The sequence below is a fragment of the Symphodus melops genome, assembly GCF_947650265.1.
Source record: "Symphodus melops genome assembly, chromosome: 17".
NCBI classification, from domain to species: domain Eukaryota; kingdom Metazoa; phylum Chordata; class Actinopteri; order Labriformes; family Labridae; genus Symphodus; species Symphodus melops.
Genome location: NC_136707.1, coordinates 10,325,730 through 10,397,818, shown reverse-complemented (window position 1 = coordinate 10,397,818; position 72,089 = coordinate 10,325,730). Strand labels below are relative to the sequence as shown.

Genomic DNA, 72,089 nt, shown 5'->3' with positions numbered 1-72,089 from the left:
TCACTTTGGATTCACCTCACGCGTGCTGGATTTGGGTTTTTGGATCGTCACCTGGATTGTTGTCTGCACTACTCACCACGGAGCTTGGACTCTCGCTCATTGTTCTCACTAGTGTCATTGCTCCCTGTTATAATAAATTATTGTTGTTACTCTGTTCCCTGGTTGTGCATTTGGGTCGTATTCTGGTTTGAAACACTGTGCCTCCCATCTACAGTCAGGTGGCGCTGTGAGCGTGAAAATGGCACTTTAAAAAGCAGATTGGCTGAATGTTGTGAAGACACCAAGTTACCCTAGACAAAAGCACTTCCGCTTGTTCTCATGTAAATGCGTACATGCACACGTGCACGCACCTCACTTAACTTTTATGAAATATTGTTTGAACATCTAGATAACACTGGAGGGGAAACCAGCACAAAACTAACTCCTACATCTACTGCTTTATTAAAACGTAACATGTTGAAATATTGCAAAAGTCTGTCACGGTCCCTTTCTGTTTCCACCAGGTGGTGAAAGCTGCACTACCCGTTCCAGCGGCCTCTGGACCGCTCTACACCTTCTGGCCAGGACAGTGGGTTGCTGTGAAGGACCACAGGCACCGCCACTGAAAGTCCAAGCGGTTAGGTCCGTACCAGGTTCTGCTGACCCACACCGCTTGAAGGTCGCAGAGGATTCATGCCAGCCACTGCCGCCTCTTCACTGGAGAGCCCAGTAGCCGCCCCTAATCCAGCCCCATATTTACTCTGAGGTGTTCAGAGCGTTCCTGTGTGGCCACCATCGGAGCCGTTGTCTTTACCATCTTGTACCTCCCCTTGTGGTTGTCCCTTTGGGGAGACCCTGTCCATGCGTCTCCCACCAAAGGTGAAGACACAAAACACTCAGGGGAGCTGCATAGTTTGTGGATTATTGCCCCATACCACTTCTTCTAACTGCTTGCTGATTCCCTATCCCGCCTCAGTACACGTTTCCACTTCCGTTTTCCTACTGTGGAAAAGCAACCACACTCAAACTTTTCACTGGAAAAGAAATCAGACTCAGACTGTGAATCTTACCTCCGGGGTTAGAATGTAACGGAAGTTATTATGTTCTTCGTGATCCTCACACCTTCACTGCACCGACTAATGCTTTTTGTGCTCAATCTCGATCAGTGTACATGTCAAAAAAAAAAAAATAAAAAAAAATCTCAACCTCTTTGTTAACCCTTTTGTCTGTATTACTCGTCAAGACCCCAAACGCACATATTTGGGTACCACTGCAGGATGTAATATCCCTCTTAATGACTCCTGCTCTTTCTTTCTTCCTTCTATGATAAATTTGCTGTTTATTGGAATTGTGCTACTGATTTTGGTTTTATCTTGTTGTTATTCCTGCACCAGAGTTCGGGTTCAGCACCTAGACAACCAAACTGTTCTGTACTCCTTACCATGACTTCCCCTGTTATTAAGAATTGTGAGAGTCCAGCAGCGACAGTGATGATGAAGAAGGCTATAATCTGTAAATGTTGATATGCTGTACCTTTATGAAGTTTTGACTTGAAGTGGTTACACATTGTCATTGTAATTACGGATGTTTGGTTTGCTGTGACTGCACACCCATTTAAGAAAATTTCCAAAGAATCATATGGTGTGATTAACCTGTAATCAAAAGGGAGGAATGTTATGGAAAATTTTACTCCATTTGTACTATGAAGGTCTCATAGAATCTGTCATATAAAATGTATCTGAAATGTCTTAGAATACTACATGCACAGCATATTGGGTGTTTTGTTTCCCATCCTTTTGTTCCCTCTATTCTGTTTCTCACACTCTACATGTGGGAAGAGTCACCCAGGCTCTTTCTCACTGGACTCCATCTCCTTCTCAGCCTTGGGAGATGGTAAATAGTCATGTAGTCTCTTTTCTCACACTAGGGGATAGATTGTGCCCTGCCACGTGGGCAGTGGCCCTATGTGGTGATGGGGAGTGCCCTGTGTAATGTCGCCTTTTCTCGGGGCCTCTTTCTCTCCTCACCGCGTGAGAGAGGGGTCTTCGAACGCTTATTTTGCCTTCGAATAAATGTTCATTGAGACCAGATCGATCTTGGGGTTCCTTTTTGAATAGATCTTCTCACTCTTTATTTTCACTCTTTGGTAATGGGAAAAATTCCACAACATTGGCAACAGCATCAGTCACAGCCATAACGTTGGCGACAGCATCAGTCCCAGCCATAATGTTGGCATCAGCATCAGTCACAGCCATAACATTGGCAACAGCATCAGTCACAGCCATAACATTGGCAAATCATCCCAATGCAAGCAAAATGGCGGAAGCCAAGGAATCATGTTTACGCTTATTCGGTGGAATAATTTTTAATTGCAGCGTGTGATGCGTTGCCAGAGGGCATGTATACTAAAGCTTGTTTTAACTGTCATGTTTCATTCACTCAGCAGATTAAGCCAATTATTTCATTTTGACAGATTCATCATGATCAGTAAGTAAAACTTTTCTTTTGGGGGACTCTATGGGCCGTGCTACTTTAAGGGGTCTGCCCCCTTTTCTTTTGGGGGATCTATCCTAATGACGAGCAGAGCTTCATCACTAAATTGCATCTTCCACCCCATAGAGTCCAAGCGCCAAAACATTCTGTCAAATCTCATTCTGTCCATCACTTTTTCACTTTAATAAATTAATTCTTAATATCACTTGTCTCTCCTGATTGTAATGTGAAGCTTTGCGAAAGTTCAGTAAGGAAGACTTTAAGTGATCCACTATCGGGTTTCTCAGTCACCCTTTTCATTTCCGCTGTCGTTCTCGAGCTGTCAGTTTGGGCTGTCCGTGGGTTAATCAGTTCTGTCACTGGACCTCATCTAACCAATGGCGCAGTGTTCCTCCTTCGTTTTCGGCTGAGACCTCCTTCGTTTTCAGCTCTCCTTTTAAATATGATCCCTTTTCTTCCCTAGTTCTTTCAAGCTGGTTTCGTGCGCCCCTCCACCTCCCCATCACCGAATCTCATTCTGTCCATCACTTTTTCACTGTAATAAATTCATTCTTAATATCACTTGTCTCTCCTGATTGAACTGTTGGTGGGTGCTTGGGAAGTGACCTGGGACTTCTCCAGCAACCAGACCGACTTGAACTGGCACACCTTTAGTTCCCTACCATTGTCTCTACAGACTGAAGGTAAACTGTCGAAATAGTTCACCTGCTGCAAAATACATTTGACTTGCTGCACAATACAGAAAGGGCAGGCCCATACTTGTTTGTGATTGGATAGAATCCAAGGTCTCAGCAATAGTTAAACATCATTTCTTGTTTACTTTAGGCAACTGTAGGGATCACTTGCCGTACTGAAAGAACTGTGAGCAAAAGATAGAAGAGGAACTTCAGCGAATATCCTAACACCTTTCCTTAACCCCGTGACAGTCAGAAGGTGTAGCAGAAGCTGCAGAATAACACAAGGGAGGTCTAGGAGGGCATGAAAACCATCACAGGCTGTAAGAAGAAAGGCAACAACACAGAAGATGGAGACACTGTGAGAATAAACCCGCTCAGCCTGTTTTTTTAACAGGTTTGACTGCCCAGCCACGGCAACTAGTTTCTGCCCCCCAGTCCCTCTCTGCATACCAGCACCCTCATCTCCCCCAACAACACCACCACCCATTCTCGCAGATAAGATAAGAGTTAAGATAAGTTTGCACATACACCTTATTTATTTATGTTCTAAAACGTATTTGTACCCGTATTTGTATCGGGAGACTTCTCGGGAGACTTCTCTCCAACCTATGCCCTGACAGGTGGAACCATGAGTGCTTCAATTACTTTTACGTTACTAATATCCTTTTTAGGGTTTTAAAAAACAGTTTTTAGTAGATGTTCTTTATTATGTGTTGTTTATTGATCTATTTGTCTTGTAGTCTATGTCATGATGGATGCCACTCTTGCTGGCTGCAAAGAAAATCTACCTCCGGGTACAAATAAAGCAACCTGAACCTGATCCTGGGCAGACAGCAAAGTATGCCATGAAGTCGAGGAGCAGGACTGCTACTATGATGTTCAAGAGAAAAGAGGAGACGTTTGGGTCAGTTGACCTTACACTGTGCCAGGACATGAGGTCTGCGGCAAGAAGGGATAAAGTACAGAGAGAGGAGAGGCTGTTGGAGAGAAGGAAGAGACAGGTTGAGTTTGGCTTCAAGAAAACATGTGCAAGTGCACAAGAGAGCAAGACGACAGCACAGGAAGAGGAGAAAGAAGCACGGCTCAGACATGCAGCAACGCAACAAAATGCTGCTCGATGTAAAGCTATTGAAACCCTTGTGCATGCAGTCCAAGAACACGAAAACCAGATAATGTTGCATTCAAGATGTATATGTTTTTAGTTCATTATGCCTTTCTCATTTTTTTTGTCAGATGACATTGGTCACATTTTTTCTTGGTCTCTTATCAATCCGTATATATTGGAGACCTTTGTCAGCTAATATATTAGAAAGCTTTTTTGGTCGTTTTTAAATTTGGACATCTCTCTCTTTTTTCACCTTATGTGTTGGCATCCCAGAATAGTATGCAGTCTAACTTTCATAATTGCATGGTTAAGCGTATGGGAGGCCTTTGACAAGTCAATAGTGCAACAGTGTTCCATCTTGTCCAAGGACTAAACAAAATCACTGACTACTTTTAAAGCTGTTGTGGTTGTGCGGTGCTGGGTTTGTTTTTGGTTTTTTAAATAAAAAACCTGATTGATAGTCAGATAAAATATCATTTGTAAATAAAAACTCTTTAAATTGGCCACTCACAAGACAGTTCAGAGTCTTAGCCAAGACAGAAAGTTTGAAATCAGCCTATAGTTGTTTAAAACTGTTGGGTCTTGTTATGGAAAATTTTACTCCATGTGTACTATACGCGTTGTACAAATGCAGCACTATGGGGAGCAATAAACATGCAGTGTTGTTAAAATGAAGTGTAAAATTGATGCACCTCTCAACGGCAATTCTACTCTACTGCAAACTTTGTGCGGTTCTCACTTACAACCTGACATCACCGGCTCTCAGAATCCACTGGCCCGGCACAATACACTGGCACGGAGGCACACTGTCACTGACACTATCTGGTGTTGATGTTTCCCAGTGTTGATTGTTTCCTAGTCTTGTGTGTACTTTAGTCTTTAGTGTGTGGATTGTCCCTCCTATCCACTTTCACTAGCATTTTTTCCTTAACCCTGAAAGCAGTGAAGTGGCGGCCATGATAGGAGCCGTTCGAATTCTCTAAAAGTTAAGGAAAGGTGGCTCAATGCTTCCTTAATAGCCTCCTTTAGCACAGGAAACACTGGACCATCTTTTACGAAAGGAGAGAAGAAAGTGCTGCCCCACAATTCATTGCTGCCGCAACTTTTAAAGCGACTCGCGCATCCAACCATTCACGAAAACTAACAATCTTTCAGAGGAGAAATGTGGAGACAATCTGCATATTGATTTGACTTATAATTATTTACAGCCTTTGTATTTATTTCATTTCTTTTTATTGTGTGTGTGAAGAAGGTGAACCTTGCTTTTATACATTTTTGTATCATGTTTGTGGAGATGATTTACTGTTATTTGATGATGATTTAATACGGGACGTTATAAAACCATCAAAGTGAAGTTTCCTGGTGTCTAATAAAGCCTACCTTTTATTTGTATTCACACCCCGTGGTTTTTAGGATTATTTCACTGTTGTTGATTACCCTGATTGTCCTCACCTGTCTGATTAGTCTCAGCTGTGTCTGATTACCCCATGTCTATTTAGTCTCATACCCTTTGTGTCAGTTCATTCTGTCACGGGTACGGGCAAAAAAACAGGGAGGAGGACCCAATTGCAGGGGAAAAAAAGTTTATTAAACAAAAGGCAAAACCAAAACTTATTTAAATAATAAATCCAAAAACCCAAGTAGAGAAAAACAAAGTAAATCCAGGGAGCAAAGGGAACAAACATGGGCTCAGGCTGACACTCTGACAATGAAATGACCTCTCTCTCTCCCTCTCTTTTGAATAACCTATAAGTTAGAACCAATGTGCAGCAGCCTCTTGAGAGCGCCCCCGAAGGCAGTCAACCCTATCTTCATGCCCATGGTACCAAATGGAACAGCATTCACTCGAAATACATGTGTTTTATGAGATTGATTCTATTTTGATACTTCATGAAAAACTGTTACCAGCTACTGTCTCTTATCGAGAACATTTTCATGAATATGAAGTAGATCATTTACATTAATATTGTTGTACTGCCAACAGTTGTATTGCACTTTTTATTTTTCAAATCATATTATAGTAAGTGTGAACAAGGAGAAATTACATAATGTAAATTAATTGCTTAAAAGTTACATTAAATAACACTATTGTAAATTGGTGCCAATTCAATTATTAGTATTGTTAAATTTTAACCTATTTTGAGTTAAAGTGACACGGCTGGGTGTAATTAAATTACTTCTACTGCTCATTACTACTACTACTTTATGACTACTACTAGTCATAAATATTTGTACACAATTTGGTATCAGTTTTTACTCAATTTTGATTAAAATGAACTGTCTACACTGCTCATGTATATAAGTCAGGAGTAAACCATGCAGTATCACAGCCTTTACCCTGCATTCTTTTGAAAGTTTTTATCGACAACAAATACCACAAAATCCCACTTCCATGCACTCTTAATGTGATCAATAAGATTTTTTTTTTTCCAGTCAAAGAGGTCATGAAAAAAAGCTTGTTTCACAAAACGCTTCATATTTCTTTTTATAATGATCTGTGGTTTGCATTTAGGGATCTTTGTATTTCTCACTACGTGACAATAGCACAGGGGTCACTGATATTCGCAAAGATGGATGCAGGAGAATACTCTTAAGGAACATTAGTTAAAACAAGATCCATCAAAGATGACTCATCCAGACATTTCTGATTGGGTCGAGTCAGAGCCATATAGAGAGAGAGTTGCGATATCTCCGTTCACGCCAATGGACCGTTTTTTTTACAGCAATGGCGGCTCATGGAGCATCACAATAGTTCCCGGAAGTGAGCAGCTGGCTATCCAGCGCAATGGAGCAAGACTTAGACAGTTTGTGATGCACTTTTTAAAGGTAAGACGTTTAAATCATATCAAATATTGTTATTATTGTTACTATCAGCGTATCTAAACACATTAACGTGTGCATTAAAGCATGTTAGTGGATTATCCCCCGCTAAACTAGTAGATAAACAGATAAGGCTAGCAAATGCTAACTATACTAGATAAAGTTAGTGATACACAGCGTTACCCATAAGGTTCAATTTTAATGATGTATTATACTGTTATATTACTTAAGCAGTCATACTGAATATGTTATATGAGTTATTTAAATAATCATACTAATTGAATAAATACTTTTCAAGGACTCCTACTTCTATGATGCTGCAGGTCAGGATGGCTGTGGACAAGTGATGTTCTGTTCCGCTGCAGACTAGTGATGCTGGCAGTGTGCTAGTAAGAGGAAAAGCAGTGATGCTGGAGCACACTCAGCCGTATGAATCTTTTTCTTGTACTTTACAGCATGATGGAAGCCTGCTGGAGAGTGACTGAGCTTCTTTCTCCAAGACACTCACTGCATTGGGGAGCTCCTTAAGGGAGGAACCAGTCGTGATCCTAAACAGCTCCTCTATTTGTTTAATGAAGTCATAGGCTTCTTGGGAGGGACGACAAAGAGCTCCTTCCTTGAAGTCTGATGCTGTTTTCTCCAGCAGGGCTTTCATGACTTTGCTCTGTATGACAAGTTATTAATGTTTCTGCCTTTGTTAGACATTTATTTAATGAATTCATCTTGGTACATAAGTGCATAGTAAAAATCGAATGTCTATTTTAATGCATGTATAAACATAATAAATGTGTTTTCAATGTGCCTTGTCTAGATGGTGTGTTTTTCAATGACACCTTTTTTTGAGATTACTGCACATGCAAGCCAAAGATATAGTTCTGCCTTTTGCGAAACAGAAAGTAGACAGTGAAGTTACTCTGAAGTAAATATTATGTATTCATGTATATACAGTGTTGTGAAGTTAAGGGTTGCATACAAATTGTAAACAGATTTAATTCAATGGATTTCCTGGACAACACAACATCATCATGCTTCTGATGTTCATCCTCCTCTGACCCGATGTGCTGTCAGGTAACAATCATTGATAGACTATGGCCAGACCAGGACAAAAGGAGTCTCACAGGTGACTGTCTCTGATCTGTACTATCTGAAAATCAAAGATTACATTACATCATTAAGATTACATAAGCCCTTTATTACCATGGGATTACTAAAATGGAAGACAATAAATTAGTATCATCTGTCACGATCGAGCAGGCAGGAAACAGGGAGGAGGACCCAAGTGCAGAATGACAAATTTATTAACAAAAGATAAACAAAAACTTACGAGGAGAAAATAAAATCCAAAAACGAAGAACATCCAAAATCCAAAACCACGATGGAGAAAACACAGGGAGCAGGGAGATGAAAGACATTCCAGGAACAGACCACGAGACATTGACAAAAACAATGAACCGACAAGAGACTGAGGAAAAACACAGAGACTAAATAGACAGGGGTAATTGGACACAGGTGAGACTAACGAGACAGGTGAGGAACATCAGGGTAATCACTAAGGCGGGAAACACAAGGAACAAAGAACACTGAGGACAAGTACAAAGTACGACCTGACACTGACACCACAACCAAAACCAGATATACAAAATAAAACAGGAAACACTAAAGACTAGACTTGGAAACATTAAACACCAAACTAAGAAACTGAAAACACAAGTAACAGGAAAACAAGCCTACAGACAACGTAGAAGAACACAAGGACACAGGGGAACACACTAAGGACTAAAGTAAACCACAAGACTAAGAAACATTAAAGCACCCAAGGAAAAACAATCAACACGAGGAAACAAGTACACTAAGGACAAAATGAAACCAAACCAAACCATGACAACATCCTGTATTTTACTGGATGTATACAAAAGAAAAAGCAGGTAAAATAGCTGTGAGGATGAACACTAATCTTTAAGACCAATTTATGTTGGATTTCATTTATTCTTTTATGGAACTACATAACATATATTGTATATACACATACATATAACGGTCTAATGTATAAATATTGAAAATCAATGCAGTTATTGACGAGAAATTACCGAAAATCTCGGTTATGTCACTTGGAGTCAATGGAATCAAATTGCCCGCCATCGACTTCCGGGAACTATTTTAGTCTACATGAGTCACGTGATGGTCAAGCATTTCGAACTTCTGTTGTCGCAACTCTCTCTCTATATGGCTCTGGGTCGAGTTAGTTTATGAACAATCTGAAAAAGATTCAGTATGTAACACTGTGCCTTAAAATCATTGGATACTGGAGTCATCCAGTTCCAATTAAAATCACCATTAAGAACAATTTCATATTTACTTTTGATATGAGGTTCATTAAGGAGAGAAGTGTTTTCTGACTGCTGAAGGTGCCCTGAAAGCTTACAACAGTAATTTGATGCCCTTTTTGAAACCTGAAAATCAAGAGCGAGCCAGGAATTCAAATTGCATGCTCAGTTATTTGGACGGTAGGACTTTTACACAAAACTTGTTTGTTTTTTTTACATCAAGTGAATTATAGTTGCTACACCGTGTGGAATAAACAATTATGTGAACTATAGCTTTGCTGCTAAAATGTGAACTTTTTAGTAATGCTTTAGTGTTCTTAAAAAAGAGCTTGGTTTAACATTAAAGAGTCTGAAGTGGTTTATTAGGGGTCAGTCCTAGGAATGTGTGTCTATGTCAGCAGCCAGCAGAGGGGAGTCACCTCACACAGGTGACTCCCCTCTGATCAGGGACTGACCTCAGACTAGCTGAAGATTTGTACAGGTCAAGGGAGCTGAAGCTATTTTGTTTAAATATGACTCTGGCCTATATTCTTAATTTAAGAATAGGCTTTCAGTGAAAGGCTTGTATTGATCATAACGTCTAAGCATTTAAAGGCTAACTTCATACAGTATAAGGTATGACTACACACTCTTTTAAATTAGATTTTTGGTTGAGGGAGTCATACCAGCACTGTCATTGAGATGGAAATAACAGAAATGTATTTCTTAGAGCGTCAGAACAATAATATTTACGATTGTTTATGTTTTTCTATAGATATTTAATGGACAATTTTGTTCGTGAGACACTGGCTATTGACACCAACGTTTGAAGGTGAGTGTGTCTTTGTTTGTATTTCGTAATTGTGTGTCTGAGATTTTATAGCACATTGCATGTACAAGTTACGCTAAGAAATAACTCGGGCTAAATGTTTCTGCTGTGCTGTTTTAGGTTTGTGTGAGGATGAAGTAGAGGAGTTTAATTAATGGAAAATAAAGGAATTTCATTTATTTTATTTTCATTTGCTGTTAATGCTTCCCCTCTGTGTGTGTTTATTAATGTGCTGTCCTCTTTAAAGCATACTACCACGTGTGTAGTCACATCATACTGGCCCGACTAATTTGTAACATGGAAACAACTGCTGGAGCAAGGTTTTGGACACAGGCTGCACCTGGCCAGCAGTAAGAGCACATCAGTTTAACAGACACAAATCTGGGGTTATCTTGACTGGCCTCTCCAATACATTAAGTCAAGTCAAGTCAAGTCAAGTTTATTTATATAGCACTGTTCAGACACAAGGCAATTCACAGTGCTTTACAGACATAGAAACAGAAAAACATTAAAACAGAGCTTAAGGAAAGAATACAAGATACATCATTAAAAGACGGGATGAAAGTGAAAATACTCGATAAAGGAACAACTGTTAAAACTATCAAAAAAGGAAGAATGTGATGCAGTAAGGCAGACAGTATATTTCTAATTGAAAGCCTGAGCGAATAACAAAGTTTTAAGGCCTGATTTAAAGGAGTTGAGTGTGCCAGCAGTCCTCAGTTGTTCAGGAAGTTTGTTCCACAATTGAGGAGCGTAGTGACTAAACGCTGCTTCACCATGTTTGGTTCTGACTCTGGGAACACTGAGTAAACCTCTTCCTGAGGACCTGAGCGGTCTGGATGTTTTATATTCTACAAGTAGATCTGACATGTACTTAGGGCCAAGACCATTTAAGGCTTTATAGACCAGTAGTAAGATTTTAAAGTCGATCCTCTGACACACAGGCAGCCAGTGCAGTGATTGAAGCACAGGTGTAATGTGCTCCACCCTCTTTGTGTTGGTGAGGACTCTGGCTGCTGCGTTCTGGATCAGCTGCAGCTGTCGGACAGATTTTTTACTAAGGCCTGTAAACACACCGTTACAATAATCCAGCCTGCTGAAAATAAAAGCATGAACAAGTTTCTCTGAATCTTGTTTGGTCAGAAAACCCTTGATTCTTGCAATATTTTTCAAATGGTAATAAGCTGATTTTGTTACCATCTTAATGTGGCTGTTGAATTTGAGGTCTGAGTCCATAATCACACCAAGATTTCTGGCTTGATTTGTTGTTCTTAAGGACATGGATTCAAGACAAGTGCTGACCTCTGACCTTTCCTCTTTAGGGCCAAAAACAATCACCTCAGTCTTTTCTGGGTTCAGTTGTAAAAAGTTCTGACACATCCACTCAGTGATTTCGTTGATGCACTTGCTCAGTGAGTATAAGGCACTATGGTCATTTGTTGACACTGATATATAGAGCTGTGTGTCATCTGCATAATTATATAGGAAACGTTGTAATATTCCATGATCTGAACGAGAGGGAGCATGTAGATGTTAAATAACAGCGGCCCAAGGATGGAACCTTGAGGAACTCCACAGGTAATATTCACATGCTCAGATTCATAATTACCAACAGACACAGTGTAGACCCTGTCCTGCAAGTAAGATTTAAACCAATTTAAGGCAGTTCCAGAAACTCCAAGCCAGTTTTCAAGTCTGTCCAGCAGTATGTTATGGTCCACCGTATCAAATGCAGCACTAAGATCCAGTAGCACTAAAACTGAGACTTTAGATGCATCACTGTTCACATAGATATCATTTAGCACTTTGATAAGAGCAGTCTCAGTGCTGTGCTTTGACCTGAATCCAGACTGAAAAACACTGAAGTATTTATTTTGTACCATAAAAGTGTTGAGTTGCACAAACACTGCTTTTTCGATTATCTTGCCTAAGAAAGGCAAGTTAGATATGGGTCTATAGTTATTAATTGATAAAGCATCCAGATTACTCTTTTTTTAGGAGGGGTTTGATCACTGCTGTCTTTAGCGACTTCGGAAAAGTGCCTGTCTGAAGAGAGCTGTTAACTATCTGCAGTACATCTGGTGCAACACAGTTAAAAACATTTTTTAAAAAGCTTGTGGGCAGAATGTCGAGGCTGCATGTAATGGACCTGAGGTGTTGAACTATGTCTGTTAATGCTACAGGATCTAGAAGTTGAAAATGTGCCAGGTTAGCTAAATTGTTTTCATTAGGAGGTACAGGAGTTACAGTCAGGCTGCCTGTAGTAGACTGACTGACTGTCTGTCTAATCTGTTCAATCTTTTGGGTGAAGTCATGCAAAGGCATGCAAAGTCATTGCATGCCTTTACAGATAACAGTTCAGCAGGAACTGGTGCTGAGGGGTTGGTCAGCCTGTCCATGACAGTAAACAAAGTCTGAGCATTGTTGCTGTGCTTGTTGATTATCTCAGAGAAGAAGGACTGTCTGGCCTTTTTGAGTTCTAAGTTATATAAGATTATACATTAAATATACCAATGTCTGTTATTTTGTCTCTCTTCTGCAAATAGCTCAAGATTTCCTCCTGCTCCTACAAGAAACCTCTTCAAGGCTTACAGAAACCTGTTCACCGCAGTTCAGTAAGAAGATTCTCAAGCTGGCCAGTAAGGAAAGAAGTGCCCTGAATCTTCTCACCGAATTCAGTGAAAACACCGCCACCGCAGGTACCTACATTTTCTTTTTTTAATCTGTTTTGTCAAGGTCCTAAATTAACTTTTTTTTTTAAAGAAATGGCTGTCTTTTGTCTATATGCAAGTAACTGAATAGACCACAGTCTTAAACTCCAATGATATTCTTAGGCAAGAATAGAAATTACAAGTCCATGTTTTTTTGCATTAGGGTTCATAAATGTGTTTTGTAAATTTGAAAGTTATTACATTCACACAAAGTATCTGCCGTGAGGGCTTCAGTCAGGCCAGAACCATCTGTAAAGTTGTAATTCATCTGGCGTCATGGTGGCATGATTCTCATGAAACTAAAAAACATTCATGACTTCAACATATTGATCGAACATAGAATTTTTAAAATCCAGCAGTAATTACTGTTCTGTTTTAAGTTTTATGTTTTATTTCTTATTCACAGGTTGGAACAAACATTCCTGAGTTCCTGAGGGAGGCCCTGAAGACCAGACCAGAGCCATCGCACTGCACTGAGTGCTGATAGTACGCTGTGGACGACCGCACTGAACGCACTGAGTGACTCCGTGCAAGACAACAGAACTCTCGTTTTAAAATGTTCCGATCCCGGACCCGCATGTGGGGAGAGATCAAGATGCAGCAAGAAGATAGATAGATAGATAGATAGATAGATAGATAGATAGATAGATAGATAGATACTTTATTCATCCCGAGGGAAATTCAAGGCATCCAGTAGCAGTATACAGACAGGCAGGACACAAGACATTAGTTACAATACACACCCGCTGTCCCCCCTCCCCTCTGTATACAAAATCCCCCAAACAAGATATAGCAGCCCCTATGTGACTAAGAATAAACATAGTTATATGTTAAACCTGTGCAGTTAGCATTAGCAGTTAGACTTAAAACTAATATAGCATAATGTACATAACCTGTGAGGAGAGAAAAACATGTGTTGATTAAAAAAGACCTGTAAACAGTTAAAGAGCCTTAGAAACAAAGTGCTGACCTTCTAGAAACTAGTTCCATGTGCATGTACAGAGGTGTTTGAGCTTATGCCAGAGGTGTGAGTACAGTCGTTAAACAGTCAATGCAGGAATGTAAATTGGCTCACCAACTTAAAGGAGCAGTGATTTGCATTAAGTGTCCTAGACAATAAGGTGAAACCAGGAGTGGTTAGGGTGATTATCATTGAGTACCCAACTATTGAGGAGCAGCTTAGCATTAAGTGTTGAAGACAATAGAGTGAAACTTGACCTAATTAGGGTGATCATGTCAACCCTTACAGATGTAGCATAACACAACAGTAGGATGAAACCAGACATGATTAGGGTGATTATCTGTAAAGTGACCAGTGCTCAGTAAAGTGACTATCAATATGCATTACAGTGTCCAACTGGAGGCTGACTCTGAGGTCAGCAGTGCAGATGAGGAATGAGAAAAAAGTGAAAAAAGAGTCCAGGGATCACCGTGCGCTTCTTCCCTGCCGTGACAGTGAAGTGTTGTACAGTCTTATTGCCAGGGGGACGAAAGAGTTCTTGAGTCTGTCCGTGGAGCACGACTGTGACAGCAGTCTTTCGCTGAACATGCTCCTCTGCCCGGTGAAGGTGCTGTGCAGAGGGTGGTGTGTGTTGTCCATGATGGAGAGCATTTTGTCCAGAGACCTCCTCTCTACCAGAGAGCGCACACGAATCACATCTGCAGCAAGCAGCTGCACAAAACGGGAAAATATATCGTTTGTGGTTGTGTGCTTTGTATTCAAAGACCAAACATAGGACATTACTCTCTCTTTATTTCTCCTCTCTCTGATCCACTGCAGAGTATAAAGTCAATTGCAGGTGACTTTTTTTTCCAGAGACCCCCCCAACATGTTGCTGTTTAGGTTTTCAGGGGGGTTCAAGTGTCAATCAGGGGGCCACAGACCCCCTCCCCTCCGTATTTCGCACCATGGTCGTAATGTTAGGGGACGACATATCACTGTTCTTCTCCTTTGATCGATGGAGCACAGGACACTGCTTAGGGCAGTCAATGCTTGCTTTAAAGCTTTTTACATCTTTGAGGTCCTTTATCCGAAGCAATTTGCCCCTATGTGGGACTTTTTACAAACAGCTGTGTATCAGCTGCCTGGCAAAGAGTCGCCAGCATGCAAATTCTTAAAGACCTCTTTCATTAATGCCACATAAAATGCTGATGTGTAATAGGTGTTTTGTTTTAGCTGATCCTAAGATTGTTTATATATCCGTTTCAGTTGGGCTAGATAGATATACTACTATTATTGTTATTGTTGTTGGCTCTTTCAAATGTAAATAAATGTATGCATTAATTTTATTATTTGTGTTGATTCTATTTGTTTAGAAGCAGTTCATGTGAATGATTGTTTTTTAATGCTGAAATAATTTTTTGTATGGCTAAACAATGTACAGCAAGAAAGATGCATAAATAACCCTATACTGGGTGAAAATAAGCATATATAATAATAACCCCGTGAAAAGGTTAAAAAGAACCAACGTTGGGTAAGAATGACCCAATAATTTAAGAATTAAAAAAATAACCCAACATGCTGTGTCATTTTGTGCAACCCAGCAGTGCTGGGTTCAAATGACCCAGTGCTGTGTAGGTGCTAGAATGACCCAACACTGGGTTACAAAATAACCCATATTGGGTCAATTTTGACCCAGCATTTTTTAGTGGCAATTTTAGGCTGGTATTATTTGATCAAAGCAATATATATATATATATATATATATTACTTTCATCAAATAATACCAGTCTCCTTCTTTTTTTTGAGAGGGATCACAATTGACTGCATGGTGACTCTCCCAGGCTGGACCGACAAAGCCTAGTTGATGCTGTTCTTGTAAATACACATCTTATTATAGAAGCAAGTCAGTGTCAGTGAAGATTTCTTTATCTACACATCAGCATGAATGACGGAGAAACTAAATAGCGATACCTCCTCCCTTAGGTCGACCAGTCAGAAAATACATTACAACCCTCAATAACAATGTCTTTGTCCGTAAGGAAGAATCATGAGTGAATAAAACCATTGCATTGCATCAGTTAAATACGCCCAAACACGCACCATCAAGTTTAGAGATAGGCCTATGCACATTTAAGTGAGTAAATGCTTTAAAATCAGCATCCCTCCACACTACAAAGTAATATCAGCGCGCCCATGATTAAGCTGTTTATGTTATGGAATTACGCAGTTCCGAAATTAACAGTATGACATACTAATATGTTCCGTTTTGTCCGCCTGCAAGGCACCTCCAGACGTGAGCTTGTGGTTTCAATGACGTCAACAGGGAAATTGTCCGAGCACATACAACACATTTTCAGCCCCATAAGACATAGAAGATGGAGCAACATCACACAATCTGTTACAGTCTGCCACAGAGTAACGTGCTTTAAGTTTGTGCTGTTCTTAAGGGTGAGCGCAAAAGCGCACGGGAAGAGACCGGCGGAGAGTGAGCCTTCCTTGTGACACTCGCCCAGCGGAGATCGATTAGTGTGAAGTTCCATGATATAGCAGTGTAATAATCAACAATTTCCTCATCAAGATCAAAGTAAAGCTTTTGAGGTGAATAAAACGACTCGTGCTATAGCACCTGTGTCGCAGCGCAACAGATCAGCTGCACGGAGACGGTCCGAGTAGCTGACGGACTCAGAGGAACCAGAAAAACAGGAGGAGCGGCAGACTGCAGGGAGCACCGGTCACTCAACGTCTCCAGGTGAAGATAGGCAGGCAGCCAGCAGGACACCATCCATGGCGAAGTCAACGATCACCAGAGCACAATCCTATACAGCAACACCACAGCATGCAGTAGTAAAGTTACTTATTTTATTACCACATTTAATTACAAAACATCTTCATCTTATATTGTAAACATTTAGGTAAAACTCTAAATATTTAACTACATTTCTAAACATTTAGTTCGGAATCTAAATATTTCTAAAATGTATCAATCACATATTAAATACAATATTAAACGTGTATTATTTAACATTGCCAATGAAATGGTATTAACTTTATATTCAGAAAAAATTAAGATGATAAAGCTCACAAATATACAGCGTATACAACATACAGTTAGGGCAGTATTTTGTCTGTACTTCCTTCTTGTAAAGTACCGGTACTTGGCGATGCATTTATTGTGCAACAGGTTATTTACCAGTAAAGCGGATTTTTTTATCTCATTGAATCTCATCTTTGGGTGCATACTGTACATAGTACAACGAGGAAACTGGGACACTGAAACTGTGAAAGAACAGAGGGGAGTATCTTAATTCATGACTTCCTGACTTCAAACCTTTTGTTTCAAAGTAATTTAGATAATTTAGGATGAATTATCTCACAAAACTGTAAACAAGAGTAAACTGACAAAGAACAGTTTGCAGGCCATCTTCTCTGTGCTTAGAATATAACTGGAAAATATGACAAAAACACTGCAGCTTTTTCATCTCGTGACACAAGTATCTTTTCATTGTAATAAAGAAGACTTTTATTGAAATGTTTTTTTTTACATCTTGTAAATATGTAAATCCCCCATGTTAATCAAAATGAGCTACCTCAGAGGGAAAGACAAGATACCTGTGGTAATAGCAGGGGCTTTCCTTTGAAAGAGAGACTGTATAGCCTATACAGTCACCCTATACAGTATAGGGGCTTCTTTTGTGTATGATGCTGTAAAGAGAATGACTGTGCTCTTAATTGTGCCGCAGAATATCATATCTCTTTGGTTATATAGAACATATGTCATTTCTGTGCCTGCATGAAGTTGTAAAAGAAACACAATTCAAGTCTTGGAAAAGTCATTTATTATCACATTTACAAAGTGACATGAATAATTCTATAATTCTTTTATCCACTATCTTTATTTACAACTTACTTTTCACATGAAGATTCACTTAAAGCCTACTGTTTCCTCTGTGGTTAAACCTGTTCAAATAATATAGTCTGAGACCTTTTCCCTCAATGGTGATTGGTGTGGAAAAAAACAGCACCCTCTATTGTGTTTGCAGTCCTCTAAATCTCCGTAGAGCAGGTTTGTCAACATATGAAAGCAGCTCCTTTCAAGTTTATGGTGTCATCCCGAGGTTCAGTAATCTCCGCTACATGAGAGGATCAAGAGACAAGCCATAGAAAAGGTAAGAACTATGTTATGTTTCCTATAGTGTTTTAGTTTTGATGATGAGACTCACCTGTACAGTAGCACTTCTGTTAGGTCCCAGTATCGTCCACTGTCTTTGATGTAATTATAGTGATACTTGATAAAACAATATACAGATATTTGGGAGATTTTGTGTGTTTTAAGTTTGTACACACGTCAATTAGTCACCTCCAGTTCCCTTGTTTATCTTTATCAGAACAAAAGCCAGAAACTATGCAGTCATAGAACCTGTCCACTTAGAAAAATGCAACACTTAACTTCTTATGCAGTCCCTACCGAAACTTGTAAAAGTGGGTTGTATTAAAATGACACCACTAAGATGATTATTTGCTCTTTTTCTGTAAAGTGTTGGACCATTTTTCTGTTTGCTTTGCAGATAATAAACTGGGCTAAATTTAAAACGTGTTGTTTTTTTTCCTAAGCAGTGTCACATACAGATTTATCTGTTTGTCTTTTGAAAACAAACTTATTCCATTTGTACTTTTCTTAAAATCATTATGTTTTTCTTCTTTTTTTCAAACATATTTCCAAGCCGGTTTTCCTGTCACAGCTTATCATTTAAGAGTTATCGGAAAAACAATGAACTGGTGACTCATTCCTTATATTTTGGTGTTTCTCTCTCTCAGATGGCCTTGGGTAACAGACAGCAACTTCAGTTTATGGCAGTCATTTGTGTCCTCATCTTGTTTACCTATTTGTACTTTTTCCATACCTGTCCTGAAGAGGCAGTTCACAAGACACCAAAACAGAGGTAAAGAACCCGTGTTTGTGTGCGTGTGTGTGTGTGTGTGGGTGTGTGTTGTCTTTGCATGTCTGTGCATGTCTTTAGTTGAACGGACTTGTTAGGTAGTTGGTAAGTTAAATGGATATATTATAATGGCAGGTAGGTTATCTGGGTTAGGGTTCTGAGCATTAGAAATATAGGCAGATCCTGCATGGAGCGGCAGAACATGAACAGACACTTTTTTCCGGACATTAGCTTTTGTGAACGTACTTTAGCAGGCAGAGAATATAGATATATGAACCCCCAAAAGGCTAATGTGGGACCTTTAATAAGAATTTGAACATTATGATTTGAACATTGCTTCATGCAAAACACATTTGCATTTCCTCACTATCAGCTCAGGTTACATTTTATTAAGGTTTAACTCGTCTTGGGTCTTCCCTACAAACCTGCTCCTTTGCAGCTACCATGGTAACGCCTGCTTGTTACAACCATAGTTACAACCAACCACCTCTGCTCTACAGCTGCTGACATTCATCATATTACTGACAGGGTCCCAAATTAACTTTTTGATTCACTGGTCAAGGCGGCAGATAATTAAAAATACAGGCCAAACATGTTTTAATGGCTGAAATAACAAATAGTGTTTTGTGTAGCCTACACATCTGTTACAGTACATTTAATAGAGAAAGCATTATGTTCTGTTGAATCAATCACAGAATCAATCATTATGTCAGATCAGGAGATTGAGAAACTTTAAATATATATTTGCTAAATTATTATTCCACAAACAAGTTCTGTCTTGATTTAGCTTTGACGACATCAGACATTTAATATAATCAGCCTGTTCATTATTAGAAGTGTGCGTATCTCTGTCTGCTCCTGCAGCGCGTGCATTCAGCGCGCTCACAGACTACAGAGACCATAGACGTATGTCTATGACAGAGATTGTCAGAGGACGTTGCTACCGTTATGTTAGCTGCAAACACGGAGAGAGTGAACGGAGAAAAGCCGACCGTTTGACCGGATCACATGTTCCCGACTCGGTCATATCGATCACGGATCAATTGTGTGCTGACTAAAAGTTAAAAGGGGCACGCCGCACTCGTGTGTGCGTGTGCGTGTTAGCGCTGAAGTGTCTGTGTCAGACTGAGAGTGCAGTAGAGAGAGGAGCAGGTAGCTGCAGCTACATTAAACGTGTTTTATACTCATACCAAAGTTTTGATGACACAAAAAGCCTCGAGGCAGCGAAAATACCTCGATAAATTTTTGTAATGGAATTATTCGAGTTATTCGAGGAATCGTTTCAGCTCGAGTTGCATCGTATAGATTTTTTGTTTAACTTGCACGGTCTTTGCTTCTCCATTTTTCTCCTTCATGCTTCTGCTCTATGTGCCTTTGAATTGACCCCCAGTCAAGTTGGAACTGAAGATTATAATGTTTTGTTCCAACCTTATGATGACCACCCAGATAATGTTAATAGACACAGTATTTATGAACCATTTACGAAATGTAATAAACATCAGTTAAAACTTGATGATAACCATCCAGATAATGAGTGTAGATGGTTAACAAAGCACTTATTGACATGAACAAATATCTATCCATGTATTTTTGTAATTTGTATACATATTTTAGAAACCATCTGAGGTTTAATAATCATAGTTAATAATTAACAAACACTTTATATAGAGTATAAAATGTTACAATTTGTGCAACACTAAACTGTTATATTAAAAATAGGTAACATTATTATCATCATTGTTTGTTAACAACAAATTAACTCTTAACTAAAGGTTAATTAACTATCAATGTACCCTTTATTGACGATGATTATAATAAAGTATTACCGGAACCTTATGTGACATTATGTTCAGCGATGGCTCAAAATATTAGCGTGCGTTGATTGGTCAAACAGTACAATGCAAAAGCTGAACCTTTTCAAATGGAAATTAACAGGGCATAGTTCTAGCAAAATAAAGGACCCAGAGGAGGGATAAAGTGGAAAGTCATTTGTTATTACAAAAGCAATGACACAGAACATAAAAACAACTGGACTGTACACAGTTGCAGAATTATTTTTTTTTCCTAATAGTGCTTCATACAACAGATAAAAAAAGGTGTCTGGTGTTCAGTTTGGCTCAAATGGTTTTGAAACAACATAAATCAGGATCAGCTTTATTGGCCAGGGATGTTTACATACACTACAGTAAGAATTTCACTATGGTTAGCTGTGCTCTCTCTGTCCAAAAGTATACAAATAAATATCAACAAGGAACACAGTATAAGCAAATATTTATGTGTTCAAGACTAAATGTCACAGTGGGTAGAAAAAAACATGGTCCTACTCAGTCTCAATTGTAGATTTTTTATCCTGATATGTGATTAGCTGACATCATGAATAAAACATCATCACTCTGCTATAATGTGCTGGACTCGTCGAGTAGTCTGAGCAACTCCTCAGAACCGAGTTGAATTAAAAATCACTTTTCAATCTTTTTAGTTTGATGTCATCCAGTCCTTCTCCCTCATATGGTCCATGTACCTGTCCAACTGACGCAGTGCTCCTCAAAGACCACATCCCCAAGGATCAGTATGAAGAGGTGATGAAACGCAGAGCCAAGGCGCAACAGCAACACAAAGCTAGGTACAGTGGATGGATGAATGAATTCAAAGTGGAAGGTTTACAAAGTTAGAGGAAGTGAATGTCAACAGGGAAATCATTATTTAGGGAAATGGGAATAGGGAACTTTACTGTGATTAATTCCGACTTCTCAATCATTACCTTATAATCATGGATGAACCATGAAACTCAAGAAAGCTTCAAACTCTCATACTTTATCTCCACCCTCCTCCATCTTTTCAACAGGACTACATCAGTGTTATCCAGTCTGCTGTTTGCTGAACCCAACTCTCCTCTAGGGTATCCTATCCAAGGTTTTACTGTACGACCATTGACCACCACTCTCATACCAGGTATGCTACATACTACTTCAAGTTAAGAGAACATTTGTTTTATCTATTAAGAGTTTCAACCATAGACTTAATAATAAAGATAGATGACACAACTGCTCCCTGAAAGTAAAGCCAAACTATTTTCAGCTCCCACCGCTGAAAATATTTTGCAGATGAGGAAGAGCTCATAGGCTCTTCCTCATACATTAATCATTAATAGACAGGACATGCCATAGTTCACACAGAAAAAGAACTGCTTTAGATTTCAGTTAATATTAAAAGGAACTAGTTTAATCATGATTGATGGCACTGTCTACCAGTTAAGCTAGTTAAGCTCCTGCAGTGCTCTTTATAAGATTCACAGAAACTTAGCCAAGTCTAAAAGTCAATCAACTCTCAGACCAAAACAAGAATCAGTGTTTTTTGTGGACTGGCTTAGATAATGTCACCAGCATACATTGAAGGGATACTTCACCCATGTCCATTAAGCTTTGTTTCAGCAGAAACCAGGTCGTATTTTTGAATGGTTGAGCATTCCGCCCTCATTTTCTTCTGAGATGGGAAAGCTCCATATTTCTTGTATGAAAAGCAGTCTCATTTTGCGTCATCGGAGGCTGCGTTGGTTAGAGAGGGTGAAACTACTTCGCTATTTCCTCATGTTTTCGACCCACTGAAGCTACAGACCTATTACAAATCAGTGGGTTTGAAGGTGGTGTGCTCAGATTGGATGTTCATTGTCATCTCTACAGGCCACAATATAGCAGGGAGCAATTGAGGCTGAGGAACATGAGGTGGCTGCTACTGACAGGCAGGTCATGTGCCCCTACTGCTGCTGCTGCTGCTGCAGCTGAGGCACAAGACCTGCCTATTAGCGATGATGAAGGACGAGGAGCCCAGGGCCGGCTCAAGCTGGAGTGGACTGCTGGTGTCAGTGCTCTCACTTTTTGCCTATGGACACAGACATAGTGTCTGTTTGCTGCCAGGAATTTCCCAAATGCCAATTCCTTCTGGAAGAAATCTTGGAATCAGTTGAGGAAACGGCCATGTGTAGTAGATAGACTGTAGATAGAGCAGCCTAGTTTCGGTGTGAAAGGCTGGGAGTTGTTGTCTTTCATTCAAATGAGCCAAAACCTAACCCTGCCCTTTCTCGGTCAAGAAGGGACAAACTTCAAAATGTATCTCACATTTCTACTACATATATAACCCAATTTCAATACAGATTCATGTTTCAAAGGGTGAAGTGTCCATTTAACTACAAGCTACAGGAAGCTTGGTCATTCAATATCAGAATTTCACTGCTTTTAAAGTCAGTTATGCCTGTGTTAAATGTGTTTGCCCACCTAAAAGAGCTGTATTAAAGTCCAGTTTCATTTTGCTTTAAGGCTTAAAGCTGAAAGCAGGACCAAGAGAAAGCTATACGGTAAGTGTGGTGCAACAGATGGAAAGGTCACTTGACATCTAACTCGCAGTATTGAAGTGTTTTGCTAGTTTAAACAGAGGGCTGCTGTTTTGATTTAAAAAGTCTGCTACTGTTAATTCGAAGAAAATACAGACAAGACAGAGGCTAATGGAATGGGGAGGAAGCCTTTCTGTGCAACTTTTGGGACCATTAGAACTCTTTTTGTTGTAGAGAAAAAAAAATTGTCATGCTGGATTTGTACTCACCAGCTATGTTTTACACATGTGTATTTCTGAGCTCACCACATGTGCCTCCAAGGGCTTTGATAGTAATGTGTCCCACTGGCCATAGTTATAGGAAACATTAGATGAAATACAGCTCCACAAGAACCATCCATTTTTTCAGAAGCTGTGGTTTTTTCAGAGATAGTTCACAAAAGCCCTTGTATCAAGAGATTGATGGAACCATGACAGCTATCCCTATAATCATGACTATAATACATTTGATTCGGCGCCAAAATGGCATTGAAAAACTGAGAATAACGCAAAGGAACAAGACGGGTTTCAAAGTTTCCGAAACATGTCCAAAAATCCTTTGCAAATAATATTGCTTTGTCTTAAGCGTCACCATTATTATTTTAATAGTTTTTATACTGTTAATGCAAGTGTGGTACTATGTTGTAGTTTATGTTGTGGAATACATTAATGACAGTCACTGTTGCATATCAAGGTTATTAGTAGATTTTGCATTCGCCAGCTAACAAGCTAGCCTGCCAGCGAAACTATCAGTTAGCATTGAGTGCCAAGGGGCAGGAAACATGGTAACATCTAGGTCAACCAATAAGAGACGTCACTACGTCACTCTGTGGTCATTGGTAGTGTAGTTCTTTTCTCCAATATCCCCAACAAGGTTAAGATCAAAGGAACTTGTGTCTTTCACAGGAGTATATACCATTGTTTCCACACACAGGTAGCTTATGGTACCTTGGATAGTTATGACATAATATAAAATATTGCAATAATTTGCCTTCATTCTCGCATTGAAGATGATTTGGCTTTAATCCAAGACAGATATTGTATTTTACATGAATTTCAATAATTGTTACACAGCCCTCCTGAGAGTCTTTGTCCATAAGTAAGTTGTCCAGTTAGTGTTTCCTAAGCATTTGTAATTTTGCATGCAAACAAATTCTATTTTGTTTCAAAATTTAATTAGTGATCTTAAGCACTGCTTTCAACAACATGGAAATATTTATGAGAACACAATTTAAAGACCAAAAACTGTCTGTTTTTGTAATGATAGGAAATAAGTAAGAACTGATGTGGGTGTGTACATAGGGGATGATAATAGGACTATGAAGAGGTTAATAAAATAAATGATTTCTATGCATCCTGAGCCCTTTGCTAGACAAAGAGCCATTGCATTAATTCGCTCAAAGAATTTATAATCCACTTTATTGGCCACATATAATTCCATACACAAGGAAGTTGACTCCATTATTCCATTATATTTGTCATAATTTAGTCTGTTTAGTTTTATATTTCAGAGTTTAGATTTATTTATCTTATATAGTTCTTATTCTTACCTGGTTTGTTTCTGTTGTGTGTTAATATGTCCTCGTGTTTATTAATTGCTCTTTAGTTTTTCCTGTTTTATTTTGTAATTTCTTCTCCTTGTGTCTCTCTGTGTTTTGTTACATTCTGCCGTTTTCTGTATTTCTCAGGTCTTTCATGATTTAGATTTACTGCTGCCTCTGTTTGTTTCCTTCCTGTTGGTTGCCCTGGTTGTCCTCACCTGTGAATTGTTAGTCACACCTGTGTTTGATTACCCTTGTGTCTATTTAGTCAGTGTTCCTTCACTCTTGTTGTCATAGTTAACACACAAGGGAAATAAACACCAGGGAAGATTGAGAACTAGAACCATAGAAATCAATATATCTGAGCTCTGAAATACAAAACTGAACAAACAAAATCATGATATTATTAAAATATGTAACTAATATACAAGCCAACATAATGATATAGTGCAGCTGTTAAGGGGGTTGAAAAGTTGCTGAAATAAACATGAATTTTGTAAAAAATAAAAAAAAGAGTTTCATTTGAATTGAGTTTTTTTCACGTTACTCAAGCATAACTTGACATGTGAATCATTTATGCCACCTTAAATGTCCCAAAAAATGTAATGGATTATGGATTTTTTATTACTATTGCAGTCACACTGGCAATCCGTACTTTGTCCAAGCACGCTTCAACCCTAAAGTCCAATCTCGCTCAAAGAATTAATAATCCACTTTATTGGCCACATATAATTTCATACACAAGGAAGTTGACTCCATTAAACAAAATAAATAATAAGCTTCCTTCACCTACTCACAGTCAAAAACCGAACCAAACTCACCCGTGTCACAAACATTGCAGCCAAACTAATCGGTCTCCCCACTCCCACCCTGTCAGAACTCAATTCAAAGGCCATCACACGCATCGCACACACAATAGCACTGGACATCACCCACCCTCTCAACTGCCACCTCACCATTATGCCCTCCGGACGCAGGTACAGGTCCCTGTTGTGCAGGAGGGCGCGATACGGCAGAAGCCTGGTGCCTACAGTCATTACAGCCCTCTATAAAAATCCACCTCAGTCCCAATCCCCGGCCCCCCATAACCATATGCACTGTATGTCCTGTCACTGTATGTCCTGTTGTCCCACATGTATCTCCCTGTGTTCACCCTCTGTCGGCATGCTGCCCTTAAAACTGTATACTGGTGAAAAAGAATTTCCCCTCGGGGACAATAAAATAAAAAGTCTAAAAAGTCTAAGTCTAAAAATGTGTAAGTCTTGCTTGAGTACTGAACGGTACGGAATTTCTATCAACGCAACAATACAAGACTTTGACTTACTGAAATGCCTGACCAGAAAGTTTTTGTACAGTAAAGGCGCGATGAAAAAGTTCCACAAACACAACTGAGAGGTTTAGTACAGTCAGTGGCTAATTTGTCTGCCTATATCTTTTACTCAAAGGGACCATGTCCCATAACTTTGAGGCCCTATTACTGAAATAGAATGATCAAGAATAGAGAAACTAGCTGTAAAGAACAATGCTTTTTGTTAAATTCAGCTGTGGTTATTTCAGATGTAAAAATGCACATTTTAAATTGGGTTTTCATATGGATGGGGTTTTGTGTGGGGAAAGTGTTTTGCCCAGTTACTCATCAGTCATGTGACTGCAGGAGCTCAGGTTTGAACCCCAAACTAGCTGTTTTTAGTTGGCGAACCATGTGGACAAAGTAATAAGGATAAGGATAATCTTTATTGATCTCCCAGTGGGGGAAATTTGGGTGTACAGCTCCAAAAAAACAGTAAAACAGGGAATATAAACAGCATTAAATAGCAAAAAGAAAAAAAAAAGAACAGCTATGAGCAAGTTTACATTAACTAAATAATGTAAACTTATAAATAATACCAGGCATAAACACTATGTACACTTTCGCTCGTGGAAAGACAGATCAGGAATTAAAACACACACAGTGTGTAACATTAATGATAAAGATGATTATAACACAGAGTCATGTGGCGATGCTGTTAAACAAGTCTGACTGCATCCCATCTGCAGTCAGACTTGTTTAACAGCATCGCCACATGACTCTGTGTTAAACAAGTCTGACTGCAGATGGGATGAATGACCTGCGGTAGCGCTCAGTCTTGCAGGGATGTCTCAGTCTGCTGCTGAATGAGCTGCTCAGAGACCCCACAGTGTCGTGCATGGGGTGAGAGGGATTGTCCATGATGGATGTCAGCTTCACTAACATCCTCCTCTCAGCCAGTAGACATGGATATGGCTTAGCTTCTTTTGTGATGTATATGTGTACGTAAATCTTATACAATCTGAAATATGTAAGCGGCATCCGCCTTAGCTTCAAAGCAGGTGTAACAACACTAAAAACATTTTTTGAATATTCAACAAACTTACACAGGGAGTGTTGGCTATGCGGAAGCTCAGGTGGATGAGGATAATTAGGATTTTGCATGGCAGATGGGGAGTGGTGGTGTGTGTGTGTGTGTGTGGGTGGTGCTGGGGGGGGGGGTGCAAGTTAATGAATTGCACTCAAAAGTAGCTTGTAAATTAGACAAAGAATGGGTTGGGCTAAAGAGGGATACAGAGGGGTGGACTTTTTCACATTATAGCAACCCCCTTTTAATCCCATACATAAGGTTATTGCTTCTCCATGATTATTTAATTTAATGAGTTGTATTAAAAAAACAATACCATTCATTCTTAAAAGAAAAATTGTATGTACAAAATGTGGGTTATTGTTGTGTAGTTTGTTTTCATTTTTCTCTAAACTTTGTTGCGTGTTCCTTAGGTTTCCTTGAATGTATCCCAAGGGGTCCTCACCACTAAGAATTCACCTGAAGGATTGACATTAAAAGGTAAGATTTGAAAAAGAAAAAAAAAAAAATTCATAAAGGTTAATTGTATCGTATGAGTAGGACTGAGTCTGATTTGTATGAGATATTATTAAACGAACACTGACAATACAGCTGGTGATGGTTCTTCATTTGTCACTGGATGGGAGAAATCCTATTCTTACCCATGACAGGGACATTTCCATGGTACATTGAATGCTGTTTGTCTGTGGTGAATTGGCAGGTAACGGTGAGATGAGCCTGGTTGTAGAGTCTAGCAGCCTGGAGGCCCTCAACAACCTGCTGACGGCAGTGTCATATACCAGCACCGTTTACCATATACACACCGGCGACTTGGGTATGTGTCTACTTGGCAAGACAATAGAACCTTTATGTGAACAGTTAACCAGTAATTGTGTTGGAAAGATAGTCTGCAATAAAATGTCAATAATTTACTCTTGAAAATTATTGCACATGAAAAAGCTGTACTTTGACCCTACAAAGTTGTTGTAAGTGGGGGTTGTTTCCGCTGTAGATGTTAAATGACTGTGGATCACCTTAGTATTTATTTGGTCAAGGTCAGACAACAGCAACAGAACACAAAACGCTGACAAAGTTTTCATCTTAACAGTGTTGTTTATATTCTGGAACAGTACAGCCTGCAAATTTCATTCTATTTGGTTCTTCCTCTAAAAGTCTAGTAAGATGACATGATCATGATCCGTAAATGTTAGACATATAAATTCCACTTTCAGCAAAAATGTCTTCCTTACACAGACCTAAAAGAAGAATTACTCTTAGATGGTAGACGTATTTACATGGTACATCCACAAAATTACCAAGATTCTTCAATATTTAGTATATTATGAGTAAGACACTGCTTAATGCAGCTATCCTTTTCTGTGCACAGCGGTCTTCCAGTTTGAGAGCCATAAAGCTGTGTTTCCCATCTCCATTAATCAGCCTACCCTGCCAGTGCTGTATGACATAGGAACAGGTAGGTGTGAACTCATGTCAGTCTGGAACGTGTTTGTCAGAAGAGGATTGTGGTATTCATCACCTCTTAAAACCAACAGACTTGTTTTACTGCACTGTACATACAGTTTGAAACTGAAAAACGGTTTTAATATGTTTTAATAACATTTTCTTGGCATGACTTCCCACACAGATATCAGCTCCCACGTAACTGTCACAACAAAGACATTTCTGCGCTACTCAAAGCTGAAGGTGCTGTTGAGCAGCATACAGAGTTTTTATAACAACATGAAAGTCATCATTGCTGATGACAGCTTTGACCCGCAGAAAATTACTGGAGAACATATCCAACAATTCATCATGCCTCCAGCACAGGTAGGTTTTCTGTTTGTGGATAGGGGTGTTAAGTTTTCACTATATGATATGTACATTACATTTATTTTCAGATGATCTTCTGTTGCATTTAACTTAGAACAATTGATTCTCCATTTTTTTTGGCAACGACAATATGTTTTTTCATAACATAACCTGAAACATGTTTTCTCCTTCAGGGCTGGTTCGCTGGCAGGAATCTTGCCGTCTCTCAGGTGATCACAAAGTACTTCCTGTGGGTGGATGATGATTTTGTGTTTACAGAGGGAACAAAAATAGAGAAGCTGGTAGAGATCATGGAGGAAATTCCTGAACTGGATGTGGTGAGAAAACTACCAAATGATTTTATATTCTCTCAGCGTTTGAATTTTCATATCCCTTTTTTGCTCAGGTTCAGTAAGTCGTGCAGTTAAAAAGGGCAGCGTCCTATACAGGTTTTTAATTGTTTATTATACCAATGGTCTTCAGTAAACAGTGATATCAATCCCTCTATCCACTTGTTTTTTATATAGTGTTTAGTCTCAAAGGTGTGTGTGCCTCTAAAAGGGACATGCACATATTGCCATTTGCGACTTGCTGTGTGATGTATGTTGTTATATATGTTGTTCTGTTACCTGCCTAAAACTCAGGCAGGTAAGGTGCAATGCATCAAATGGTTACATTTAGTTTTTTTATTGGACATGGTCCCTCCCTGAAATCAGATTTACAGTTTTCACGTCAACACTTTTTATATACAAATTCATAGAACCTCATGCACAAATTTTAAAAAAATGACACCTTCATATAAAATAATATGTTTTAGTTCACTAATGAACTCAGAACTATAAAGAGGTTACATATAAATGTGTTTTTATTTATGAATGAACCTCATGGGGAAAAAAATGGCAGAATCTCTCAGTCCCTTTTCTGTGCCTTAGCTCTCTTACCTTGATATAAATAATTGGTGATAAGTAATGCAGTCTGCTTGTATTTTAGGAGAATTGTGTCAGGGGATTTTTATATGAGAATGTTTACCCCTAATGAATCATTATATGTTAATAATAATAATGTTAATAACACTAACAAAACAAACTATCCAGTCCAGCTAATAAACATTGAAATTGAACACTTACCATGTATTATTTCTTACCAGCTTGGCGGATCAGTAGAAGGGGAACAGTTTTATTTTGCATTGGACTACCAGGAAGGAGATGAAATAGAGGGCGGTTGCCTGAACAGAAAGTCTGGGGAGAAATTCCATCAACTCCCTGGTTACCCACAATGCTCTCTGGCCAGTGGAGTAGTCAACTTTTTCTTGGCCCGTACAGATGCTGTAAAGAAGGTGGGATTTGACCCTAAGCTCCAAAGAGTAGCACACTCAGGTTGGTTGAAAACTAGAAGTTTGAATCCCTCAAAGCAGCTTGTCCACAACTGTAAAAATGTGTCCCTTAAAAGTGAAAATCTCTGTGTCTGTCTCTAGAGTTCTTTATGGATGGGATGGGCTCCCTGATGGTTGCCAGCTGTAGCCATGTGTCCGTCGGCCATCAGCCTCATACCAGCAACTTTGGCACAGCTCGCTACGACAGCTTCAGAAATCAAGTGACGAAAGACGAAGAGTTTAAACTGCGGCATCACTTCTTCAAAAACTATCTGAAGTGTATACGGTGGGGATAGATAGAAAAAAATCAATAATTGGCCTGTTTTTTAGATTAAATATTTTTCAAAGCCAAGAAAAAACGAGTCATACCTCTTCTTATAGATTTGATGCATAGATTGTATATATAATGTATTTATTTATTTAGGACATTTTAGCAGTAGTCCTAAGGTATGTATGGAAAGCAGTTGTTGCTAAAGCTTTTTTTAAAAAGAGCCAACCCAGCTATGATTGCTTATATTGAGCTGAACCTTTGGCATGAATAAGTTCAACACCTGAATTATTTTTTTTAGGTCTTCTCACTGTTTCTGCTGACATCCTTCTCCATGTCGCATCCCATGCAACATTCTGTTATTTGTTTCTCTTCCATCATCTGATATCTTTCACAAGCATATTCATCTCCTTACTCATTTTGCCACAGTGAGCATAGCAATGTCAAATTTACCTGACCTCTTTTAGTAGGTTTATATGATTTCACTTAGTCCTGGGCTGTGTCTGAATGACCAAAATGTTGGTTTTATTATTATTATTTACCATTGACTATGTTGTACATGCAGTGCCATATTATGCAATTTTGTGTATCCAAAAAATGCCATGATGTATACTAGTTGTACTAGTTACAAAGGGGTTAAACAGACGGTACATAAAGATCAGTTAATTAAAAAAGACATCTTTTGTAAGAAATTTGCTGCAAGATCCAAGTAAACGGACTTGTCGAATGTCAAGTGGACCTCCTGAAAAGATGTAACACAGAGACAAATTATTAGAGTAGTCAAAGCAAATACAATATGTGGATACAGGTGCATGCAACCAGACGAGTGTATGCAGAAAGAAAAGACATTAGGCCACTGGCAGATAAAGGCTGTGAGCAGCAGCACACAACAGCTCACATCTGACTCACTTTGTGGTGACGAGGCAACGTGACAGACTTATGGGTCAGAGAGAACACGTGGTAGCAGAGGGGAAGTGATACGTGAAAAACATGCTAACCTCAATGAAGAGTCTGCTTTTCTCACACTTGTCTGCAATAAAGAAACTGTTTCTCAGACTAGTAATGTAATGGTAATGGTATATGAGTTGTATATGACTGTCAGTGACATTTGCAGAATAATGTGGTTCCAACCACATGCTGTATGATCTTTGGCTTTCACGGTCAACATTCTCAGCTTTTCTTTGAAATAAGGTGAAGGAACTGTCTAGACATGGTTAAACTCCAAAACCTCAGTCTGTCCTACAACAGAGTTTGAGGCATTCTTTACCTCCCTCTGATTTCTTTTTTTCTCTCTTTTTTTTTGCATGCATTTTATTTTTTTATTTTTTTATTTTTTTCCCTCTCCCTTCTCCTGCCAGACTGAAACTGCCACACGGATTCTGTAAATGGAATAAAATTATAATAAAAGCACAACTGAACAGTAAATTATCATATGTACAATTATTTTTGAATAGTCTCAAGCATTTCTTTTAAGAAGTAAAAGTATTTTGTGTAACTATGAAGTAGTAGCATTTTGCATGAATGCAAAAAAAACAAAACAAAAAAAACCTTCTGGGTCTGTTGGAATAGCTGAGACTGAATGTGGGTAAACTGAGTCTGTCTGTGTCCTCCGACAAACTTAAAGGCAGAATTGGTAATTTTAGAATACCAGCATAATTGTGAAAGTAACATCCCCTCCGTGCTCTGTCTTCATCCACCTCTCCCCCCTGTGCTCCCTCAAAAGCCACGCCCCTGTATAAGTATAGTGCCTGCAAATGTGATTAAAATGAAATACTATTATTTGTCGAAGTCAGCATCACGGCTATTGAGACAGATTTCCTTTTAGATATTTTCACGTAATTACTGTGTATTAATCTATGACTATTGTTACGTTGTATGTCGTTTTTGCCTTAGGGTGTGGTTGGAAAATTATTGGAAAAGGCTGATAAGGAGGCAGAAAATGGCCTGCTGCGGTACCTCACTCTCTGTTCTTGGCTCATGAGAGTCACACTTATGTTGAAGCTCATATTTGTTTTCGGGGCTTTTGTTCTGGCTTAAGTCCCATTTCCACCAAGCAGTTAAGTTTGGTTCGTCTCGGTACAGCACACATTTTGAGGCGTTTCCATAGACTAAAGCCAGGAAAGATCTCCAAATTACCGACCTGTACCACAACACTTTTTCGTACCCTTCGGTTGGGGTGCCAAGAATATCGATCCGACCCTAAAAGGTGGAGCTAAACACTGCAGGCACACAGCTGTCTCTGAAACAAAGCTTGATTGCGTTTTGTAGCAAAGAGCCATATGCCAAAGCCCAGTTTCTCACTCAGAGATATGTCAATTGTCCTTATATCAAGTGTCATAGCGCAAAATACTATGACATTATTTCTCCTCTCCTTATGTACCGTAAAATCCGGACTATAAGCCACTACTTTTTTGTCACGTTTTGAACACTGCGGCTTTTACAAGGATGCGGCTTATTTATGGATTTTTGTTGCGGGACAATGAGCTTCTGCCGCAAAAACATTTCACCTCGTCGCGTCGGATCTTAATATCAGTCATTTTGGGCTTCATGCACGCACCCTCATCATGGAAAACACACGGAGAAATACATATGATGCAGCTTTCAAGTTAAAGGCGATCGACCTGGCTGTCAAAGAAGGAACTAGAGCTGCTGCACGTAAAGTTGAAACTGACAGCGACAACGAAAAATAGACTGAGGAAGTGAGTGATGAAGTCATTCTGAGGCAGTGAATGGATGGACTTTTTCTTGTGAAATGTATTACAGTAATCTTTTTCATCAGCCGTGTTACAGACATGTTTGATAAAGGATTTCCAGTAGACTTCGTAATTGCCGGTGTTACCGGTAGCCTACGTATTTAATTAAAAGTTAAAACAATGTTTTTGTGTCACGTCTTTCCGTGTAAACAGCTCTGTTACAACGTGGACACCTGTGGCTTATATATGTACAAATACATTTATTTACTTATTTTTAGCCGGTGCGGCTTTTATACAGGTGCGCTCAATAGTCCGGAATTTACGGTAACCCGTTTCTCTCTCTTGCTTCTTTAATGGCACACTATTACATAGCTGACGCGACAATTGTCCTCCGGCTTACACACTGCCTACCAAATGAAAATGGCTGTGAAAACACAAACAGGATCAGGCTTTATCGAACCGAACCTTACTAAACTGTACTGATCCACACCGGACTGTTTCATATTTTCCTGTAGTAAAAGGTAGAGGGTAAGGGCAGTCTGACGGTCCTTTGTGGGCTGGTCTGGGTTACTTAAACTTCCTGTTTGTTATGTGAAACCAAACCAGTATGTTTTGCAAAAAGGGTCATATTGCATCACATGAAGAAAACTTCCAGGCAAAGAAAAACATGTTTTCCTCATCTCAGGACAAAATGAGGGTTGGATTCATGACCATTCAACACTACTACCATGTTTCTAATGATACAAAGCTTCATGTATATGGGTGAAGTATCCCTTTAAATCTCCTACATCGGAGGGACTGAATTACTTTATGAAAGACAATTTATTTTTAATTGCTGAACACTGCAATGTATCTGTTTTAGCAAAGGAGAGATTACACTTTATCTCATTTGTTTGAACTTGTGGTAGCTGAGGAGAAAAGTGAGTCATTGTCAGCTGTCTGTTTGTCCTGGGTTAAAGAGGGATGTGTCATGTTTTGGGTCTGTTTGTTCTCCTCCCACGTGTGTCTGTTTGTTTTCCTGTCTGTCACTCCCTCTGTGTCTACTAATCATTCAATTAAGTGTTTTCAGGTGTGGACCACAGGTGTGGTTCATCTCGTCATCCGGGTATTTAAGCTGGCTTCTGCCAGGAAGCCAGCGCCAGGTTATTGTTCATCCCCAGTGGTTGGTACTCTCCGTGTTTCTCGAACTTATTCAATTCTCTGTGATATATCTTGTGATTCCCTGTCGTGTTTTTGACCCCTTCGTGTTCTCTCTCTCCTTCCCAGTTTGTTCCCAGTCCTGTCGTCCTCACCCCGTGTTCCTCGTCGTCTGTCTTCGTCCTCATCTGGCTTACACGCGTTTCATTGTACATCTAGAGTCACTTATATTATTGTATCACATTTAGTGTCACGTTAATTACTTGTTCACATTATTTATTGTCACGTTAGATTCATGCTACACTTTAGAGTCACTTATTACTTGCATTATTATCACTCGTGTTTCTATTAAATTGTTATTTTGGTATATTTTCAGTTTCTTGTCTCGTGCTTTTGGTTCCACAATTATTCTGATTGTAACAGGATGTCACGCATCTTTGTAAATCATGTCACACCTCATGTATATAATTTAGGGGTTGTAACATCTATGTTACCTTATATGCCCAGTTAATCCTATATGTCATTAATTTTTTAGTCACTTGTCAATGTCATCCCATTGACTCCATCTTCAGCAGTCCAGAGTATAACTGTTAAGATCTCTATTTCAAACTAATGTTAGCTGGCAAAGAATTAACTCACTGCGTGTGTGCCCGACTGCGGTGTTGTTTGACTCTAGTTAACATTAATCCTACAAATGACTTTAAATTTGAGTGATGGTTTTTGACTATCCCACCAAACAAAGCAGCTAAGTAGGCCTACCCATATTAATGATCAAGATGGAGATGGGTAACAACCTGACAAACCCAACTCTTCAGAACTTTTAACCATGTGGTCTAAAATGTGCTGCAAGATCCAAGTAAACGGACTTGTCGAATGTCAAGTGGACCTCCTGAAAAGATCACTCAGAGACAAATTATTAGAGTAACCAAAGCAAATACAATATCCCAAATGCAAAAAATGTGTTAATTATGTTTTCTTTCCTTCAAGCAATAATACAGTAAAATATGGTTATTAACAGTTTAATACAGCAATATCCTATATTTAAACAAAAACAGGATTACTGTCCTCATAAATTCACAACAATCTGCTGCATTCAATAAATCCACTACCCAATCACTCTGTGTAGTCCAATGGGACTGCTCCTACCTTCACCTCAGGGGCTAGGAAGTGTGGACAACAGGAACGCGAGGAATACAAAGGATTTCTTCATGTCATCCCATATACTCTTTCGTAAATCGTCTTGAGATAACACTCAGCAAACAATGACTGATTAATCGATTGATAACAGGTCTGATCTTTTTTTAGTTTAGTATTTCGAAATCAATTCACAACAAATTTGTTGAGCTGCTCAAAACTTTTAATTTGACTTTAAATTTTTGTTTGTTTGTTGCTTTTATGTTTTTTCTAGAATGTCAAAAGATTCATGGCTTTAGTTTTTTTTTTTTCATTTAACTGTTTCTTTACAAAATTGCCCCTTAGAAGTAGGGAAACGCTTTCAAACAATCTAAAGATAATTTTTTCTTCATTCAATACATCTGAAAAAGCGTTTGTTTTGTTTTCTGGTACTATACTTTCATTATGCATAAAAAAATGTACAACAGCAATAAGGACCACTTATCTGTTCTGTAGAGCAACTGAACTATAGATTTTGATTTTGTTGCCAATTTTGAAATTTTTTTGTCAATGCAGCAGAGTCAAACAGCTGTCAGCAACCAAAAAATAAATTGTCACAGTGTGTATGTCTGAGAAGCTTTGCTCTCCTTCAGCTCCAATCTTCTGGCACAAATACGGTCACCTCTAACTCCAGACAACCTGGCAGGAGACAAATTGTAGGGCTGCATCTGTTACCTACACAGTTTTGTCAAGACCAAAGAAAAACAAAATACATGAATAAGTCATGGAAAGCTCACACATAAAACACACAAGGACGGGGAGTTAGGCCAGAGTGGGAAAGCTGAGTCACAAAACAAGGAACTAAGAAAACAGAAACAAGAGAAGATGTCAATCATGGAGTGTAACCTGATGGTGCTGCTAGAGATTAATCTTCCAACTTCCTTATAGGGCTTTAGGTGACAAGAAAGGTGACACCTTCTTTGGTGGGGCTAAAAAAGATAATAGTGTAACTTAACATCACGTTGTTTTTCAGTTCAACCACAAAAAGCTCCAGTTTCCCCACCATCAGCAGCCTATTAGGGATATTGCACGGATGTCTCAAAGGTTGAAGGACAACTACGGGATTAATGTTTTTATATTCTCCAATGGAAAGTTTGTTTAGAATAGGTCGTAATGAATTTGATGTGTTTTGTCAACGAGATGAAAAGAGGACCACAATTTAGCTGAGACATTCACAGAAGAAAACTAAATATTTGAGACCTATACCTTGTTTTAATTTAACCCATAAGAACCCACACCCATTTCTCCTTTTAGGAAAATTAAGTGTGTTATAGAACAGATCAAATGGACCATAAATAACACATTTCTAAACTTTTTTTTTCAATAGCACCCTCTTTTGTCATAGATCTGAAAAGTTACACATTTGTCACATTGGGCGTTTACTGTGATTATATTATTTAATTGAAAATGAATGAGATTAAAATTTGTGTTGCTCAGTAACAATAATTTGCATTTATTTGCATTCAATCAGAAACAATACCTTTCCAAAAGGTTAAACAACAATTTTGGTCTTATTAAACCAGTGTTTTAGTGCATTAGAGAGCAACTAAATATCAACAACAGATTCCCACAGAAAACCTGCCAAAACATGCACTTAAGTACTGTAAACAAACTGCTGAACAATATAACACTTCTTTTGCATTATCAGCACAATGTATGAACAGTTTCTTCATGATGAACAGCTTTTAGGCCAAATGGTCTTGAAGCAGTTTTGCTCCTCTGTAAAGCAAAGACACACATCACATTTTTCACAGACAGTGGTGGTTACATTGACTTTGCAGAGTCTGCAACGACCTCTTTTCTCACATTTCACAGGCCAGTGTGCAATGTGGCCAGTGCGAACATCATCTGTAACACCAGTACGTACTCTCTTGCGCGGTAGTGGTGGTGGAGATGGGCTGTCAAATGATGGGCGCCCCCTCTGTGAATGCAAGAGAATCAGGCTTGTGGCAACCTCTGCTTGGAAGCTCCTTTGTTTCAGTGGCTTTCTGACACCGAGTAGTTTGCAGTCACGGCGGTAAAGCAACCATGCATTGACCAGGCCTAACATGATGGTTTGCCAGAACAGGTAGAGGTACCACCTCCTTGATCTCATGTGGTACTTGCTTCTTGCGACGCATGCATCAAGGAGGTCTATGCCCCCCATGAAAGTGTTGTACTCTTTCACAAAGTGTGGCCTGCTGACCTCCACATATGCTTTGCTATGGTCAGCCACCATGGCACATCGTGTGTCATTTTCCCAGTATGCACGATTCCCAGGCATTTGGGATCCTGAAAACTGTATTGCTGCTTCTTTTTATTCATACTACAAACAAATTATAATGAAATTGGATTAAAATAGGATAAAACATACTTACTTGTTAGTGTAACTAATCAATTGTCTCTTTCAATGCCAACTTACATGTATGGAAATAACACTTTTTCATAAAAAGTTTCTTAACACATTTTTATTAATTATTTTAATGAATTTAACATGAGAATATTTGTTCATATTTGTTTGAATATTCTTTAGAGAATATATTGACTAAAAATGATTGAATGGGCTTAAGCTATTGAACAATTTTAATTTAGGAGTAAAAGCCGGCTGTGACATATTTGTAACAGCGATCTTCTCTCTTCTTGTTTTATATCAAGTTGTCAAAATATTTTATTAAAAACCAGTCTAATGTATGAAATAACATGTTATTTTAACAAAAGCATCATTTTGTGGGTTGAAACATACCTGAAACACACAAATCAAGCTTTTCAAAATTAGCTGGATTTGCCTCATGGGTCAACCTGGTGCACAGCCATATTGGAAGTGAGGTCAATGGTACACCAATGATGGCACAGTCACATAACTGCACCAGGAAGTTAAGTTGATGTCACTTAGGGACTTTATGAGTAAAAAATGAAGATTGAAGCACTTTAAAGACCTGCCCATTAGGGTTAAAGGGGTGGAGACACCTGTGTCACGGTGGGTCCTTATGGGAATATTTAACTAAATATTTGAGACCTATACCTTGTTTTAATTTAAAATGATCGCTCGATACAGTGATTTTAAAAAAGAGATGATACACACTCCGAAGCAATAGATGGCGCTGTGCTCCTTTTTTTGTTTTGTTTTAACCAGAGAAAAATAATATTTCCGGTGACGTCACTTCCGACAGCTGATCTATCAAACAGGTCATGGCGGAGAAAGGAGCTGAAAGAGCCGTGAAAGCGTCGCTAACAGCGGCAGAGAAACAACTGCTGGGCCGCCGGCAGGAACTCGACTACTGGAAGAAAAACGCAGCGCGGCTCCGCAGCCGGAACCTGCTGACCGGCTTGGCCATTGGAGCGTTTGTAGTCGGCATGTGTATCCTTCGCCCGATATCATGAGCTATTACATATGGCATACAGTAAACAGTGACCTTCATTCAAGTGCTCAAATGATAAGATATGCACACGTTTTATTTCATACTGAAAATTGAAGAGATGTTAGGGCAATGTTCAATGCCCATAGGCTCCATCTCTGAACAGAGCACACATGTAACTGAGCAGAGAAACAATTCATTGGAGAGAAGAAAACTGTCCTTTTTTATTATTATTTCTTACAAACTAGCCTGTAATATTTAAGTATTATAGATTACATTAAAAAAAAAACTAGTCAACAGCACAAACTGGAGGATCTAGATCATTTACGGTTAAGGTCGTCTGAAGTCATCTGTCATCTGAAGAATTACATATCTCACATTTGAACCATCAACCAGTCCAATAGTGCTTTAAAGAATACTAAGGACACAAATTCAGGCTTACATGTACTAGTATGGCTTTCGCTTTTTCCTTTAACCTGCTGCTGTCCAGTTAGCTACACTATTCTGTCGGTCAAACAGGAAAGAATCATGGATGAGCTGGACGATGAAGCCAAGATCCACATCATCAGAGGGCCACGGACTGGTGCCAACTCCTGATGTGTATGTCTATGAACTGTCCTGGACTAAGCGGGTGTACTATTGAGCAACAGCTTCAAACTGTGTGGAGTAACACAGCTGGACGTGTGAAATGTTATGTCTAATGAGCTGCTCTAGTTATGCAGTCTTGCCTCATATCACGTTGGAGCAGGAACAGACAAACAAATCCTTAGGAAAGTAAATCAATTGACACCTCTTGTTATTATCTGTCCCAAGATATGAAATCTGTACTATATCTGACATATTCATGGTTTTCATGGACAATCTGCAACTCAGCCTTACAGCCATTTAATTTTAATCAATTTTCAACTCGGCTACATCCATTGCTGTCATATGCTGGGTCAGTCCTCAGTCCACTTAAACAACAGAGACTTTGGATGTTTGTGTCTGCATGAATGTGCACTTTACACATCTTCAGGCACGCAGATACAAGTCACTGAGAGGATGCTTTCTCACTCTAACTTGTCATATCAAAAACTTAAATGATGAACAGCCTGCTTTTCATTTTTAAACTGTGCGTTAGCTGCTAAGAATCACAGGAACCTACTGTGCAATTATAGTTATTCATTATGTGCACATGTTGTGTTAAACTAAGCGTATGTGTTATGAGGAAGACTTTTGAGCAAATGTTAAGGTGTAAATAAAGAGCAGATTATTCACTTGTTTGCTGGTGTGACTCATTTGACTATGATGAAGACTTGTATTGGTCTCATTTACTCACTTCGCCAATTTTAATGTAGCCCGTTTTTAAATGAAGCAATGTGCCCTAAAGATCCTTGTTGATGTTGGACAGGTTTGTAGTTTTCCAATATGAACAACTGTTATTAATTTTTAGCCAACAAAAGGACCACCAATAGTTATTCTAGCCCTGGCCTTATCACCTTTTATATTGATACATTATTGATTGAGTCATTTTAAAACACTTTTACATGACCAAACCACAAATTTCTTGTTTTTCTATTTGTTTTTCAGTCTATTAGAGTCACTTCCGTTTCAATGAAAAATAAATTATTTTGTTTAATAGCACCCGGATAATATTCCAGTATTTCCAATATAGGAACAGACTTCTTTCTTCTCTCTTTTTGAGGACTATCACGTTTAGATTTTATGGCCCCTGTTCATAGAGCTACAGTAGAATAAATGCATTCAAAAGCTGTAGCTGAATAATTAGGCCTCCTCTGTAAATTCGAAATATGAAAGGGAGAATCTTTTCTTTTCTGTAAGTGTTCATTAAAAACCTTGGGAAGAAACACGATTCCAAAGAAAGGCGTTCAGCACAGTGCATTGATGTTAGGAACAGAAAGACAAACATGATGACTGGCCCACTCATTTGTTTATCAAATTCAGTGTTTTGTCTCTGACCAATCCTTGAGGGAATTTGAATGTGTTGAGGTGTTTGAATAAGTCATGTGATGACATTCAAATTAGTATGCCTCTCCATGCTGACATATGCGATGACTGAAAAACTTGAGACAATGTCATTGACCTAGCTGTTCACGCTCATTGATTTAAGTGGGTCTCTTGTAAGAAAGCGATATTCCCTTCCTCATTTTAAAGTTGGTGATGTACTTTTTTAGATCCGATTCTTCATTGGTCACCACACATTTAGTTGGCCTATCAGCCTTTACTGAGCAAAAGTGGGAATCACAAGTCTGTTTTAAGGATTTAGACGAAAATCTAAATTTAAAATAGGCACAGTGGGTTTTGCATATTAAGAGTTTTTTCACATCCAGGCTCTTTTTGAGCTTGGATGTGAGTCATGAGTCTTGTTGAGCTTAATTTGAAGGTGTACGGTGAAATGAATTCATAGATTGACTGAGACGCCAGTACCCCAAATCCAAGAGGTTCAAAATTGTCATCCAAGGCAAGTGCGGTCTCCAGAAACACTGATAGAGCTCAGGGTAAGTTTTCTGCTAAGATTGTATGTTTTCTACTGGAGAAACTTTAAGAAACAAAATGTTTTGTTGTTTTCATTTTTTAAACTACATTTTTCACCTCCTTCAAATTTTTGCTAAAGCTTCTGATGCTTAAGAAACACAATTATTGGATTCATCTATCTTGTATCAATCTCTTGAAGAATAGGTATTACATTTTTTATCATATAAAATGAAATCTGTCAAAAGATTATATATATGAAGTTTCCACAAAAAGCTTACGAATTACATTTTAGGTAAAAAATATTATTTTTCCATTGAGTGTTTGTCGTTCATTTAAATTATGAAAGATGTAATTTAGATTATGTTATAAAATCTAATCATTCATAGAGATAAATTCTTTAACTTCTGCTGAAATATGCACCCATGTTACCAAATGTACCTCACGTGCTATAGTTCCTTTTTATTTTTTTAAATTTTTTTTAGCTATCAGCTCATTCATTACATTTTTCATGAATTAGTATATAATAATAAAATGGGAATTTCACTGCAGGTATTTGGCAACTCTTCTTGTGGAAAACATGATGAGAAGTACGTGTGTTCTCGTCCTGCTGCTGCTGCTGCTCTTTCTTCCTTCGGCTGCGCTACAACAGAAAACTCACTATGTAGATCTCTTTAAAAGAAACAGTAGCTGGGTTCGCTTGAGTTCGACCTTGATGAATGCTCAAACCTTCTACAAGAAAAATTACGACAATATGATCACCATCCTAGATGAAAAGGACAATAAGAACTATTATAGCGCTAATGGATGGATTGGTTTGTACAGAACTCAACTTCTGAGTGGAAATGGTCCAGAAGAGATGAGAAAGCCAACTTCCTCACCTGGGAATAAGGTGAGAAGTGACAAAACATAAATAATCAAGAAAATGAAGACTTTCAGGCTTGAAACTATCATTCTTTTCATTCATATTTGTAATATCCACTCTTTTATTTACACCTTGAGGAATCGATATAGAACACCTTTTTCTACCAAAGATATATTGTCATTGTTTTTCTGTGATGATTAATATGTTTTTGTAAAGGAAAATCTGACCTCAGTAATGTTAACATTAATGTGGCCTTAATTTTAATCTCTCTGAACACAGTTTTATGACCTTACGTTTAATTATTATTTCAGTATCAGTGTCTGGCAAGGTATATATGTCACAGTCAGTGGTGCAGAACAAGTGTCTGAAATGTGACAAATGTTTTGGCCTTTAAATCAAAAAGTAAAAAAGGAACAATTTCTTAAGAAATTTTCAAAACGAAAATAATTAGTAGCTGCTTACTCTTGAATCAATTTTGAAAGTCTTTTTGTCATCCATAGAGGTCTTACAGATGACTTTATCACAGAGAAATGGAAAGCAGGAAAGCTCATGTCTGGATGATTGTCAGCCAATGAGTGTTTACTGCACGTGATATTCTTTCTCCCAGGATTCCACTGTACTGACATTAGAGTAACCTTGATGCAGCATTGATGTCAATAAACGTCAGGCTATTGTAATTGTCGGATATTTCACATAAAGAGTGCCTAATAGTAACTAGATGCACTTCTAGTTATAGTAATGTGTGACTAGGCAAAACATTACTCCAGACAATATTCCCCAATATCAACTCTCTTCACTAATATCCTGTCTGATATGTCTCTTCAAATACACCAACAATAACCACGGAAATAATATTAATAAAAGTTTCAACTTTACTTAAAATTAAACAGAACTTGGACTCAGTCAAGTGTTCTGTTACATGTTGCAGATCTTCCAGACAATGGGGGGAACTGTGCATATAAGATTGCAGGAGAGCACGGATGGTGCAGAGATGCCTGTGGCAGGACACATCATTATTTGTGTCAAGTCGAACATCTGGTTCTTGTGAAGGAAGAGAAGACATGGGAGGAGGCATTGATGCACTGCAGGGCTCTTGAGGTGGAAAATTCAAGTAAGCCAGCCTCTATCTACGACAACTACAGGTATGACATGACGACCCTGCTCACGCCAGATGAACACAAGTTTGCACAAGAGAAGGCACAAAGTGCTTCGACTGATGAGGTAGGGCAGCTTGTGTAACTTTATTGGCACATATTAGGATCGACTGCTCTGCGTTTACATAATCTGTTAAATGTTTGTCGGTTTGGACGGGCCTTCGCCACCTGGCTGGTTATTGGCTGTGGGTGGGTGGAGAGGAAGTTAACTACGGATCTTCAAAGTTGCACCATTGACGGCTTCTGTGGTGTGCTCCCAAAGAAAGGCAGTGAATTCTACTCGATCAGACCATGCCATGTGAAACGAAACTTCCTCTGTTACAAGAAGCCCCTGACTTAGAGGTCCACCTCCTTCTCTCAGGTTCACGTTTCAATTTTGAGATCAAGCTCCATCTGACCTAAAAATACAATTAAATAAATACTAAATGATCACTTTTAATAGCTTAACGATACTGTATACAACCATAGTTTGGATTATTTCATTTTCAGCAATGACGTTTGCTTTGCATGGGTTTAAGGATGCACATCCAACTTAAAGCTCTCCAATCAGAATCATGCTGGACCAGTACACTAGATGTTTTGGAGATAATCAGTTGAGCCTCTGTTTGCTGTTTTCGTAGCTGCTGTGCACTGAACAAATCTAAGCTGTAACTCTAAGTAGCTCGAAGCATTTAGTCTGGACGGGTCAGACTAAATGCAGTTCATAAAACCCCTATGTGAAAAACACAAATAGGACAGTGACGTCGCCCGGCATGGCGGAGCCGGGGCCCCACCCTGGAGCCAGGCCTGGGGTTGGAGCCGTTAGTCCTCCACATCAAGAGGAGTCAGTTGAGGTGGTTCGGGCATCTGGTCCGGATGCCCCCTGGACGCCTCCCTAGGGAGGTGTTCCGGGCATGTCCCTCCGGGAGGAGGCCTCGGGGTCGACCCAGGACATGCTGGAGAGACTATGTCTCTCGGCTGGCTTGGGAACGCCTCGGGGTCCCACCGGAAGAGCTGGAGGGTGTCTGGGGTGAGGGAAGTCTGGGTGTCTCTGCTTAGACTGCTGCCCCCGCGACCCGGCCCCGGATAAACGGTAGAAAATGGATGGATGGATAACTCTAAGTTAGCAAATGTTAGCTATGTAATTCAACTTTAGATCTAACATTTCTTAAAAAAAAATCATGTATGTGTGTTAAGATAATCAGAGCTCTCTCAATATACATTTCTACCGACTTTCTTCAATAAATTAGGACTCAAACATACATCTTATTTACAGAAGACATGATTTACAAGTGAAGAAACATTTGTTTTCATTTTATGCAGAAAATATTCACACCCAGTGATACATTTAAAAGTATTAAAATACTATTACTCTGGCATGTAAAGTAAAAGATGAGTAGAGCAATACTACTGTTTTGTCCCTAGGGGGCACCAGAATAGAGCAAGTGCATGTTCAATGGAGGAGTTTTTCCTATTGTGATTTTTGATGACAGAGCAAAAGAAAGAGACAGAGAAAAAGAATATAAGAATATATATATAAAAGGATCAAAGGATGTGTGTGTGTGTATGGTGTGTATGTGTGTGTGTATGGTGGAGTGTTTTTGGAACATGTATATGTTCCAAGAACATGAAAAATAAGTATATATATACTACTTATTTTTCAAGTGTGAGAGCAAATTGGCTTCTGATTTCTGTGTGATCTGATTGGTTGCATGTGTCTTCACATGTGCATCCTGCATCCAGGTACAACAAATAAGTGTGTATGATGTGCAAAACTCTATGTGTTTTTGTAAAAGGTCTGAGGCTGAGAATATGCATATATTTGTGTAAAAATGGTTTGACTTTGATATCCTTCATTTACTGTTTATCATTGTAAATGTAAAAAAAAAAAAGTATTCGGGAAAAACATGCTCTAGCTCCCCAAAATGGCCACCAGGGCGTGCTTTGTTGGTTATGAGACTTATTCCTCTGCGAAATGAGCTTTCAGTTTATGTGTGCCTGCAGGTTTTAATAAAACAATATGCTATTGTAGATGTGCTGAGATACACCTGTAACCACCTGTTTTGTTCCAAATGTTGCTATTGCTTGAATGTCAAAGCACTTTGTAAATCCTTTTTTTGGATGAATGCTAGATTCAAGATTTGAGGTACATCGTATTTGTACACCTATTTGACACACTCTTTCTCTGATAACTGAACAAAAAGCCTGATCTTCCTATACTGGCTCATTGTCAAAAGACAGATTTAGCTTAAAGCATAAAATAAAAAATGTGTGATCCTGGAGAAAGGAACTCAGCCTGGCAGTTGCGCACCCCATGTACAGAGGCTGTAGTCCTGAGGTGTTCAGCTTGGGTTCAAATCCGAGATGGGGCTCCTTTCCCGCGTGTCATTGCCCACTCCCTCCCTCCCTGAGTTCACTCAGCTCGTACGTGTGTGTGTGTGCGTGTGTGTGTGTGTGTGTGTGTGTGTGTGTGTGCTTATTTTTGGTCTGGATCATGAACATAGCTAAAGACAGAGTTAAGAATTGAAATCCAGTGTGCAGAAAACCACAATACTGAAAGTAGACTCTTCTTTGTATGATTACTGCAACATAGAATTACATGAGGCTGGTCTGTTGGGTAGAATTGGTCAAAGTCTGGCCCACACCATGCCAAAAGTACCCATAATGCACCACTCTCCCTCTTTGCGGTGACCTGGCTGCTAGTTCACCAGCTTTTTCAGCATAAACAGCTGTAAAAAAGAGTACACGTGTATACCCAATGGGTACCAGTAACATCCACCAGAGGGAGCTCTGCATTGAGAGAGATCCTGCTGTGGAGCCAGAGACATTGTCATCTGACTTTTTAGGGTCCTCACATCTATACACAGATACAACACAAGAAAACATGAAAATGATATAAAGCTTTTGCAGATTAAAAAAAACAAAACATGAACTTTGTTTATAAGGCACAGGTCAGAGAGTGAGGCAGGATCAAACAGCTTTAAAGACTAAACGATGTTGACTCAAACAAACCAGAGATTTACTAGCAAAGACGACCACTAGAAAGATATTGATTTAAAATAGTTTAACATGCTTGACAGAGATCGATAAGAGTGAGTGATCTTATTTTCATGTATTTAAACTGAATCCAAAAATACAATAGTAATATTTTGGTTCAGTGAGATTGTGTTTTATTACTGGGAAGGGATAGTGTCCATGTGCCAACAGGCAGATTGCTTGAAAAAGATTATGTTCGTGTTGGACATTGTGGGACATTTTCCTGCAATGCAGAATGGTTCTGTAGCTCATATCAATACTGTGCACAGATAATTCAAGAAAAGTAACACTTCAATTGAAACCATTGTTACGCATTGAGGTAGCCTGCGACCTCCAGTGCTTCTAACGAGCCTATCATTGAAAGCACCTGTCTACATTGCACACAGCCTGTACTCATCAGCCTGGCTGCTCTATAAAAGGAGGTTCTATCCCTCAGTTAGGTGTGTGGTACCAGAGAGTCAACACCTTCAGTTGGCTGCTTTGTGGGGTGGGGGGGGGGGGGGAAGAGGGGGGGAAGGGGGGGAAGAGGGTGGAAAAAGGGTTTTGGAACGATTTACTTCTCAGTTGATTTTACACTTTTTGTTTGAGGCCGATTTCTTGAGTTCCTCTACTGTCTTTTAGTAGAATTTGTGGGTGGCTGTGGAGACTTATAACTTCACACCACCATTTAAGAACCCATAGACCTTATTTTTGTTGTTTTACGAAGGTGCAATATTCTTTTTGTTAGTCCCCCTGTCCGTGACTTCTGTCCTTCAGATCAGACCATGAACTGATAACTATCAAGAACAATGCTTTCCCAGTTTGATTTGGTTGCATACACTATGCAGGCTGTGCCAACAGTTTCTCCTTTCAATTATCACCACTGCTTTTATACTACAACAGGATTTGAGGGAATGGAGCATTTGGTCATAAATTGTGAAAAGTTGGGGATGATTGTATTCAGAGTGTCATGGCATAATATCTGAAATTTTGAGTCTAGAGTTCATAAATCTGGTGTTTGTGTTTATTTCCTTGTGCAAAAAAAGAAAAACGAGGGAACTCCACAGCCATAAATACATCTCTGCAATGAATCATGATTGTCATCAGTGTTTTGTCAAACTAATTTATCAAAACACACTTAACATGTCACCATGTGACACAAAGTGTGAATGATAAGAAATCTTAGGGTATATTCACACCTCCCTTTTTTAGTTTGCTTGAAACAAACAAAAACTCTGTGCAGACCTTTTGGGTGGGTGTGAATACAAACCATCGAACTCGGGTGTGCACCAAACAGCCGAACTGAGACCCAGCCAAAGAGGTAGCTGCAGTTTGCTTCCAAACAAACCCTAATGCATTTTTTTTTAGGTTTGAAAGCGACCAGACCTCAATCCGACCCAGTTTTAAAAATCATACTCCTTTTTGGACACAACAGGCTCCCGTTGCTACGCGCATTAAGGGAAATAATTGTTTGATTAGCAGCACAGTGTTGTTGTTTGCTTCTATTGCCTACTTCTTTGATTTATGACGCAGAGTTCTTATAGACACCTTCAGACACCTTCACTGTTTTGCGATTACGGATTTACCGCACCCCAGACATTTTTATCCAATGATTCAACGATTTAGCTTAAAGCATAAGCATGTGGTTTTGTTTACGAATTCTGGGCCTCTTATGAAAAGTGCAATGTGAAAACGAACTGCACCAAACAAAAAAAGAAACACTTTATTTGGTCGAGACCAAGAAAGCAAACTAAATGACTTTCCTCATGTGAATACACCTTTTTTATGTGTTTTCATTGGATGTTTTTATCGTAAAATAGCTATTTTATGTTTAAGTCGAGTAGGGCTTATGGTTAACATACTACACTACTCAAAAAAATAAAGGGAACACTTAAACAACACAATGTAATTCCAAGTCAATCACACATCTGTGAAATCAAACTGTCCACTTAGGAAGCAACACTGATTGACAATCAATTTCACATGCTGTTGTGCAAATGGAATAGACAACAGTTGGAAATTAGCAAAACACCTCCAATAAAGGAGTAGTTCTGCAGGTGGTGAACCCAGACCACTTCTTAGTTCCGATGCTTTCTGGCTGATGTTTTGGTCACTTTTGAATGCTAGCTGTGCTTTCACTCTTCTGGTAGCATGAGAAGGAGTCTACAACTGACACAAGTGGCTCAGGTAGTGCAGCTCATCCAGGATGGCACATCAATGTGAGCTGTGGCAGGAAGGTTTGCTGTGTCTGTCAGCGTAGTGTCCAGAGCATGGAGGCGCTACCAGGAGACAGGCCAGTACATCAGGAGACGAGGGCAACAACCCAGCAGCATGACCACTACCATCGCCTTTGTGCAAGGAGGAACAGGAGGAGCACTGCCAGAGCCCTGCAGAATGACCTCCAGCAGGCCACAAATGTGTATGTGTTGCGGTCAGTAACAGACTCCATGAGGGTGGTATGAGGGCCCGACGTCCACAGGTGGGGGCTGTGCTTACAGCCCAACACCGTGCAAGACATTTGGCTGCCATTAGGTGCCATTAGGTACCAAGATGAGATCCTTAGACCCCTTGTGAGACCATATACTAGTGCAGTTGGCCCTGGGTTCCTCCTAATGTAAGACAATGCTAGACCTCATGTGGCTGGAGTGTGTCTGCAGTTCCTGCAAGATGAAGGCATTGATGCTATGGACTGACCCGCCCGTTCCCCAGACCTGAATATATACATATATATATATATATATATATATATATATATATATATATATATATATATATATATATATATATATATATATATATATATATCTACCAACACCACAATGCACCACAGACTTTCCAGGAGTTGGCGGATGCTTTAGTTCAGGTCTGGGAGGAGATCCCTCAGGAGACCATCCGCCACCTCATCAGGAGCATGCCCAAGTGTTGTGAGGAGGTCATACAGCCATGTGGAGGCCACACACACTACTGAGCCTCATGTTGACTCTTTTTAAGGACATTAAATCACAGTTGGATCTGCCTGTAGTTTGTTTTTACACTTTAATTTTGAGTGTTACTCCAAATCCAGACCTCCATTGGTTAATAAATTTGATTTCCATTGATCATTTTTGTGTGATTTTGTTGTGCTGCGTTTCACTCGTTCAGATCTATGACATTATTTTAGCGTTCCTTTTATTTTTTTTGAGCAGTGTATATACTCATTACTGATGTATCATGCAGTGTGGGTCAGACTCCCACTGGCCTGGACTTCTTGACTCTGAAACTGTTAAGTTCTTGATCTTGACCTGATCTCAGTCCTTCAGAGTCCTAGCCTGGACATATTCTGATAGTAAATGGATTACAACACGTCATATAGTTTGAACCGTCCCCCTTCCTTTCATAATGTTACAGCTACTGTACATTCTTCAAAATGGCTTCTCTGACCCACGTTTTCCAGAAAATTTGAAAAACATGCACACGCAACATACACACACGCACGTAAAAAACCCATTATGTATACACTGTATGGCCACCCATGCTATATACAGTATATTTAACATGTTAAAGTCCTCATATGCTTGTTCTTGAAAAGAAGCACTGTGAGTCCATACTTAACCTCCTCACTCTGAGGTTAAAGTGTATTGTGTGAGGAAGGCCTGTAAAGATCTCTGCTTGTGTGTAACCCTCAATCACCTGCAGCAGGCCTGTCCAGACCTGTCTCTGTGTGTTTATATAGGCAGAGGTCAAACCAGTGCAATTTAACGTGTGTGTGTGTGTGTGTGTGTTTGTGTGTGTGTGTGTGTATGTGTTCGTTCGTTCGTTCGTTCGGGTCAAATAGTCAGTCTGTCCCCAATGCACGTTTAAATGAAGATGAGTACAGTTTTAAAGTGACTATCTACTGAAATGAATGTTGCCTGAAGATAGGAGAAGAAGCAGTGGGACACCGTCATCAAGAAAAGAAGCTTGTAAGAGCAGTGAAACAGAGAGAGGGGAAAACTGTTAGGAGAAATGTGCTGGAACTTGAGGTATGTTGGAGGCAGGCACAGACAGGCTGCCTGAGCAAGCAAAGTATAGAAGGAGAGAGGATTAAACTCAAAACAGATACAGCCCTGTTGGATGTTTCTGTTTTTAAAACAAAACTCTAGTTTAATCTGACATCATAACATCTTCGCTGCATCACATTATAGTATGTTTTACGTACGGAGACAATATTTGTATAGATCGACAAAGCGGACCAAACATAATCCACTGTAATGACATTAGGGCTCCATCTGTATGTTTGATAAAGATCTTTAAGACAGCTTACACATTTTGGAGCAAATGTTGTCAATTTCAGTTCACTGAAAAGAAAACTTTGGCCATTTACGCTGCTGATTATACTGGATAACAGAGAAGTTTGCTATCATTCCCAGAGGCATATACTGTACCGCCACCAGATGATGGGTGGTGGGTTCAGAGAATGCTGTTACAGTTACCATGACTATATATAGGAACATCTTCATTAGCAGTATTGTTAACGTTATAGGCTAACTAGCAGTGAAAGACATAAAGCATTAATTTTTCTTGCATGCGTTGGAGTAACAGAGCAAATGCATGCTAATAAATATAGAAAAGATAAGACAAGAACACAAATGTATAGTCCCACATGTCAATGAAAGGTAACAGAATACTTGATTGCTGATTCATGTATACAAGTTATACATATATAGCTTTTTAAATTACTTAATTTTCTTCCTAAATTCCCTTTAAGTTGTGGGAGAGAATCAGCCAAAAGATTAGTATAGTGCATATGATACGCATTGCAACACATACCGACTGGTTAAGGTTAGGAAACGGGATTGGGAGAGGTTGGAATAGTTGTCTATGGGTAACCCCTTGCCTCCTCCTGACGAACGTTAAGGATTGGCGTATCATATGCACGCAAAATTGCAATTTGGCGTATGCATTGCACGACAAGACTGGGCTGTGCAGTCAGTGCTTACCTGAATTTTTGCAATTGAACTGATCAGACAGTAACAAATTATTTATCAATTATTCCTCTCTGTTTATCCAAAGTTGACATTGTTGACTTTCCAAAAGAAGAGGTCCTGAGTCACGAAATTGGGAGTTCCAGATGTTGGTTTATGGTTTTAACTTTGTGACCAGGAAAAACAAATGCAACTAGTGAAGGAAAAAGAATAATGCACATGAAATAACAGTATGCAATTACAATAATATCTCATTAGATCATTTAAGGACTGCCTTGACATAATGACGTACACAAATAATGATGCATAATAGGAACACTCATCACTGTTTGTGAAGCCATTTGGCTCGTTGTTTTTATCCCACATTCCAGGACAGTTCTCATGCTCCGGATGAAAAGACACACCCTGTGAGGGAGGAGATGGAAGGGAGGGAAGGAGGGCGGGAACTCAGCCTCCACTCTTTGGACACTTTGGATCTGCCATCACTGAAACCTTTTCCTCATCTCAATTGAGGAGGAGCCAAGGGTGTTGAGTTTCTTACTCACTTACTGAAGCTTGTGTCTTTTGTTTGTTAAAAACAAATGCTTCTAATTATTCTTCGTTTTACTTTATGTGCCGCTACAACAACAACAAAAAACTTGACTTTAAGAAGTAAAAAAGAAATTCAAAAATCAGTGTTATAAATAAAACACTCCAAATGTATGACTGCTGACCTTGGCAACAATGCATTTTGCATCTGGACTTATTTCTTACTTCAGCACAATATGGAAGTTTCATCAGGAGTTCTCCAACTCTTTCCACCACACATGCAGTTCTTTCCACCTTAATAAGTACCACCAAAGTGTCTCCTGAATTTGCACCAATGCCAACAAACTGGCAACATGTCCTTATACCCAAAGACATTCAAACTGGTTAAACAGTATTAACAAAAAATAGACTTGTAAAAGGGTTGCAGTTTGTTCTGAATATGGCACTTCCTTGGAAAGGGAAGGACAAAAAATATATATTAATTTGATTGGTGATATGGTGAAATAAGATTTAATGTCAATGTTCTTTTTTCTTTTGGTAAACAAAAAACGTTTGGCAAACTTTAACATGAAAATGTGCTTTTTAAAAGCATTAATGGTATAGTAAGATAAAAAGGTAGAAATATGTTACAGGGCCACTGGATTGAAAAGGCATAGTTTGGCAACCAGCACTAATGGGGAAAAAACATACTACTGTAGATGAACATAATTGTATTGTATAATAATCTATTCCATATCTTTTGATGTGGAAATTTGGCTTTTCTTCTTATCATAATGAAACCCCAGCGACATCTCTTGATTAAGCTTAATCTGCTGTAGCCTTTTAATTTTGCCCAGTACCATACAGTTGTAACAACAAAGAAAGGACAATTTGGTGAACATTTGGGAGCAAGCAGCTACATACTATAGACTGTTAATCCTCCCGGGAGTTTGTGCCTGCCAAGATCGAGGAATAATGTGCTGCAGTCAGGATTCATTTTTATCATTGTCATTATTTTTAAATGTGTTGTGATGAAGATACAAATGATAAATCATCAAATATGGGACAAAATAATTGTCATTGTCGTGTGTCATTCCAGATGTGTTTGTTCACCACCTTATTTTTCTTTACAAAGGCTTATTCTGTGATGGGACAACAGACCTGTAGTATTGCTTAAAAAAAAACTTCTAATCAATCTAATCTGAACATTTTTTGTGATGTGATAGAGGACTCCAACACAAAACGAGGACGGGGTCCTAACAGCTTGACGATTTATCGTTACTTATGTTTCCCTTAAGTTTCCTCTTAACTTCAGTTAACATAACTTCAACTAACTTGAACATTAGCGTCTTGATTTCCAGCCTCATCAATTTTAACTACAAAAGCCATTTGCATTAAGCTTTGTATCATTAGAAACCTGGGGGTATTTTTGAATGATTGTGCACTCTGCCATCATTTTCCCCCGAGTTGGGAAAGCTCTGTATTTCTTGTCTGACAAGGAGCCTCCATCGTCCACCATCTTGCTAGGAAACTATTTTAACAGGCTCTGTGGTGAAAGCTGAGAACAACCAAGAATGGCGAAAAAAGTATGTTTCATATTCAAACTGATATGGTTGAAGGTTTTGAAGGCTCGAAATCGATGTTTGGGGCTCCCTCTATCAGACGCAATATAGCTGCTGCATCTACAGTGGGAGTGGCCTACAGTGCTGTGCATTCTGGGAGTTGTTGTCTTTCATCCACATGAGCTTAAAATACACTTTTGCACTCACAACAAATAGTATTCTCAAAACAAAGTTGGAAGTTGTTGTATCTGTAACTCTCAACCTGCATGTTTGGCATATTGCCATTTTTTTTTCGGTTGACAACCCTTTGTTTTTTTTGGTATTAGCTTGTTATTTCTTCAATAGCTTTTGTGTTCAATAACATAAACACTTGAATAAATTATTCAAAAACTTCATTAGAAGTTGTCAGATGCATCAAAAGGTGGATTCTTTGGGGAGTATGTCCTCTTCATCAATTTATAGTGTTATTTAATTCAGTGAGTAAAGGCAAATTTATTGATATATACACAAGCAATTCAATGTATAAATAAATAAATATTTCAACTTTGTGCTGGAAAAAAAGTGTTTTTTTTGTTTGTTTGTTTTTTATCTTATCTTATTGTTGCATTCAAAAACAATCCACATAGCACATTTTGTCTTCAGAATACAGTGTCGATTTTAAGGAAACACAAAGCTGCTATTCCTTTAGCGCTAGGACCTGAATGGTGAGTCTGCTTTTTCCATCCTGAGGAGGCAAAGGGGGAGAAGTGTGTGTGGGTGTGTGTGTGTGTGTGTGTGTGTGTGTGTGTGTGTGTGTGTGTGTGTGTGTGTGTTTGTGTGTGTCTATGTGTGAATGTGTCTGACTGGGAGAGCACAATAGAAGGAAGGGGAAAAATCCAAGAGAGATATATCTTTTGCTCAGAGTGACTTCAACGTCATCCACAGAAAGCCAATCAGAAAGGACCTCCTCTGTCTTTCTGTCAACCCACTTCACCACACACACATGCACACACTCACACACTAACATCTGGCCTTCGGATGTTGCTCCCGGAGAAACATTTTTAGCAGAGAATCTTCTTTAGTCAGAAAACCAAACTCCAGTTGATCGCCCTGCCCTCTCTCAATTCAGAAACTCTCCAAAAAAGCTTAGATACTCTCCCTCATGGTCTCTCCCTCTCTCTCTCTCTCTCTCTCTCTCTCTCAAACACACCCACACACACACACACACACACACACACACACACACACACTCACAAAGTCAACTACAGCTTGTGTTTTGTCTCCCCTTGTTGTACACAAATTTCAATGTAAACTCCTTCTGAGTCCTGTGTCAGTTAAATAAACAAATTCTCTGCTGAGCTATAAGAGAAATACCTCTGACCAACTGCAGAGAAACTCTGCATGAAGCCTATCGAGTCAAATACAAAAATGTACTCGCTATCTTTGTGTTTATATTGGCACATATACAGTAAGCTACAAGTGTAAGGTTTTAAATAGATTTTTAAAGCACAAAATTTGCAAAATGTAAATGTGCAAGTTGTTGCTGTCTGTGGACATAAAAAATTTCCTAGAAAAAAAGCCACTATGAAATATTTATCTCAGAAAGGTGTATAGGCCTATGTTGCAGTTGTTTTTGTTTTTTTTTTGTTTTTTTTTGTATTTTTGATACATATTAATATTAGAGGCACAAATCTGTTTCTTCTGGATGTGTTGATTATTTGAACTTTGTGTATTGTATACTGTCAACCAGAACGTGAGTTACTGACAGCATCCTCTTGTATTTCGTTCTGCCTCTTTTCCCCTTGCATCTTGAAACAAGACACCTCCTTCCTTTTCTTTAAACCCCACCCACCCTGTTCTTAACTCCACCCCCTGGTTGCACCGTGTTTCTACCTTCAGCTGCCCCTCCCTCTTTCTTCCCCCAGACACCCCAATTTCTCTTCATTTTTTTCCCACTTAAAGTGAGTTCTCCTGTTTACCAAGTAACACAGCGTGTTGTCTCTACCTGTTCCACTAACAGTTCATCTGTTCACTAATATACCAGTACTAGTCCCAGTGAAGTAGCAGTTTTGAGATGTTGCACGGTTCTAGGGTCTATGTGTATGAATGGGAGTTCTGGTTGTGAGATTGCAGTTACAAATAGTGACCACCAGGGGCCGCCAGGACAATTCTGTCAGTAAAAGTAGAGCTGGGGAGATCCCAGGTAGGCCAACAGACCAAAGAATTCTGCATGCTCTATTGTAAGAGTCATAAAACCTCTTACCAAAAACAGCTGGCTCAATCAAAAACTTATGTCAAAAGACAGGTTCATAGCTTCTTGTGTGTTGGGGAGAAAGATAAGGGAAAATATCAATGGCCTGTTGACCCACCAATGCAAGTAAACTGCTAAAGATGGGCAAAGTGCTCATTAGATGCAATTGAAGTGTCAAAAAGAAAACCAGGTTAATCAGAACTTGTAAATTGTAAATGGTTTGCACTTTTGCATTTTGTTACAGTTTTTCGTGATGGCTAACGCTAATCTAACATCCTGCATTTTTTGAGATTTGAGCTTTGACACTCAAGGGGAAAACATATAAACCCGGTTACACACAATGCTCTGCAAAAAACCATGCACATCTATCGACATTGCACACCATTCAAAACTAAAAACCTAAGCAATCACCCGATATCAGATTTCAGGTGATTCATGTGAAATCAGATTTCACATCTAAAGACACACACATGTAAAAAGAGATTACACAGAAATCAGAGCAGAGGAGTCAGGTTTGCTCTATGGTGTGCAAAACAAGCTCAAGGAAGAGGAGACAGAGATACAGGAGCGAGAGATGACAGGGGACACACGGTTTGTCCTATTTGAGGGATGATTACCTCACAGTGATACATGCAAAAGCTTCCTTCTTTACCCAGCAAATGAAAGAACAACCCTGTGCATCGCTCATGGCAAAGTCCAGTTAAAAAGAATGAGAAAATGAGAGAACAAAAAAATACTAATAAGTCTAATCATTAATATATAACTATTTAAGCTATAGCTCAACAAAACTTGGTAGTTTAGTCTTCACATACTGACGTTTTTTTTAAATAAAGTTTGTCAGCTTACATTATAAATCATGAATCTATATTTATGGAGCAGGTTTTTGGCCGCATACATCAGGGCATTGTTTGTGTCCTTCATCAAAACCTCAAAATCAATGTTGTTATATTCTATATTTGGTGCTAGTAAGTCCCTCTCTGATAAATAAGTAGAGAGAGGTTCTGTAGCTGGTTCTAATTGCTAATACTTTCAGTAGAGTCTTGTTCTGTATATACTTTTCCTCCTTTAAATGGAAGAAGAAAGAGTTCTTAAATCACCGGACTCTCGAGCAACCCAAATACATGCAATTTAAGTAACTGGTTTAGAATTAATCAAATAATTACAGATACATGTTCAAACAAACTAAATGAGTCTAATAGTTTTTCCCAATTGCATTTAAAACAGTTCCTGACACGTGGGCCTTATTTGTCAAATAACTCTACACAAAAAAACTCTCTTCTTCCTCTTTCTCATCTTTTTCCTTCTCCACTTTCTTCCCTTTCCTGTACTACTTTTCCTGGCCCACCTCTTCCACTGACTCTTTCTCCTTCATAGTAAGATTAAAAAGGTTTCAGATCTAGTACGCTATGCAGTCAGCAAATTACTGACTGTTTTTTTTTTTTTGTTGGATCTGAGCTGAGCTGAGTTTTTACTGCGTTAGACAGCCCTTGTTTTTGTGTTTTTGAAACCATGTAAAAGGTAACTGCAATGCATTTGATGTAGTGTCAATGCGCCATTTTTAGTTGTTGAGATATACACGGAGGGGGTGACACAGTGAGAGAAAACCAGACCATATAACTGTTAACATTCAAGGCAGAGATGAGTAATACAGAGGCTTTTGGTGTGTGTGTGTGTGTGTGTGTGTGTGTGTGTGTGTGTGTGTGTGTGTGTGTGTGTGTGCATGTGTGTGTGCATATTGTCCTCTGCAGATCTCATCAGCTCAGATTCCAGAACCCTTTGACGTTGAAGTGCCAACCAATGGGAGACCACCTCTCTGGGAATGGACCAATCATCACCATTCGGTTCACATGAACCGCCCATTTCTTTTAGCTCCACCCTGTAGTGGTCAAAGGACCAAGGATGTCCTCTGCTGCAGCTCAGAGGCTTTTCTCTCAAAGTAGAAAAACAACCAGCTGTCTCTACAACAACCCCAACCCCAAAAAAATTCTAAATACAGAAGTTAAACTTTTTCTTGACAACCAAAAACCTTAAAGCATGAACATGTACAAGATAAAAAAAATAATCTGTAATGATTAAAAAGGAATGATTAACCATTTCAGGGATTTTTTGATGTCGTAAATTCAAAGCCACCATCTTTTTTTTGGTGTGAAACTTCATGGTCAAATGTAGGTCCTGTTGCTCTTCTAAGCTTCTATTTAAGGGAAAGGGTGGATTTGGTCAGTGTTTTGGTGGAAGTACCAAAAAAAGCAAACCAACCCAATGATATCTGAATTGGGTTTCAAGCATCGGTTTTTGCTTTGGTGATACTTGTGAAAATATAGATTTGGACTTGAAAATGTAAGCCACAATTCAGCATTAAAAGGCAGAAATTAGTAAGAAACATATGAAAGGTTTTTGAAGTTATGGACAAAGTTCTGTAAACAGACTTCCTGCAGTCTCGCTCAAAGTGTACTCACATTGTACATGTTAGATTCTCTACAGATTACACTTATTAGATTTAACATGTGAATGAGTGACTCTAAGGTCACTGTTAGAGGGATTTTGTTGCTTTCTCCCTGTTTTCCCTCTGCATGATGTTTTCAGCTAACTCCCAGCTGGCACATCATACACATATGAGGCCGGTGGAGTACATCTGCTCAGCTGATTCTTGGCAACAAATAAAGTGTATTTACCAAAGACGAAATTTTCCTCAAAGCTCACTTCCTACGTAATCAAGCTTCATGTAACATTCACCGGAGAAGTCACAATATGTAATGCAGCTAACAGCAGATCAGAAGAAACTTTACATAATTAATACCTACCTGCTTTTCTGGGATTATCATATTTTCTTAAAAACCTTGTTTATGTTTAGTCTTTTAATGTATGCATTAACCAATCTGCACATGTTGCTTCCTGCTAATGTTTTGGTCCACACTTGCAGTTCAGAAGGAATTCCTCGAGGAACCATCCAAACTATCTTAAACTAGAGCATATCTGCTCTCACTGCTTGGACTGGTTGTAGTCTTATCAGGGGTATTTCCTGGCTCTGATCTTTGACCTACTCACTCACTACTCTTTGCTTCTATTGCAGTGTGTACATGTTCCCCTTATAGATGCCTTCTTTTTCACCTCCTTCCACTTTTGTATTTCTTAATACAAGAAATATATCTCTATATGCAAATGGCAGGATCCAACGCTTCATTTTTCACAGGTTGCCCAAGGGTTCAACATTAGGACCTACCTTGTTTTCCATTTTTAATCGATAATCTGTGGGAAAATTTGTCGAATGCCATGTATCACTTTTTTGCTGATGACACCATCATCTGTTTTTGTTTAAATTCTGCATTCAGTTGTCCAGATAAAACAAAGCTCATGTTGTTTTCACATTTAAGGGAAGTACCAACACATTTACCTTTGATTTTAACTTCCCAAGGAAATCCAATCGAGCTTGTCAAAGCTACAAGTACCTAGGTTTTCTTACTGACTGTATATTTTATAAAAAAAATAGTGTGTCATACATTGATTTTTTCTTTCTGGATTCGACTAACTGATGGTATCCAACCTACCACATTTCTTGTGCAATTTTCCTGTTTGCTGACAAGCAAAAGTGACAAGATGGCTCCCCTATGCCATACAAACTTGCTTGAATAAATCAATCAATCTTAATCTTTAACCCATTTTTTAATGGGTTGTAAGATTGCAAGGTGAGAAGATTTATCCAAAGCTAACTAAAAAAACAAATCTTAATGAAAGTGCAATTCTTAAGCAGGGTTGTGTTTTGAACCCCTTTTCTTTGGAAAAGCTAGCTTCCTGATGAGGAGAAAACTAAAGTGCCCAACCATAAACAAGCAGCTATAAACTATCCTTGTTGCTACCTTGAGCCACAGAAATCCAATTTAAAGCAACACCATAAAACTTCAAAATGTGCAGGTCTAATCCAAGCAGCTCCTCATCTACATCCTTTTGTGGAGATACAGCCTCTTTATCCATAACCCCCCTGCTTACATGGCTAAGTGCTAACAGAGAACAGCAGTGGGTTTAGAGGTGTGCAGGAGTAGGGGGGTTGTTAATAGGCTTTCAGAGCAGCTAATATGGAAAGAAGGACTGTTTAAAAATTGCTTAGAGGGAGAGAAAAAGGGACATGAAAAGAGGAGAAGAAAGGGAAGGCAGAGGTGACCTGTGGACCCCCCCAATGTCCTACTGGAAACCGCCAGAGGGGGGCCATTTTAAAACTGCTCCATAAAGATATTTAGGAGTTTGGGGGACGCCAACGTGGCAGCCAGGTAGATGCTGATCTTTCAGCTCAACTGTGTGTGTTTGTGTGTTTGTGCTTGCCCAGGTTCCACTGAGCTGTATTCAAAGATGGCCGTCTTCTGTTATTGTGGCAAGACTGTTACCGTTAGCTCAGCATCAGTACAAATCAAACTAAATCGGTATGCCTCGTCAGCAAATAAATGCTAATGTAGGTTACATTTTCATGCTTACCTTTTTTTTGTCATTATGTCCTTTCTATCCACTTTTTTTAGGTTTGAGGCCCAACTCACTGTGAACTTCGCAAGCGCAATGTGTGAAAATCCTTATAAACAGATCTTCAACAATCAGCACTGGCATGTTTTATGGCCTCCTGTCAGTGTTTACTTGAATGCTCATCTCTGGCAGCCTGTAAATGCTCTACTGTATCAGGCATATGCCTACAAACTCTGTTGTGATGACACTATGTTTTAGGTGCAGGTCCTAATGACCCAATGACCCATTTCTGATGCCAGAGCAGCAGGATTTTCAGGTTCACAAGATACAAGACCACTTTGGAATAAAGGGACCTGCAACATGCAAACGACATGTTACTTTGTCTTTCTGAGAGATATGTCTGTTCCTGTGGTGCCTGTTTTGACAATCTGCTGATAAAATGATTGGATATAACTTTAGAAGTCTATATCTTTATATAAAACATGTATTTAATCATTTATTTTAAATTGACCAGCTGCTCTAGTTGTTCCCTTGTTTGGCTTAATGTCCCGGGTCAACCTGCAACTTAACGCTACTGGCAGTGGGTTCCTCTCAGTTCAGCAGCCCAACTGGATAAGGAACGTTTGAATACTCAATGTATAATTCACTTTAGTTTTGTTCTCTGTGTTTGTAGCATTCTGTTTTTAAAAAGAGTTAGACGAACATGAGGGGCTTTGCACTTTCCCCTCTCTGTCTCTCTCTCTCTGGCTGACTTTACACAAACAGTAACAACCCAATAAGAGGTTCTGGTTTCTCAGGAAGTAGTAAACTCACCAGGTATCCAACTATACTCTCTGCTTCTTCTCCTTGATCTTGGATGTGTTAAAAAAAAAACTGTTGCCGACAGCAACAGCTCAGTGTGGGTGTGTACACACACATGCGCACTCTAGTAAAATCCCTTTCAATACATTTTAAGGGACGTTTAGTGCTAACACAATTAACAGGGCAGTAGCTACATTAGTAAATGTATCTACAGTATAATGCAAAATGTATCTTCTGTAATTCATTTATAGCATATTAATGTTATACTTTCATATTCGACCAACTCAGCCCATCACACAATAAATGGTAAACACCTCTCTTGCCTCAGGCTGTGTTCCAACTGCTTTTAAGCATGCTGAGTACAGCCTCTCATCAAAAAACATAACACTGACCCTTCTGCTCTCACCACCTTTAGACCCATCTATAAGCTTCCTTTCCTGTCCAAAGTTCTAGAGAAATGGGTTTTAGAGCAACTTAAGTTGCACCTTGATTTTCATTTCAGAAAAGTTTCAGTATGGTTTTAAATCACGCCACAGCACTAAAACCATCAACCTTCAATGATCTTGTCTTAACTGTTGATTCTGGAAACGTTGCTGTGCTGGTGCTGCTAGATTTGACTGCTGCATTTGATACAGTTGCTCACCAGATTCCTTTATCTCACCTTGAACTGTGTGTTGGCATTAAAGGTGATGTCCTGAATTGGGTCAGGAGAGGACCTTTTCTGTTCATTTAGACAGCTGCCATTGAGAACTTCGCTTTGCTCTGGATATTCATACAAGCTAAGCTTGACATTTTGATCTTGACAATTTTACACGTTTATTCATAATCTGATTTGTATTTTTATTGTGTTTCACTTGTATTGTTTTTTTTTTGCTTGTACAACACTTTGGTCAACCAAGGTTGTTTTAAATGTGCTTTAGAAATAAAGATCGATTGTAAATGGACTTGAGCTTGTATAGTGCTTTTCTAGTCTTCCATCTACTCAAAGCACTTTCGCATCACATGTAACACCTTCCCATTCACACACTGATGACAGGGTTGCTATGTAGTGAGACTGTCAGATGTAACAATTCCATTCATACGGCGCTAATGTTCGCTGGTGACCTAACAATCGACCTTTAGGTTGAGAGACGGTGACTCTACCAACTGAGCCACAGTTACCGATTCATTCACCAACAACGCTCAAAACATGTAATCTTGGGTTGTCAAACGTGAACAAATATTCACGTTAGCTGTTAGCTGGTACATCCATTATTGTATAAATTCTAGTCCTACTTCTGTCCTTGTCAGTGTGATTGTGGTTTGTTTTACAGGACATGCTGTATAAACACTGTTTTGTAGTCACAAATAAACATATTGGTCATCCATTTATGACATTCACCTAACTATGATGCTTGATGGGAACTTTGCTCTCAATGCCATGGTTATGTTAGTTTGACTTCCTGCCAGTCAGCGTGCTTCCTAATTGGTTCTAGTTCCTTGAACGTTACAATGCACAGAGTCCATATTTGGCTGTTTTCACCCTATACGATTTCGGAAATGGAACTGTAACATAATCAGGCCTTTGCTGGCTCAGGTCAGTAGGGGGGAATTGGGCCTTAAATCAGCTCAATTATATGTAAGTATGTACCAAACTGAGTGACTTAAGACTGCAGTTTCTTTCTACTCACAGGCTGCAAAAAATATCCAGAAAACTTCAAAATGTTGCAAGGAATGAGAAAAACAGAAGTGACAGCTGTTTTGGACCAAGTTACAGTGTTTTAGTGAAGTTTCCCTTTAATAGAAGAGCACCAGTAGTAGTCATGTTAATAGTAGCGTGGCGAACGGCTGCTTAAACACACACAGTGCCTCTTCTCTCCTCACTGTGCCACCAAATGAAAAGGTTGTCTGTTTTTAAATGCCTCATCACACCTGCTGCCAAACAAGACTGTATGTGAAGAGTAGAGCAGAGGTGGAAAAGAAGGAAGAGTGATGATGGACTCTTTTGAGTTTATCATCTCATCGTCACTGAATTGAATAGACATCAAACTGATTTTATGTAGGTTTTGCTGCCTTGAAATAATCCAGATCATTCAGTGTTTTTTAAGATTCCAGAAAAAAGAGTCATAGAGATGAGAAAGAAAGAAAGAAAGAAAGAAAGAAAGAAAGAGAGGAGGGACCAGTGGTCAGTTTGCAGACACAAATTGCGAATACATAACTTTTCACATTTTCCCTCCAAGGTCCATTTCTCTCTCTCTCTCTCTCTCTCTCTCTCTCTCTCTCTCTCTCTCACACTCACACACACACACACACACACACACACACACACAAAAGACAGTCTCTAATTTAATGTGTATTTATAGCAGTCTGAGTGGACGCCACGGTGGATGGAGGAAAATGTAAAGGCGTGATTACATATTACTATTCCCAGCCCTCCTCCTCCCTTCCTGTAACTAGAACACCAAAACATTGCTGTTTGAGCTTTTATTTTGAAAGGAACTTATTCAAGAAAACATTCAACAGCAGGGTTTGCACTTTATCAACACCAGCAGAAGTGCTCATCAGTAGCAATACCTGAGTGTTGCTTGTTCTACTATTAACTGCATTTCATAAACTATAAACTACTACTATTCTATAGTTAGTAAACAGAGGGATTGCTAGATGTGTTGGTGTTATTTCTGAAAAAAGGATGAGTATTTTTTCGTTTTCAAAATGAAGGAACCATATGCTGTCCTTTTTTCAAATATAGTAAGCTTCATTTGATACAAGTCAGTGGATTTCTCAGACAAACTATTTTGTGACTCTCTGTACCTGCTCTTGGATCAATTATAGTGGCTTACTACCATTTAATCAATGCTCTGCATGCAAAACAAAACAACAAGTATAAAGACAAAAATCAGGTTCTTCTCTGGTTATGAATTATTCTAATTCCAGTAGCGTGTAAGTGTGCATGTCTGTGCCTGTGACCATCATATACACTGAAACACCTGGTTTGCCTAAAACCAGAAGGTATGTCTGTGTGTGTGTGTGTGTGGGGGGGGGGGGCTCACATTTATGCACACATCATGCTAACCTGTGCTCTTCACGAAAATGAATAAAACCATTGTTTGTCTATGTTTTATGGAGCAGTTTATAAGCAACAGAGGAGGTAACATGAAGCAAATTGTTCAACAAAACATATATGGGGAGAGTCATTTACCTTTTGATATACAGTACTTATATTTTGGAGGCAAGGTTTGTACCTGACACAATTTAAGCTACATTTTTGCTTTATCTCAGGTCGGGAGTTTGACATGAACCATGACCTAATGGATGTGGCTAAAACATGTTCCTCTAACACCACTGTACTGTATGTTATGTATTGGTGAAACCCCTGCACTGCAAAGCTTCAGTGTCATGAATATCCTAGAAAACAAGGAAACTAAGAAAATATCACATTTACAACTTGAATCTTAATTTAAAATGATTTATATCAATTTCCATCCTGTTCATTCATTTTCATTGATGGAAGCTTTTTGTCAGGACAGTCAAAATGCATTATGCTCAATGACCTTCAAGGACCTCATCTGCTTTTGTCATTGCATACATTCTGAGTGGGACCCCTAAAATTGGAGCTTGGAAGCTTTGATTCCTGTGTATTATTTCACATTAAGGGCATCCCTGCTTATCCTAAAACGTATGTCATTGTAGTGTGGACCAAAGTTAAAGTCATCCCAACATTTATTTCTTATCCACCGATTAGGAAGATTGATTTGTTTTTAAGGATTCCTTGATTTTGCCACTTTTACTTTGTGTGAGCACGCTTGTTAAGTGACGGATTATTGGGTTTTTTTTTTCCTTGAGACACAAATTCTTAAACGCACATACATGAGAGAGCATAGCTGCATATCCTGTCCACCCACTTTCACATCAGCTTCAGTGTCCTGGTGGAAAAACAGCAGCAGGTTTTTCAATCAGGCAGCCAGTTCTCTCACACACATGCACACAGCGGTGAGCGTGTGTGTTGAGAGTAGTGTGAACTACCCTTACACAGGAAGTCATTGGGAAAACAAGGACTGAAAAAGGAGGATAATTAGGGGGGCAACTTCTCCTCATTTCTTTTACCGTAATCATTTATATTAAATAGCTCAAATGAATAAATATCAAGTGATACGTACACCAGTGTTGTTAGTAGGATAAAAGTTTGTGTTTTCTAAAAGAACACTGAGCAGTTAAGTTAAGTGAAATCCTTTTTCTGAAATTCCCATGAATGTCAGCTGCCCTCAAGTTTGCTAGAGTCCACCCTGGAAAAAGGGGGAGGGAAAACTCACCACAATAGGACTAACCTCTCTGTTAAGAAGTTATTATTGTCTTCGTTCTTTTTTCTTTTTCCCATTTTCTGTGCTTGTTTGCTTCAGCCGTCCTTTAATCACTCCAACCTCGCAGCAAATAATAACAGGGCATGAAGGCTCTGCGTGTTTGTGCTCAGGCTGACCTTTTGACTTCTCAACATCTTTAATAAAGCTGATCCAAATCCCTGCCAGGATATGCAAATCAAATAAGTTGCCTTCTTCTCTCCTTTAATACTAATATGTCAAACCTCAATTCAACATACTAAAAGCATTTCCAGTAAGTATACATCTAATCATTACAAAATAACAGGCATGTCACAGGGATCATACAAGCTCACATATTTCTCCCCTCTGTTTCCATAATGTCACATATTATAGAGCAAACAGCACCATGGGAAACACCTGCTTCAGAGCACACAGGTGGTACAGTATGATGAGAAAGAAACACAGGTGGAAGGGGGTATAAAAAAAGGGGGGTCTTTAGGGGATGTAGAGAAACGTGTAATTTTGAAGTGTTTCAACAGGAAAGGTAGGCCTGGCTGAGGAATGTGTTTAAAAGAGTATAATTATTTTTGTTCCATAAAATACAGTTTCCAACAAATTGTCTTAATGGTCAGCTTTAAACACAAAATTCAGTCAGGAGTACATATGCGAGCAAGCAATCACTATTGTGACAGAAAGGTCTCCACAAGGTCGTAATGACCACCATTACTCCTCCTTTGTACTTTTATTGAACCTTTCAGTAGTGGGACATTTAAAGGCTGAATATGCAACATTTAACACAAAAATCCAGCAGAAATCCAGTGTGTCCTCTGAAAATATTTCTGTGAGTCATGACTGTCTACTATGAGTGTGACACTGTGCTGTAGTCTGAGCCATATCGAAATCGTGTTTACATAAAAGCTGTTTAATTGAGGGACTATTAAAAAAGCAGAACAACATATTGTACGTACTGCTTATTTGAATGTGACAAAATCACTTTTTTAAAATTCTTTTTAAAGCTTTCATCATCTGTGCTGAATGACTGCTTTGGTATATAATACATTTTTTTCATATCCTTTTTTTTTCATCCTACACAATAACAAGAGAAAGGGAACAGAGTTTTGAGTGCAGAGTTCAAGGCAAAGTAAAGTAGGAAGAGGGATGAACGGGCAGAATGAGAAGAGGAGAGCGCTGAAGTCATGTGGACGACAGATTAAGGAGTGCAAGGGAAAAGAAAAAGAGGGAGGACTCACAAAGAGAGTGCTGTAACTTGACACACAAGGAAAAATAAACTCATGAAAGAATAAAGACAACTTAAGAAAACCATGTGGCAAATCTTAATAATGTCAAGGGACCAGCATTGTTTGAAACCATCTCTGTGCACCATTTTTGTATTCTTTCAGCTATGAAAACGAAATAAAAACCACATAGCTGATTCCAGTCAGAATCCAGCTTGACAAAGGGATTGGAGTCTGATACACACACTAAAACAAACTTGCGCACATAGTTTTGCAGTTGACAGTAACTTATTGGAGTGGTGTGAGAAACCATTGCAGAAAGTTAACTTTTCATGTTACATTTACACATGAAGTGAAATGGCACTCTACTGATTAAACAATAGTGCATGTATATATGTGTATATATGTCAGTATTTGTGTTTACGATGCATATTAAGACCAGGATTAGTTTCAGTGAAAGGCAATGGTTACCTCCATTCAAACACATTTAAACATCTCATGTATATATGACAGCAGGAGCTGTTTGGTGGTGAAGTGTCTCGTCACATGACACTGTGACGTGTTTTTTTTTTTTTTTTTACTAAAGTAAAACTTTCCTAAGTGATACCTTTAAAAATGTCGTGTTGGCCAACTACTTCATTTAAGATTGAACTCATTAAGACAATTAAGCTCTTATTATTGCTATAATAAGTACATATTGTAAGAGCAGGAGGAATATTGTATGGAATGTGGTGTATAATTCCATCATATATTCCACAAATAAGAAAATTAGGAAAAACCAAATTAGGAAAAACCATAAACATGATAGGTATGAGTAAATTGTGACTGTATAGAAAAGTGGTGAATGAGCGAGGGTTGAGAAATGTAAAGTTAGAGCAGAAATACCACACGGGGAGAGAAAAAGGCACAGGCAGTGAACGAGACATCCTAAAGGGCAGGAAAGAGAGAAACAGTGTCATTTGTGGATGAAGAGGAAATGAAGAAAAAGGTTTTAGTAAGGAATAAGATCTGGAAAAATGTGGACGCTAGGGGAGGGAGAGAAAAAGCGAGGGCGGAGATAAAAGGTGGGGGAACAAAGAGGGTGGAGAAAACTGGAAGGAGGAGAAAGACTGAGTAAAGGAAGATCAGAGGAAAAATCAAAAAACACAGTTTTAAACACAGTTAGCATTTATTTAAATAAATGCTGTGTCATTAAAAATATGTTCATAAAGGCAATTGGTTTTTTTAAGCATTTATTAATATTGAATTTGACAGAAATTAAAGACTTTAACTGCCCGAGCCAATATGCATCAGCTTTGAACAACATCTGGCTGTGATGTCATAAGTGCGGGTTGGTGCCAAAGCATCCTTTTCAGTATCTGACAGAAGAGAGCCCAAATGTTTTGAAAAGTGATGGCACTGATGTACAAATCTAATGATTTGACAAAATGACAGACACTTTTCTCTCACCAAACTGGCAAAATGTAGCGTTCTCTTTTTCAGTCTCTCTCACCAACACACGCGCACACGCACAGACTCTGCAGGCAGTGGTCAAACACTGTGTAAAACATTGACCTCAATGGAAAAGAATGCAAATTCTCTCTCCCTCCCTCTATCTCTCTTCCTCTGAGTCTGTCTCTCTTTTTCTGCCTCCTCCCCTCATGGGTCTGAAACACATATTGGTTAAATTAAAAACCAGAGAGAGAGAGAGAGAGAGAGTGAGCTTTTCTTTTACCGCATTTGACCCAGACTCACTCTCACTGTTATATTTTTTTGTCATCTCTCATATGAGCCTTTACTTTTCTTGATCAGCTCAGAGTTAAATGGTCAAAAGAACTTCTCCTACTCTCCGAATTTAACCTTACTCTTCTTCTAAATGTCATCCTTGTAAAACAAGTACTCCATTAGAGGGCTCAACTAGAACAAGAGTAGACCTCTAACATCTAACATTAAATATATGAATTTGTTTGCCAAGATAGTGACTGACGGTGTGATTCATGTATGTCGACGTGTATGGTTAGTTGGGCTTGAAAATGTTTCCATCTGCTAAAGGGGGCAGACAATGTTTGGTACCATGGCTGAAAGAAAAGGGTGAGAATATATAAATCATAATACCTGGCAAACTGACAAACTTGCATTTTAGTAAACTGTAAAATTGTTGGAGCATGAAAAGCATAATAACATTTCTCAAACTCTTTGGTTTAACCCAAACAGAAGGTCTTAAAAATCCTCAGACTATTTCATTTTCATCTTTTATTTCCAGATTAGGACTTTTTTCATTTGGCCCCTTGGCCCAAAAGAGTTGGAAACATGTTTTACCATTAACTTTATGCATCTGAAACATGCACTTTAAGGCTATGAGCTACATTTCCAATTAGCCCTTAGTCTTGTTTTGTTCTCTTAATAGACCTAAACAAAAAGTAGATCAAGTGTGAAGTTTTGCAGTACAACTGAAATCAAAAGCAAAATATTTTGTTTTTTTAGTTTGTGTCCGTTTTATTACAAACAAGTGTAAATAACTTTTTATAACTTTATTTTAATTAAAGCTCTTACTGTTTTATCTTTTTTCATTTCATTTGACATTCTTAAAATGTTTAAAATGTAAATGTGATTTCAGTAAATGTGTAGGTTTCTTTGCACTGTATTTGTCAACTTGAAATTGAAACTGAAGCATGCATTTTGATATTAAACAAAGTTATGTTAAAATAAAGCAAAACTTTATTTTCAAAGATATGTTCACATGTCCAATTATAACTTTCAACAAAAGGCATTCCATGCGACACATTAGCTTATATTTCCAGCGAATCCAAAAAAGGCTGTAATTAAAGACAGCCAAGAGACAGGGCTATTAAATGTTCTCATGCCCACTTCGGACAATTCAAATGTCAAATACACTCATAATGCTTCGTATAAGTAAAAAGGACAATGAATTAATGCTAACAACAGTGTTGCTAAAGCTAAGTTTGATATTATTAATGGCAGGAAAGTGTTTTCTAAGACTTCCATAGTGTGAATGCTGAAGCTGTGCCAATAGGGACAGCGGACGCTGTCTGTGCTATGCTTAGAAACCAATGGTAGGCTGGTTTACAGCCAGCTTGCACCAGCAAGTAAGTAGTGTGGACTGGTAGCCGGAAAGTTTCCAGTTCACCTCCTGGGAATGGACTTGTGTTGAAGTATCCTAAAAAGCTTCCAGAAACTACCTGTAAAATAAACCCAGACTGTGTTGAACCAATGGGAAAAGACAGCCACTACAGAAATGCTCCGAAGAAGTTGTTACATTTTTATTCTAGAAAGTCTGAGCACCTTACAGCAAACAGGCATGCTACGGTAGCGTTTTTTTAATATTAGCATGTTAGCATTACAACATCAATACTAGAATTAAGTACAGCCACAGACAGCGGCTTGCATGGTTAAATTTATTGGGAATTACTTTCACACTGCTAGCAAGTCTAGCATACTCTAGTATGTAAGTATGTTTGGGCAAGTTTGTTTGCAAGATTGGCAAGAAAAACAAAAACAAAAAACAGCAAATCATTGCTAGTTTCCCCTTTACACTGAGTCACACATGTAGGCTACCCTCCCCATTTGCCCAATAGAGGACTTCCTAGACTAATGTGAGTAATTGCCAAACGCTACCCCAAACTCTAGGGGCCATCAATGTTTTTTGTTTAGTTTTTATTTTTTTGCAATCAAAGTCATTTACATTTCAGTGAGGTAAAATAAAAAAAGTGTATTGTAATGGAAATAACATAAAACGCTATAAGTACTAAAATTGTATAAATGCAATGTAGTGATGCATTTTGCACTTTTTTTGCTTCTGTACTTCTGATTAAAATTTGTTTGGTTTTCTCTGATGGGTTCAATATTTGTTTCAGGTGTCGCTATCGTCTTAGTTTCTCTTTGTTCATCTGTACTTTGTCTCTTTTCTTTTCCCCTTACATACATGCAACTAAAGTAAACATAAAGAGGATCACAAGGCATACCACCTTTTTTTCTTTTAGTTTATTGAAGAAAACATTATTTGTGTGAATGCTTCTGTCTGTAAATAAACTAAAGAGGAAAAAAAATAGCCAGCCTTTTCCCCTCCCACTCTCTTTCTCTCTCTCTCTCTCTCTCTCTCTCTCTCTCTCTCTCTCTCTCTCTCTCTGTAGTTGCTGTCTGTCAGCCAGACCGTGGATTAGTCTTTTGGTTTTGCAACGTCACCCTGCCACGTCGAGGATGAGCAGTCTGCCTCTTTCTCTCTCCCTCTTCTTCTCATACACTAAAGGCAGAGGTCAAGGGAGGTAATGAAACAGAGTGAGAGTCGATGAGATCTTTTCTCTACGTGAGGATGCATGCAAGCAAGAAGAAACTATGAAGAAATACAAGATGCATGGAGGGGAATTTTCCTTTGAATGCAAATATCAAAGGGACTTGAGGCTGACGTAATTATAAGCACAAAGTAAATCCTTAACATTATTTTAAAGGCAAAGTGACACATGTACTGTGGAACACATGCAGAATTAAAAGCCAACCTCCCCACCCCACCCTGAAGGAAGAACAAAACGTGACAACCACACAGCAGAACCACTGCTGTACAGTAATTACAATACTGTATAAATAACATTATATGGGGACCAACGAATAGGTTTGGATGTCCTATTTGGGGATGCAAATGTGCAAATTCATATTGCCATTTTTCATTTTTATGTTCAGGAATGTTCATACGTGGAGTATAAACAGCAGCTCCCACCTCATGTGAAAGTTCCCATGGACTAGTTTATAGTTTGTAGTTATCAGAGCAGAGAGGACTAGTTTATCTTACACAGATGACATGCAGGTATGTATTGATTACATGTTGGAGCGTTTTCTATGAGACCACCTCAGTCTGTGAACAGAGACTAGTTAGTTTGTTCAATCTGGAAAGACAAGTAAATAAATGAAAGATGTTGCAATTTACAATCATTACAATAGACAACAGGGATAGGACACAGATAGGTCTTTGGCGTTTGGATTTTTTGGGAGGCTTTTTGTATTCAGAGCATGACTGTTCTGAGTGGCAACAGAATCAATTCCCTCATGGAGCCCAGACACTGGGGGTGGAGTCTGATTTGCTCAGACTGGATGGGTGGAGACTGAGTGCTGATGATTCTGCAAAGACGTGTGATGTTTGGGAGGTGGAGGGGCGCACAAAACGTCAGTATGAAGGAATTAAAGGCTTGTCTTTGAAAGGAAGAGGAAACATTATAGGCTATAACAATGAGGAAGCGATGGTGGATCAGTGGAAGAGTCTGTCTTCTGTCAACCAGAAGGTTGAGTGCTCAATCTCCAGCTCCTACAGCCACGTCTGATGTGTCCTTGGGCAAGAAAATTACCCCAAGTTGCTCCCACTAACTTGTCAGCGGCATATGCATGTGTATAGGATTAGTTAATACAAATGGACACTTTTTATAGTAGCTTCTACCATCAGTGTGTGAATGGATGTAAATGGGTTGATGTGATCTGCGGTGTAAAAGCACTTTAAGTCGTCAGAAGACTAGAAGAACACAACACAGGCTCAAGTGCGTCCTGGTTCCTCTGTCCACGCAGTGAGTGGTCATGATGATGTGGTGATGTAGGGTTAAAGGTAACCTCACAAGAAAATTGTATAGCCAGCATTAACATGCAAAAAGAAAGGAATAATAAAAAAAAGCTTCATTATAAGAGTGGTACAGGCAGAGCAGCCTAGAAGGCTCCCTTAAAGTCCTCATTGTGACTCGGTCTGAAAACTTGAAGCAGGAAAA

At 38.9% G+C, this 72,089-nt stretch overlaps 2 protein-coding genes and 1 long non-coding RNA gene across 3 annotated transcripts; all 3 read left to right on the top strand.

Annotated features, from left to right (window-relative positions):
• Nucleotides 1–14,560: 14,560 nt before the first annotated feature.
• LOC306838360 lies at nucleotides 14,561–15,206 on the top strand. Its single transcript, XR_013781077.1, has 2 exons — nucleotides 14,561–14,754; nucleotides 14,922–15,206. It is a non-coding gene; the product is annotated as an uncharacterized lncRNA (long non-coding RNA).
• A 6,123-nt stretch (nucleotides 15,207–21,329) lies between these two features.
• On the top strand, nucleotides 21,330–30,870 carry LOC306838359 (beta-1,4 N-acetylgalactosaminyltransferase 2-like). The gene is made up of 10 exons (XM_079366486.1): nucleotides 21,330–21,420; nucleotides 21,643–21,749; nucleotides 23,111–23,148; nucleotides 27,492–27,558; nucleotides 27,779–27,892; nucleotides 28,445–28,531; nucleotides 28,703–28,884; nucleotides 29,061–29,204; nucleotides 30,014–30,242; nucleotides 30,341–30,870. The coding sequence occupies exons 1-10, from the start codon at nucleotides 21,380–21,382 to the stop codon at nucleotides 30,532–30,534; spliced, it is 1,203 nt and encodes a 400-aa protein (XP_079222612.1). The 5' UTR covers nucleotides 21,330–21,379; the 3' UTR covers nucleotides 30,535–30,870.
• Nucleotides 30,871–38,571: 7,701 nt separating this feature from the next.
• On the top strand, nucleotides 38,572–40,100 carry coa3b (cytochrome C oxidase assembly factor 3b). The gene is made up of 2 exons (XM_079366935.1): nucleotides 38,572–38,846; nucleotides 39,335–40,100. Exons 1-2 carry the CDS (start codon nucleotides 38,678–38,680, stop codon nucleotides 39,439–39,441), a joined length of 276 nt encoding a protein of 91 aa, XP_079223061.1. The 5' UTR covers nucleotides 38,572–38,677; the 3' UTR covers nucleotides 39,442–40,100.
• Nucleotides 40,101–72,089: the final 31,989 nt, after the last annotated feature.

Bases quoted from the DNA above. Each gene is read 5' to 3' on its own strand.
- coa3b (XM_079366935.1), top strand. From the start codon at position 38,678: ATGGCGGAGAAAGGAGCTGAAAGAGCCGTGAAAGCGTCGCTAACAGCG. The intron at 38,847-39,334 runs GTATCCTTCGCC...GCTGCTGTCCAG, and splicing joins AGCGTTTGTAGTCGGCATGT to TTAGCTACACTATTCTGTCG.
- LOC306838359 (XM_079366486.1), top strand. From the start codon at position 21,380: ATGAAACGCAGAGCCAAGGCGCAACAGCAACACAAAGCTAG. The intron at 27,559-27,778 runs GTAAGATTTGAA...GTGAATTGGCAG, and splicing joins TGAAGGATTGACATTAAAAG to GTAACGGTGAGATGAGCCTG. The intron at 28,532-28,702 runs GTAGGTGTGAAC...CTTCCCACACAG, and splicing joins GCTGTATGACATAGGAACAG to ATATCAGCTCCCACGTAACT.